The sequence below is a fragment of the Pan troglodytes genome, chromosome X (assembly GCF_028858775.2).
Source record: "Pan troglodytes isolate AG18354 chromosome X, NHGRI_mPanTro3-v2.0_pri, whole genome shotgun sequence".
In the NCBI taxonomy this organism is placed as follows: Eukaryota; Metazoa; Chordata; class Mammalia; order Primates; family Hominidae; genus Pan; species Pan troglodytes.
Window position 1 is genome coordinate 4,349,570 of NC_072421.2, and position 56,986 is coordinate 4,406,555.

The 56,986-nt window shown below is 47.5% G+C and overlaps 1 protein-coding gene and 1 non-coding gene across 2 annotated transcripts; both read right to left on the reverse strand.

Annotated features, from left to right (window-relative positions):
- Window positions 1-21,070: 21,070 nt before the first annotated feature.
- LOC740134 (atherin-like) lies at window positions 21,071-55,562 on the reverse strand. Its single transcript, XM_063804875.1, has 4 exons — window positions 55,525-55,562; window positions 46,485-47,125; window positions 32,110-32,996; window positions 21,071-21,324 (listed from the first exon to the last, which is right to left on the reverse strand). The coding sequence occupies exons 1-3, from the start codon at window positions 55,560-55,562 to the stop codon at window positions 32,731-32,733; spliced, it is 945 nt and encodes a 314-aa protein (XP_063660945.1). The 3' UTR covers window positions 21,071-21,324; window positions 32,110-32,730.
- TRNAI-GAU (transfer RNA isoleucine (anticodon GAU)) lies at window positions 41,999-42,072 on the reverse strand. Its single transcript has one exon. It is a non-coding gene; the product is annotated as a tRNA-Ile (tRNA).
- Window positions 55,563-56,986: the final 1,424 nt, after the last annotated feature.

Below are 56,986 nucleotides of genomic sequence, written 5' to 3' on the forward strand. Positions count from 1 at the left end.
GCATGCCTGTGGTCCCAGCTACTTGGGAGGCTGGGAGGTGGGAGGATTACTTGTGACTGGGTGTTTGAGGCTGCAGTGAGTTATGATCATGCCACTGCACTCCAGCCTGGGCAACAGACAGAGACCCTGCCCCCAATCCCGCCCCCGCCAAAAAAAAGTAAGTGAAAACTGGCTGGGCACGGTGGCTCATGCCTGTAATCCCAGCACTTTGGGAGGCCAAGGCGGGCGGATCACGAGGTCAGGAGATCGAGACCATCCTGGCTAACACGGTGAAACCCCGTCTCTACTAAAAATCCAAAAAAATTAGCCGGGCGTGGTGATGGGCGCCTGTAGTCCCAGCTACTCGGGAAGCTGAGGCAGGAGAATGGCCTGAACCCGGGAGGCGGAGCTTGCAGTGAGCTGAGATAGCGCCACTGCACTGCAGCCTGGGCAACAGAGCTAGACTTCGTCTTAAAAAAAAAAAAAAAAAAAAAGTAAGTGAAAACTTCAGGGATGTGCTGGGACAGGTTTGAAAACTCATGGTTTTCTCCCCTGGTCACCCAGCACTGGAAGCTCTATATGCTTGAGGTACTTTCAGGTGTTTCTGACCGCATGATAAGTAGAATTATCTTTTCACACCATTGATTGTTACTTCTAGCTGGGATATAATTGGTGTGCCACTTACCTGCACTTTTTTCATGATGAGGCCAATGTTATTATCTTATAAATAAGTATGGATCTTAATTGACAAACTTTCTGCTAATTCTATATTACCCTTCCCTTCTACGTCCATCAGGTTTCTATGTTGTCTTCTAGGAAACCCACGAAAGATTGTAAAGTCAATAAGATTTAAACATTTTTCAAATTCCCAATGGCCAGACAGAAATATTTGTTTGCAAAAATTTCCCCAAAGAGGTGCACAGATAAATCTTTTAAGATGAAGCCATGCGAAAATATAAAGGAAGGGCTGGGCACGGTGGCTCAGGCCTGTCATCCCAGCACTTTGAGAGGCCAAGGTGGGCGCATCACTTGAGGTCAGGAGCTTGAGACCAGCCTGGCCAACATGGTGAAACCCCATCTCTACTAAAAATACAAAAATTAGCCGGCTGTGGTGGCACATGCCTGTAATCCCATCTACTTGGGAGGCTGAAGCAGGAGAATTGCTTGAACCCAGGAGGCGGCGGTTGCAGTGAGCTGAGATTGCACCACTGCACTCCAGCCTGGGAAACAGAGTGAGACTCTGTCTCAAAAAAGAAAAAAAATATAAAGGAAGACTGGTATCTGTTTGTCTGTTGAGTGTTGGACAATGCGGGGATGGGGAGGACAGGATTGTCTCTCCTCTTAACTTTCTTTTTAAATTAAACTTTTTTTGGAGATGAGGTCTTGCTCTGTTGCCCAGGCTGGAGTGCAGTTGTGCAATCGTGGTTCACTGCAGCCTTGACTTCCTGGGCTGAAGCGATCCTCCCAGCTTAGCCTCCTGAGTTCCTGGGACCACAGCTGTGCTCCACCATACCCACTTAGTTTTTTATTTTTTGTAAGGTTGGGGTCGTGCTGTGTTGCCCCACTTGTCTTGAGCCCCTGGGCTCTAGTGATCCTTTTACCTTGGCCTCCCAAAATGCTGGGATTACATGCATGAGCCACTGTGCCTGGCCCTGGCTCTTAACTTTTGGGGTAACTGAAGTGATGCCCACCGTAGGTTTTGAGACTTAGGAGAAGACTAATTTTTTCTCTATGGAGAGGAAATTTATAGAACATAAAACTCAACATTTTGTTATTTTTATTATTTATTTATTTTTGAGACAGAGTCTCACTCTGTTGCCCAGACTGGAGTGCAGTGGTGCAATCTCAGCTCACTGCAACCTCTGCCTCCTGGGTTCAAGCAATTCTCCTGCCTCAGCTTCCCAAGTACCTGGAATTACAGGCGCCCACCACCATGTCCGGCTAGTTTTTGTATTTTCAGTAGAGACGGGGTTTCACCACGTTGGTCAAGCTGGTCTCGAACTCCTGACCTCAGGTGATCCACCCACCTTGGACTCCCAAAGTGCTGGGATGACAGGTGTGAGCCACCACACCTGGTGAAATTCACCATTTTAATGTGTACAGCTCAGTGAGATTTAGTATGTTCACAACCACGTCTCTATCTAGTTCCAGAACATTTTCATATTTCCAAAACGGGACCCTGTACCCACTAGCAGTCACTTCCCAGTCCGCCTCCCCAGCCTCTAATGGCCATGTATTTTCCGTCTCTGTGGATTTGCCTATTTTGGACACTTTATATAAATGGCATCATATAGCACGTGGTCTTTTGTGTCTGACTTGTTTCGCTGAGTGTGCTGTTATTCAGGTGCACCCACACTGTAACCTGTTTCCGAGCCGCATTCCTCTCTAGGGTTGCATCATGTTCCCTTGTGTGGATGGACCACGTTGTGTTTTTCTTCATCCACTGATGGTCATTTGGGTTGATTCCACTTGAGATGTTTTTTAACCTACGACTCAGGACACCTGGACTAGATTATTATTCATGATTTCTTCCAGATCTGCGATCTTAGATTTAAATAAATAGCAGTGTGCCATTTGGGTCACAGATGTTAGTTCTGTGTGAAACAGATCTATAGATAGGAAGAAGAAGTTTAACGAAGAGAAGATACAGACGGGCTGTGAAAAGTACCTGGGAAGAAATTGAAACTGCAACAGGGAAATGATGATAAAGTTTTTGGTGTGCAATGGATTATAAAAGGCGCTATACAACAGAGAGAATGTGTCCTTATTGTGTTCAGAGGATGAGAAGGTACGCAGGTGTGAGTCTGGCCTTGAATCTTCAACCCACTACTTCATCATTATTTTATTAAAACAAAACTTCGATGCATTTCAAATCATTGTCTTTTCCACATTAGGTAAAATTACATGCTATTTTTCATTTGAAGTATTTTTGGTTTTTGGTGGAGTAATGCTCTTATGGGTCTTTCTAATTTTATTTATTTATTTATTTATTTATTTATTTATTTATTTAAGACAGGGTCTCTCTGTGTCACCCAGGCTGGAGTGCAGTGGCATGGTCTCAAGTAGCTGGGATGAAAAGCACACACCACCATGTCCAGCTAATTTTTTATTTTTATTTTTACTTTTTGAGATAGAGTCTCACTCTGTTGCCCAGGCTGGAGTACAGTGCTGCAATCTTGGCTCACTGCAACCTCCACTTCTCGGGGTCAAGAGATTCTCCTCCTTCAGCCACCTGAGTAGCTGGGATTATAGGCATGTACCACCAAGTTAGGCTAATTTTTGTATTTTTCATAGAGACAGGGTTTTACCATGTTAGCCAGGTTGGTCTCGAACTCCTGGCTTCAAGTGATCTGCCCACCTCGGCCTCCCAAAGTGCTGGGATTACAGGCATGAGCCACTGTGCCTGGCCGATTTTTTAAAATTTTAAGTTAAATTAAAATTATTTAATTTTTAATTTTTTACATGTTTATTTTAGACTCAGGGCTACATGTGCAGGTTTCTGACCTGGGTATATTGCATGATGCTGAGGTTTGGGCTCCTAATGGACCTGTCACCCAGGTAGTGAGCCTAGTACCTGATAAGTACCTTTCCAGCCCTTGTCCCCCTTCCTTCCTCTCCCCTCTAGCAGTCCTCAGAGTCTGTTATTCCCATCTTTATGTCCATGGGTACTCAATGTTTAGCTCCCACTTGTAAATGAGAAGATGTGCTATTTGACTTTCTGTACCTGCCTTAATTTCCTTAGGATGATGGCCTCCAGCTCCATCCATGTTACTGCAAAGGACATGATTTTGTTCTTTTTATGGCTGTGTAGTATTCCTTGGTGTAGAGGTACCATATTTTCTTTATCCAGTCTGCCATGGATGGGCACCTGGATTGATTCCATGTCTTTGCTATTGTGAATAGTGCTGTGATGAACATATGTGTCCGTGTGTTTTTGGTAGAATGATTTATTTTCCTTTGGGTAGAAACTATTTTTTTAACAACTTTATTGAGATATAGCTTACATATGATATCATTTACTCACTTAATGCATGCAATTCAGTGTTTCGTAGTATATTCAGAGCTGTGCAACCATCACCACTATCAGTTTTAGAGCATTTGATTTCTTTTTTTTTTTTTTTTTTTTTTTGAGACAGAGTCTCGCTCTGTTGCGAGGCTGGACTGCAGTGGCGTGATATCAGCTCACTGCAGTCTCTGCCTCCAGGGTTCCAGCAATTCTCCTGCCTCAGTCTCCTGGGTAGCTGAGATTAAGGCACGCGTCACCACACCCAGCTAATTTTTGTATTTTTAGTAGAGACAGTATTTCACCATGTTGCCCAGGCTGGTCTCGAACTCCTGACCTCAGGTGATCACCTGCCTAGGCCTCCCGAAGTGCTGGGATTACAGGCGTGAGCCACTGCTCCCGGCCGAGCATTTGATTTCTTTGGTAAGACACTTTGTACCCTTTAGCTATAACCACCTTAACAACCCCTGCCCCCATCCCTAAGCAACCACAAATCTACTTTCCATCTTTATAGACTTCCTTGTTTTGAATTATCCTTTACATGGGATCATACAGAACATAGCGTTTTATGACTGGCTTCCATCACTTAGCAAATTGCCTTCAAGGTTCACTCATGTGGTGGCCTGTGTCAGAGCTTCAGTCCTTTTTAGGGCTGAAGAATATTCCATGATATGGATGGACCACATTTAGTTTACACATTCATTTGCTGACAGGCCATTTGAGGTTGTTACCACCTTTAGGCTACTATGAATAATGCTGCTGTGAACCTGTGTTTAAGAGTTTACGTGAGCAGACATGAGCACATGTTTTCATTTCTCTTGGAGATATACTTCGGAGTGGAAACCCACCATGTTTTAGCTGTGAAATATTAGACTTGTCTTAACGTCTCCAAACTTTTGTTTCCACACTTATAAAATACAGTAGTACTTTCCTGGTAGGATTTGGGTGGCAATTATATGATTGTAGTTTGCAAAGAAGTTAAGAAGTGGATGGCACATCATGAGTGCTTCAACAATCACAGCTATGGCTATTATTTGTAAAAATAAATTTGCAGAAAGGGAAAGCCTGTATAGTGAAGGGGCTAGATAAATGTTTGAAAGCACAGAAGAGTTTACCATGGATTCACATTCCTTTGTTGAGGGTTGAATCATATGCCCAATGAAGATATGTTGAAACCTGAACCCCCAGCACCTGTGAATGGGGCCTTATTTGGAAATCCGGTCTTCACAGATGTGCTGAAGGATGTGTGTGAAGTAAGTGATGCAGATGTAGGTTAAGGATCTCAAGATGAGCTCATCCTGGATTAGGGTGGGCCCTGAGTCCCCTGACAAGTATCCTTTTAAGAGACAGAAGAGGAGACAGGCACAGAGAAGGAGGCCACATGAGAAGGCAGGGACTGGAGTGATGAGGCAGCAAGCCCAGGGACACCGGGAGCCCCCAGGAGCTGGAGAGGCAGGAAGGATCCTCCACTTGAGGATCCTAACCCCTTTAAATTCACAGAACCTGTGAATGGGATCTGATTTGGAAATAGAGTCTTTACAGATACTATTCGTTAAGGATTCCAAAAAGAGCTTATCCTGGGTTAGGGAGAGTCCTGCTTCCAATGACAGGTGTCCTTCTAACAGATGAAAGAGGAGACACAGACACAGAGGAGAAGGCCACGTACAGATGGAGGCAGAGACTGGAGCGATGCGGTCATAAGCCCAGGGATGCCTGGAGCCCCCAGGAGCTGGGAGAGGCAGGAAGGAACCTCCCCTGGAGCCTCCCCTAGAGCCTCCCCCAGAGCCTCCCCTAGAGCCTCCCCCAGAGCCTCCCCTAGAGCCTCCCCCAGACCCTCCCCTAGAGCTTCCCCCAGAGCCTCCCCTAGAGCCTCCCCTAGAGCCTCCCCCAGAGCCTCCCCTAGAGCCTCCCCCAGACCCTCCCCTAGAGCTTCCCCCAGAGCCTCCCCTAGAGCCTCCCCCAGAGCCTCCCCCAGAGACTCCCGTACAGCCTCCCCTAGAGCCTCCCCCAGAGCCTCCCCTAGAGCCTCCCCTAGAGCCTTTGGAGGGAGCACAGCCCCGACATTCCTTGATTTCAGACTCCTGGCCTCCAGGACCAGGAGACAATCAATTCCGGTTGTTTTAAGCTACTCAGGTTGTGGTACTGTATTACGGCAGCCTCAGGAAAGTCACTTGGGGTAAACACATTTGACACCCAAGAAGTGCTTCCTGCTGGGCGCAGTGGCTCACACCCATAATTCCAGCACTTTGGGAAGCTGAAGTGGGAGGATTTCTTTAGCCCAGGAGTTTGAGACCATCCTGGGCAACAGAGTGAGACCCTGTCTCTACAAAAAATAAAAAAAATTAGCTGGGGCTGGGCGCAGTGGCTTACGCCTGTAATCCCAGCACTTTGGGAGACCGAAGTGGGCAGATCACCTGAGGTCAGGAGTTCGAGACCAGCCTGGACAACATGGTGAAACCCCATCTCTACTAAAAATACTAAAAGTAGCCGGGTGTGGTGGTACACGCCTGTAATCCCAGCTACTCAGAAGGCTGAAGTGGGAGAATCGCTTCAACCCAGGAGGTGAAGGTTGCAGTGAGCCGAGATCGAGCCACTGCACTCCACATTCCAGCCTGGGCGACAGAAGGAGACTCTGTCTCAAGTAAATAAATAAATAAGAAAAATTATCTGGGGCTGGGTGCAGTGTCTCACACCTGTAATCCCAGCACTTTGGGAGGCCGAGGTGGATGGATCACTTGAGGCCAGCCTGGCCTGGAGTTCGAGACCAGCCTGGCCAATATGGCGAAACCCCGTCTCTACTAATAATACAAAAACTAGCTGGGTGTGGTAGTGCACACCTGTAATCCGAGCTACTTGGGAGACTGAGGCAGGAGAATCTCTTGAGCCCCGGAGGCGGAGGTTGCAATGAGCCAAGATTGCACCACTGCACTCCAGCCTGGGCGACAAGAGCAAAACTCCGTCTTAAAAAAAAAAAAAAAAAAAAAAAGATAAAAGGTCTGGCCCAGATATAATTCATGGAGTGTTTCCTTCCTTCCTCCTTTACAAAAAGAACATCAAAACAGTAGCAAGATGACACCAATGTTTCCTATCCTCTGGGGTACCCCATTGGAGCTCTGACTTAGTTCATTTGGACTGCTATGACAAAATACCATACAGTGAATGGCTTTTAACCCATTTCCCATTTAGAAAAAAAAATGGTGCAGCTCACTGCCTGCGTTCATTTAATTTTACATAAACATGCTCGCTCTTTGAGGCTGAAGCAAATCTGATTGATTTTCAGTGTGAAAATAAAATACAAAAACTGTTCTTGGAGTTATTTCTAAACAGAGCTTGTGTCTAATCCTAATGTAAAATCATATACATTTCTGTTGCATTGGGATTAGAGTCAAGAGTATTCTCGGGGCAAATGGGAAAGGGGTTAAACAAAAGACATTTACTGCTCACAGCTCTGGAGTCCAGGATCAAGGTGTGGCAGATTCATTGTCTGGTGAGGGCTTCCTGGTTCATAGACTTGGCACCTTCTCGCCGTGTCCTCACATGGTGGAAAGGGTGAGGGAGCTCTCTGAGGTCCCTTTTATAAGGGCACTAGTGCCATTCATGAGGCTCCTGACTTCATCACGTTCCAAAGGCCTCACCTCCTAACACCATCACCTTGGGGGTTCAATTTTGATTTAGGGGTAACATAAATCCTGTCCGTAGCAAGCTCTATCAATGCAAGTCATTGTTAGACTACAGATTTCATCAAAATCACTTTGCCCCAATGTTGTACAACTAAGGTAATTTTCTTCTTCTCAAAAAAGCATTTTTTTTTTGGTCTCCCTAAAATGGTAACTACTGGTGTGAAAATACTCTCATTCAACTCATGGATCATGAGTTTTTGGGAAGTGGGCAAGCTATAAAATACAAATCACTAAGTACCAGAAGCAAAGCCTGAACTTTATCATTTTTAGCTGCCTTTTCACATGGGAGACTGTTGTACATCATTTGCAGGCATGAGTTTTGCATGAAACTGTGAACCCAACTGCCTACTTAAAAGTAAGATTTGTTAAAGGATACAAAGTTACAGGTAGAGAGTGGGAATAAGTTCTAGTGTTCTATAGCACTGTAGGATGACTCTAGGCAACAATAATATACAGTTTCAAGTAGCCGAGAGGATATTAAATGTTGCCAACACAAAGAAATGGTACAGGTGTGAGATGATGAATATGCCAATTATCCTGCTGTGACCACTATACATTATATATATAGAAATATCACTGTGTATCCCAGGAATATGGACAGTTATTATATGTCAATGGAAACAACAAAATTCTTAAAAAAGGATTTGGCAGGATGGATTTTTATTTATTTATTTATTGAGATGGAGTCTCACTCTGTCACCAAGGCTGGAGTGCAGTGGCACCATCTCGGCTCACTGCAACCTCCACCTCCCAGGTTCAAGCAATTCTCCTGCCTCAGCCTCCCAAGTAGCTAGGATTACAGGCACGTTCCACCACACCTGGATGATTTTTGTATTTTTAGTAGAGATGGGGTTTCACCATGTTGGCCAGACTGGTCTCAAACCCCTGACCTCAGATGATCCACCCACCTCGGCCTCCCAAAGTGCCGGGATTACAGGTGTGAGCCACCATGCCCGGCCTCTTTTTATATTTTTAAAAATTGACAAAAATTGCATATATTTATGATGTGCAATATGATGTTTTGAAATACGTGCACATTGCAGAGTGGCTAAATTGAACTAATTAACGTATGTATCACCTTATATATTTATCTTTTATGTGTGTGATGAGAATATTCAAAATCTGCTCTCAGTGATTTTCAAGTATGCAATACATTGTTGTGACCTATAGTCCCCATGTTATACAATGGATCCCTTGAACTTATTCCTCCTAACTCAAATTTTATTTGTCTTTGAAATAAAAGTGTTGGTTGGGTGCGGTGGCTCATGCCTGTAATCCCAACACTTTGGGAGGCTGAGGCAGGCGGATCACCTGAGGTCAGGGGTTCGAGACCAGCCAACATGGTGAAACCCCATCTCTACTAAAAATACAAAAATTAGCCAGGCGCGATGGCATGTGCCTTAATCCCAGCTACTTGAGAGGCTTAGGCAGGAGAATCGCTTGGACCTGGGAGGTGGAGGTTACAGTGAGCCAAGATCACGCCACTGCACTCTAGCCTGGACGACAGAGTGAGACTCCATCTCAAAAAAAAAAAGAAAAAAAAAAGTGTCTCCCGTGTTAAACATGGATCAGCTTTCCTTGGCTTTTTTCCTAACATAATTCTAATTGTCTTTTTTCTGCAAAAAGCAGAGAAAGAAAATGAGGCTGAGTGCGGTAGCTCATGCCTGTAATCCCAAGACTTTGAGAAGCTGATGCAGGAGGAGCGCTTGAGCCCAGGAGTTTGATACCAGCCTAGGCAACACAGCGAGACTCCGTGTCTACAAAAAATAAAAAATTAGCTGAGTGTGTTTGCACACACCTATAGTCTCAGATACTTGGGAGGCTGAGGTGAGGCAATTGCTTGAGCCCAGGAGTTTGAGACCAGACTGGGTAACACATTGAAACCCCATGTCTACAGAAAATTTTAAAAAATAGCTGCATATGGTGGCACACGCCTGTAGTCTGAGCTACTCAGGAGGCTGAGGAGTTCAGGACCAGCCTGGGCAACATTGTGAGACCCCCATCTCTACAAAATATTAAAAATTAGCTGAGCGTGGTGGCACGCACCTGTAGCCCCAGCTATTAGAGAGGCTGAGGCAGGTGAACTGCTTGAGCTCAGGAATTTGAGGCTGCAGTGAGCTGCGATTGCACCACCGCACCCCAGCCTGGATGACAGAGCCAGACCCTGTCTCTGTCTCTGTCTCTCCCTTTTTTTTTTCTTACACCAACTTCGGTACATTCTCAAACCTTTTAATCGTTCACCCTTGAAGTACTGGTTTGTCATGTTCTGAAGCTCCCTGTAATGGGATGGGTTTCTGATCACCCTTGGGCTGTATTGGGCTGGCATCATTTAAATATCCGGGCATTTAGATTGGTTCCTGATAGGGAAACTTCATGTTTATTTCACATGTAGGCTAATTGTTTGGTCTGCCTGCGAGTCCTGAGGAATTATTAAGGAAAACCACACCTGTTTCTGCTTTCTCATCCTGAGGAATTATTAAGGAAAACCACACCTGTTTCTGCTTTCTCATCCTGAGGCATTATTAAGGAAAACCACACCTGTTTCTGCTTTCTCATCCTGAGGCATTATTAAGGAAAACCACACCTGTTTCTGCTTTCTCATCCTGAGGCATTATTAAGGAAAACCACACCTGTTTCTGCTTTCTCATCCTGAGGCATTATTAAGGAAAACCACACCTGTTTCTGCTTTCTCATCCTGAGGCATTATTAAGGAAAACCACACCTGCTTCTGGTTTCTCACTCGCAGTGAGAGTTCCTGGGAGAGATGCAATACCCGGAGGGTTCATTATCAGCCCCAGCCGCTGATGCGCTATCAGCCTGCGGAGGAGGGAGCCCTGGGGCTTCACTAACCACAGGCTCGAGCTTCCACGCACCAGCTCCAGTGAGATCGGGGTTTTCGTTTTCATCCAACACTTTCAACCCAGTTTCTGATGAAAGGGCTTCTTCCAGTCACCAGAGAAAGTAAGTTTGTATGTTTTTCCTCCAGAGCATTGCTGCGTGGTTCACAAATAAGGCTGCTTATGACAAAATATTAACTTTGGCAGTTTTGGAGAAAAAGGACAAATAATGCATTCCTGGGAGAGGTGTGCAGCACATGGGCTGCGATGGGTCACAGGGACAGGTGCCTGGAAACCAGGGGTCAAAGATGAGCCTCTGAAATGGCTTTCTAGTCTGCATGCCCTTCACTGCTCTTCCTTTATAAAGATAACAAGTCTCTATATGTCATTTTAGAAATTGTGGCAAACACTGTGTGTCGTTTGAGGAATTGTGGCAAACGCTGTGTGTCGTTTTAGAAATTGTGGCAAACACTGTGTGTCGTTTTAGAAATTGTGGTTCACGCCTGTAATCTCAACACTTTGGGAGGCTAAGGTGGGAAGATTGTTTGAGCCCAGGAGTTCAAGACCTGCCTGGCCCACATAGAAAGACACCATCTCAAAAAAAAATTGTGTGGCAAAGTATACATAAGACAAAACTGACCATTTTAGCTATTTTCAAGTGTACAGTTGAGTGGCATTAAGTGCACTCATATTGTGCATCTGTCACCACCATCCACCTCTGGAAATTCTTCATCTTCCCACCTGAAACTCTGTCCCCGTTAAACATTAACTCCCCATTCTCTACTCCCCCAGCCCCTAGTAACCACCATTCTACTTTCTGACTCCATGAATTTGCCTACTCTAGAGGTACTGATATACGTGAAATCATACAATATATGTCCTTTAGAGTGTATTTCTTTTTTTAAAAAAATGTCAACTTTTATTATAGATTCAGGGGGCACATGTGTGGGTTTGTTACATGGATATAATGCGTGATGCTGAGGTCTGGTGTATGAACGATTCTGAAGCAGGTTGTTCATCTAGGGTGATACCTGAGGTTTGTTGTCTCCGGCTGAGGAAATCAAGGATGTGGACATACAAGAAGTGAGGTTAAGGGCGGAGGTTTAATAGGTGAAGGAACAAGCAGAGCTCTCTCCTGCAGAGAGGAGGTTCCGAGTGGGTTTTCTGGTCTGCAACAAAATGCAATGGGTTTTATAGATGAGCTTGATGAGGTGGTGTCTGATTTACATAGGGTGCAAGAGATTGGTTGGACCAGGTGTGTCATTTGCATAGGGCACAAAAAAACTGGTTAGGGCTAGGCATGCCATTTGCATAGGGCACCAAAACCTGGCCACCTTCACCCTAATCTTTTATTATGCAGATGGATTCTCTACCTGGTTGGCACTATGTTGCCTGTTCCTTTAAGGTACACACGGTGACAAAAGGGAAGATGGAGCCTCCATGTTGAATGTACCTGGCTCCCAGGTAGCCCTTTTCTATTGGCGCAGCTGCCGGTATTCACCTGTGCAAGCTTCCAGCTTGCTTATCTATGTCTGCAGCATGATTTTTCAGGCTGCTCTTTGTTAGAAATGATTTTGGAGCTGCTTTTTGTTAAAAGAGAAATTCCGCCGAGGACTCTTTTACCCTCACTATCTGCCTGAATAATTTCTTTCTAGCTCCTGTATGAATCCCATCATTCAGGTAGTGAGCATAGTACCCAAGAGGCACTTTCCCAGCCCTGTCTCCCTTCCCTCCTCTCCCCTCTAGTAGTCCCCAGTGTCTATTGTTCCCATCTTTATGTCCATGAGTACCCAATGTTTACTTCCCACTTTATAAGTGAGAATATGCCCCATATTTGGTTCCTGAATTAATTTGCTTAGAATAATGGCCTCCAGCTGCATCTTTGTTGCTACAAAGGACATGATTTTATTCTTTCTTATGGCTGTGTAGTAGTCCATGGTGTATATGTACCACATTTTCTTTATCCACTCCACATGGATGGGCACCGGGATTGATTCCGTGTCTTTGCTATTGTGAATAGAGCTGCAATGAACATGTGCATGCAGGTGTCTTTATGTTAGAAGAATGTATTTGTCCTTGGGTATATAAACAGTAATGGGATTGCTGGGTTGAATGCTAGTTCTGAGTTCCTTGAGAACTCTCCAAACTGCTTTTCACTGCAGCGGAGTTAATTTACATCTGTCAGGCCTCTGAGCCCAAGCTAAGCCATCATATCCCCTGTGACCTGCACTTACACATCCAGATGGCCTGAAGTAACTGAAGAATCACAAAAGAAGTGAAAATGTTCCTGCCTTAACTGATGACATTACCTTGTGAAATTCCTTCTCCTGGCTCATCCTGGCTCAAAAGATCCCCCACTGAGCACCTTGTGACCCCCACCCCTGCCAGCCAGAGAACAACCCCCCTTTGACTGTAATTTTCCACTACCTACCCAAATCCTATAAAACGGCCCCACCCCTGTCTCCCTTCGCTGACTCTTTTCAGACTCAGCCTTCCTGCACCCAGGTGATTAAAAAGCTTTACTGCTCACACAAAGCCTGTTTGGTGGTCTCTTCACACGGACGTGTGTGAAAACATTCCCATCAGGAGTGTATTTCTGTGTTTAGCATCCATGCTTTGAGTTTGCCAGAAGATGTTGGATTTGATTGTACCCTGGGAGTAGTGGCGCATGTATCTGATTCTTCCACTTTCAAGTTGTTCATTGGAGCTGGAGTTTTACACTAGGCAGTGATGACTGAGGACCCCCAGATGAATCTTGGAATTTGATCTCAGAATGTGGCAGAGGCTACATCCCCATGACCCAGCAGGAAGAACATGCCTCCTGCATCCCACGGCTGAGGAGAAAGTGGCTTTTACAGATAGTTACAGGCACCAATGGTTCTACTTCCCTGAAAAGCCGTGTATTTTTTCCATGTGGTTCTGAAGTATAGTTGCTGGAGGATTTGCGTAGACCGAAATGTAGGCTTGGTGCAAACATAATTGCAGTTTTTGCCATTAAAAGTAATGGCCAGACTGGGCGCAGTGGCTCATGCCTGTAATCTCAGAGATTTGGGAAGCCAAGGTGGGCGGATCACTTGGGGTCAGGAGTTCGAGACCAGCCTGGTCAACATGGTGAAACCTCATCTGTACTAAAAATACAAAAAATAGCTGGGCACGGTGGTGCGTGCCTGTGGTGCCAGCTACTTGGGGGGCCGAGGCATGAGAATCGCTTGAGCCCAGGAGGCAGAGGCTGCAGTGAGCCGAAATTATGGCACTGCACTCCAGCCTGGGCAACAGAGCGGGACTCCATTTTACACACACACACACACACACACACACACACACACACACACACACACACAACCGCAATCACTTTTGCACCAACCTAGTATAATTGGGGAATTCCTGGTTACTTTTTTATTCCACGAAAAAGCCTGTTCCCACTGGGGCAATGTGCCAGAGGAAGGGCAGGTTAGAACTGTAAAGCTTCAAGAAGACCCCCTATATCCTGTGAGTGTCCTTGGTATTCATTCTGCAGGCCATTATCAGTCTTGAGGGGGCTGCTACAACATTCTATGGAATGAGAGAGCATTGCTGTGTCAGGAAGTACATACTATTTTTTTCTGCCTCTTTCTCTACCTTAAAAGGATATGCTCAGAATGAGTTGAAATATGGCCATTTCTTTCCCCTGAAATCGAGAGCCAGTTGTTGACTTGGAATCATTCAATGTCTCCATTTGTTTTGGGTTAGATTGTTTGAATGGAGGATTCTACTACCAAACACTCATAAGATGGCTTTGAGCAGAAACAAGGCTGATCAGCCGGTATGTACACAATTCTTGGCTTTACAATATTTCTTGGGACATTCTTGGGCTTAAAATATGGCCACACCTCTGCAGTGGTAGGTCAAACAGCCTCTGTCCCAGACCTAAGCTCTCTGGATGCCACACCCCAGACTGGGACTCCCAATCTCATGGTTCACGCTGGCAATGCCTGACCCAGGACATTATCTTGCCATCGAGACCAGGGTCCTTCTCCTTGGACAGTTCCTGTAACTGTTATTGAGTATTTTGAACAGCATTGAATATTTTGTTGAATATTGAATATTTATTGAATATATTGAATATCTTGAATAACAGTCCAAGCAGAAATAAGTATCGGGACACGTTGTTCTCGTTGACAGTCTCAGGTTTCAGTTCTGGCCATATGAGTCTTGGGTGGTTCATTATTGTGAAGACTCCACAAAGCAAGATGGGTGTATGGTGAAGAATAATCAAAGGTAAATAAAGGCACCATCTCGAAGTGGACTTGCCATGTTGCATGGAAGCATGAATGTGTTGAGTCTTTTGTTGTTGAAAATGGTTCTAGGCTGGGCACAGTGGCTCACGCCTATAATCCCAGCACTTTGGGAGGCCGAGGTGGGTGGATCACCTAAGGTCAGGAGTTCGAGACCAGCCTGGCCAACATGGCAAAACTGCATCTCTACTAAAAATACAAAAATTAGCTGGGCATTGTGGTGGGCGCCTGTAATCCCAGCTACTGGGGACGCTGAGGCAGGGAGAATGGCTTGAACCCGGGAGGCGGAGGTTGGGCAACAGAGCCCCGGGAGGGGAGGAGGGGAGGAGGGGAGGCGAGAGGGGGAGGGGAGAGGGGAAAGGGGAGGAGAGTTCTAGCATCCCCAAGTCTGCCCTTGAGAATGTGGTTTGAGAAGGGAGGTGGATTCTTTCAGTGGTGTTCACAGAGCAATTGAAACTTTAGGTTTCTCAGAGTGAGCTAGTTTACTAAAGCCTACATATCTGAAAACATAAACACTTCTTCATCAAGGGTGCCCTTTAAGCCAGAAACAAACTCAACCACCAACCACCAAACCCACAAATGAGACAAAACCAAACCAAACCAAAAATCCAACAAATAAACAAACAAAAAACTTTCCGTGAGACAAACCACAGAACTTTATTTTGGGAAAAGAAAACATTTTTTTGTTGGTCAAACTATCAGCTCCTATGAAATACTCTTAAGAGATGTTTATCCTGAGCTAGTTTTTTTGTGGGGAGGTGCTGTTTACATGCTATGTTAAAAATAACACGCAAAAATTCACGAGACATTGATGATGATGATGGTTATACAAATAACGAGAATGATATTGGCATACATCATGTGAGTGGAAAAAAAAAGTTGATGGTGGTGATGACGATACGATCGAAACTGCTTTTGCTCCGTGGAAAGCCCTTTGAGATGGGGACCTGGCTGTGCAGTTTGCGGTGTATTTGCCTAAAACGCCATCTGGCTGCTACGTAGAGGAAGAACACTGTTTGCTTTTCTGGCCTTTGTTTTCATAATTCTTCAATTTCTCTTTATGCTCCTAAAAATTCTACATAATCCCATTTCGAACATTGCATTCATTCTCTCTTTTTTTTTTCTCTTAGAAAACAGTAAGGGTTTTCATTAAGAAGTAAGTCATAAGACTGCAAGAGAACAAATAAAACTCTTAAGAGGTCTCCCTCCCTCCCTCTCTCTCTGCAGGCTGGGGGTGGAGGATTCAAATGAAATTTTGCTTGAGAAAGTAGCCTGCTCGCTTCAGAAAATTGAATACTTTATTCAAAAAAGGTTAATTTTGCAGAATCAATTTGCCACACCTTTGCATCATTCACACTACCTTCCCTGCCCCATTATTTAGAGAACTCTAAGAAACATAATCTATACATGGATATAAAGTTGGGAACAGTAGATACTGGGAAATACTAGAGGGTGGGGAGATGGAGGGGCCAGGGCTGAAACACTACCTGTGGGGTGCTATGCTCAGTACCTGGGTGATGGAATCACCTGCATTCCAAACCTCAGTGTCACATGATATACCCATGAAACAAACCTGTACCTGTACCACTCAAATCTAAAATAAAAGGTAAAATTATACATAAAAAAGGAATATGATCCACAGAATGTATCAGACAAAAGGTGTCTGTTATGGTGGCTAATACACTTGGGGTTCAGAAAGTCAGTGGTGGCCACACACGGTGGCTCATGCCTGTAATACTAGTGCTTTGGGAGGCTGAGGCGGGAGGATCATGTGAAGCCAGGAGATCGAGACCTCTCTGCTACAAAAAGTAAACAAACAAAAATTGGCTGGGTGTGGTTATGCACACTTGTGGTCCCAGCTACTTGGGAGACTGAGGTAGGAGGATCACCTGAGCCCAGGAGGTCAAGGCTACAGTGAGCTATGATTGCACCACCACACTCCAGCCCAGGCAACAGAGCAAGACCGTGTCTCTTAAAAATTTTTTTTTAAAGGAAAAAAGAAAGTTGGTGGGGACGTGAATTCTAGAACTTTCTCTCCTCAAATATTTAGAACAGGTTGACATGGTACACAACCTTCTTAAAAGAGCTTAGCAAGAGGACGGAGGCTCAGCATTTGAAGGAAGCTGAGTGAGACAGATTAACTAATAAACAAGTCAAGTCACCAGTTAAGAATTGGTCCAGGCATAGTTGCTCATGCCTATAGTACCAGCACTTTGGGAGGCCAAGGCAGGAGGATCACGGGAGCTCAGGAATTTAAGACCAGCCTGAGCACCATAGGAAGTCTTCATTTCTACAAATAATTAGCCCGGAATGGTGGCACAAACCTGTGGCCCCACCTACTCGGGAGGCTGAGGCGGGAGGATCACTTGAGCCTGGGAAGTGCAGTGGCGTGATCATAGCTCACTGCAGCCTCCACTTCCCAGGCTGAAGCGATCCTCTCTGTGTCCTCACATGGTCATCCCTCTGTGTGTGGCTGTGTCCTTTTATTTTCTTGAAGACAGGGTCTCGCTCTGGCCCAGCAGAGTGCAGTGCTGCGATCATAGCTCACTGCAGCCTGGACCTCCTGGGCTCAAGTGAGCCTCCTACCTCAGCCTCCTGAGTGGCTGGGACCACAGGCGTTACACCACTACACCTAGCTAATATATATATGTTTTCTAGATACAGAGTCTCCTTACGTTGCCCAGGCTGGTCTCAAATTCCTGGCCTCAAGCAATCCTCCCGTCTCAGTCTCCCAAGTAGTCGGGTCTACCAGCACGCACCACCATGCCCAGGTAATTTTAAAACTTTTTGTGGCTGGGTGCGGTGGCTCATGCCTGTAATCCCAGCACTTTGGGAGGCCGAGGCAGGCGGATCACTGAGGTCAGGAGTTAAAGACCAGCCTGGCCAACATGGTGAAACCCCGTCTCTGCTATATATACAAAAATTAACCAGGCGTGGTGGAGGGCGTCTGTAGTCCCAGGTACTCGGGAGGCTGAGGCAGGAGAATGGCTTGAACCCGGGAGGCGGAGGTTGCAGTGAGCCGAGATTGTGCCACTGCACTCCAGCCTGGGTGATAGAGGGAGACTCCGTCTCAAAAAAAAAAAAAAAAAACAATCAAAAACTTTGTAGAGACAGTCTTGCTATGTTGCCCAGGCTGGTCTCGAACTCTTGGCCTCAATGTATCCTCTCGCCTGGGCCTCCCAAAGTGCTGGGATTACAGCACTTGGCTCCAGCTTGACCTTTGTTGGTAGAACTACTCAGAAAATATGACCGATTTAGAAATTGGGTGGTGCGAAGTGAACCCCACCCAAACCTATCCCCGCACCAGTTCTCATCTACCTTTTTCGCGTGTTGGGGAACTAGCAAGGCAGGGGCTGCGGCTCGCGGGAGCTTGCCCTCCCTCACACAGCTCAGCCTGTCAGAGCGCAAGGCACAGGGCTCTCACGCTACGGCCGCCACCCGCCCCGAGGCCCCGGTCCCCTCCCCTCACCGCCGCACCAGGGCAGCGCGGCCAAGAGCCGGGCCTTTCGGGGGCTGGGGCGGACGTGGCCAGAGATGCCCGAGGAGAAGCAAGAGACCATGGGTATGCGGCGGTCACGGGCCTCTCCGGCCCGGGTGACGGACGTTATGGCTGGCAGCGTCTCGATACCAAATGTTTCCAGACCATATGCTTGCCGCTTCCCGCACTTGGAAAGACCAATCGTTAGGCCCGAGGATGCAAGACCCACCCACTTTGCGATGGAGGCAGCCAATCCAGTTGCTCGTTACTTCCAGTGTCGCAGGCGCCCTTACGCAAGATCCTGTCCAATCGCTACCGGGAACGTCCTCCTAGTCCCGCCTCAGGGCCATCGCAGAGGCTGTCAATGCCGTCTGACCCCTTTACCCCATTGGCGTACTTCCTTCCGACACCATGACATGCACAGCACCAGGCCGGGGCGGGTCAATGGCGGTGGCGGAAACGGCGGGCCACTGGGCGGGAACGGGTTACGCGGCTGACGTCCGCCGCAGCTGCCGCTGGGTCCTGGAGACAGAAGCCTCCCTGAGAAGCGCACAATAGGCAGGGCGCGGTGGCTCACGCCTGTAATCCCAGCACTTTGGGAGGCTCAGGCGGGCGGATCACAAGGTCAGGAGATCGAGACCATCCTGGCTAACACGGTGAAACCCAGTCTCTACTAAAACTACAAAAAATTAGCCGGGCATGGTGGCGGGCGCCTATGGTCCCAGCTACTCGGGAGGTTGAGGCAGGAGAATGGCATGAACCCGGGAGGCAGAGCTTGCAGTGAGCCGAGATCGCGCCACTGCACTCCAGCCTGGGCGACAGAGCAAGACTCCGTCTCCAAAAAAAAAAAAGAGAGAAGCGCACAATGGACCAAGGGCTCTTGCCGGAGAGGCGCCGACGCCGAACCCGCAGCCAGACGCCCCTCAGTAGCGCCCGCATCGGGTGCCGCGGCTCTCGCCTAAGCCATGGGCGCGCCCGAGGGGCGGGCTCGCCTCCCGTCAGCCCTCACAGCTCGGCTGGGCTCGGAGTCCGCTCCGCCGTCGCCTTCCCGCTGGGGCCGGGAAACGCAGCCGCGGAGCCGCACAGCCCTTGCAGCCGGATGAGAGGCCCCGCTGGACTCAGGACGGTGGTCGGGGGCATTCGTGCAGCCTTGCGGCCCGCAGGCCCTCCCCGTCGGCAAAGCTGCGCCGCAGGCCTCGGGACCAATAGGGGGCTCCGGGGTGGGCCTGGAGGCCTGAGGCCACCGGGGGTCCCCGGGCAGGTGATGGGGGCTTGCGGAGCGGGGGTGCCGACCTCTGACCCACGAAAGGGGCGCCTTCGCGGTGCTGGTCGTAGTTATTCTCAGCGTCCCTATTATCCGATTTGAAATGAGAGCAGGTGGCTCTCGGGCTCCGAGCCGGAGGGGGCAGGCGAACTGGGAGCAATGTGTACATTCCACGCCTAGGACCCTGCCGCTGGGCAAATGGAGGCCCGTGTCCCTGCGGTCGCTGCCTGGGAGGGCGCACGAGGTCCCCCAGGCGAGGTGACCCACAGGAGGTTTTGTGACATTGGGCGGCCCAGGCCTGGGGGTGGTGTGTGCTAGTGGTGGAGGGCGGCCTCCTAGAGGAGCCGTCAGCCTTCCAGGGAAGGCACCTGGCCGGTCGGGGAGACTCCCCGGGGCTGCGGGGGAAGCTCCACCTCCTCGAGCGCCCCCCGCGGAGACCAGGACGCAGGGGTAGCCCTGCGCGGAGTTCTTGGTGGCTCCAGGTGACGCTGTCATAGGACAAAGGGCCCCGGGTGCCGACCTCCTGTGGAGGGCCCTGCCCCGCTGCGGCTGAGGAGGTCGGCACCCGGGGCCCTTTGTCCTATGACAGCGTCACCTGGAGCCACCAAGAACTGGAAGAGGCAGGAAGGAACACCCCCTAGAGCCTCCAGGGGGAGTCCAGCCCTGCCCACAACTTGATCTCAGATTCCTGGTTTCCAATACTGGAAAAGAATAAACTTCTGTTACTTTCAGCCACCCAAATTGTGGTTATTTGCTTCAGCATCCATAGGAATTTAAAAACTAAGAGGTATGAATTTTATGTTGCTGCCAAAAGGCTTTTTCTAGGACAAGTAGATATTTAACCTAGATAGTTGTAGCCTTTTCTCGTCTTCATTGGGATCGGAACTCAGTTGATGGCCTCTGTCCTATCTCAATGTTGATTTTACTTTCTCTTTAATCCTGTTCTAAAGCAGTGACCCTTTTAATATTGCTTAAGTAAATATCAATGTTTTTCTGGTCAGTGTGAGACCAGAAACCTTTTTACTTTGGGTCTGAGAAGGAGCAGTATTTTCCCTCCTTCTCCTCTTTTTAGAGATGGGGTCTCTCCGCTGCCCAGGCTACAGTGCAGTGGCATAATCCTAGCTCACTGCATCCTCAAACTCCTGGGCTCAAGTGATCTTCCGGCCTCAGCTTGCTGAAAAGCTGAAACCACAGGTGTGTGCCACTATGCCCTACATATATATATTCTAACTTATTTGTAGAAATGAGGTTTCACTATGTTGCCCAGGCTCGTCTCAGACCTCTGATCTCAAGTGTTCCTCCTCTTTGGCCTCCCAAAGCACTGGGATTACAGGTGTGAGCCACCATGCTTTGGCATGGTGGGGTATGCAGTAGGAGAGCAGGGGTGGTGGCAGTGTCTCCATATGTACTCTTACAAAAACTGGTGTGGGCAGATACTGGATGCCTACTTATTTAGGGGCATCTAAATTCCTGTGCTAAATTAGAAAACAGAGGCAGCTCTTGAAAGGAGTGATGGCATGAAGGAGAGATGCTTGGACCAACCAGCACACAGCCCTTATAAATAATTGATACCCTTGGTTTTAATGCCACGTCCTCTTCAACAGTTGTTGGTTGAAATGACACGTGATTCCAGGTGAGCTTTTCCAGATAAATTGCCCTGGAACTTCAGACTTTGTCGGGTGAATCGATGTGGAATTTCAGAATGGGCTGGAATGCCTAAGATGGGCATGTCCAATATTCAGCTCAGTGTGGGGAAACTGGTGGTGGCCAGGGCTGGTTGCAAGCTGAGTTGTAGGGGTGACAGTTCACCTGAGAAACAAAAAAACATGCAAGTCCTGGTTCATGAGGAGTGATTTCACAAATAGTGACCATGGAAGTCAATGTTGAAAAACAAATAGATTCAGGGCATAAGGGTGCAGGTTTGTTACGTGGATATATTGCCTAGTGGTGGGGATTGGCCTTCTGTCCCCTAAACAGTGAACATAATACCAGATAGATAGGTAATTTTTCCACCCTCATCCCCTCCCACCTTCCCCCTTTTTAAGGTGTCCTGTGTCTGTTAATGTCATTCTATAGGTCCATGTGTACCCATTTTTTTAACTCCCACTTATAAGCGAGGACATGTGGTATTTGATTTTCTGTTTGAGTTATTTCACTTAGGATATTGACCCGCAGCTCCATTTATGTTGCTGCAAAAGATATAGTTTCATTCTTTTTTATAGATGCATAGTATTCCTTGGTGTGTGTATACCACATTTTCTTCATCCAATGAACATTCAGGTTCATTCCATGATTTTGCTATTGTGAATTGTGCTGTAATAAAAATATAAGTGTAGGTGTCTATTCTGATAATTTCTTTCCTTTGGGTAGATAACCATTACTGGAGTTGCTGGGTCAAAGGGTAGATCTATTTTTAGTTCTCTGAGAAATCTACATACTGTTTTCTATAGAGATTGTACAATTTTACATTCTCACCAACAGTGTATAAGCAAGCGTTCCCTTCTTTACATTCTCACCAAGAGGTCAACGTTTTTCTACAAGACAAAAATGTACATTGGTAGATGATAGATAGATCAATGACAGGTAGATGGAATACATAGATGATAGATAATAATAGGTAGGTAGATGATAAATGGGATAGATGGAATAAATGGATAGATAGAATATAGTAATAAAATGCATCTACCTGAAAATAGAGAAGAAAAAGATTGTGGGACTTTCCACTCTATAACCCTGGGGCAAAGAAAATAGCATTAATGAAAAAGCAAAGAATGGGAAAGTAAAATTTTTTAGTCAGAACCACCCTTCCAGCAGAAAAGAATAGTGCAAGCAAAATATTAAGCATTTCATATGCATTTGTGTAGGCTATGGGAACTATTACAAAAAGGTGGATGTCGCATGTTTCAATGCTTTTTTTCTTTTTTCTTTTTTTTTTTTTTTTTGAGACAGAGTCTCACTCTGTCGCCCAGGCTGGAGTGCAGTGAAGTGATCTTGGCTCACTGCAACCTCCGCTTTCTGGGTTCAATCTCCCAAATAGCTGGGATTATAGTCTCCTGCCGCCATGCCCGGCTAATTTTTTTTTTCTTTTTAATAGAGATGGGGTTTCACCATGTTGTCCAGGCTGGTCTTGAACTCCTAACCTCAAGTCATCACCTGCCTCAACCTCCCAAAGTGCAGAGATTACAGGCGTGAGCCACCGTGCCCGGACTCAATACATTTTTAATATACACAGAGCTTTGCCACATTTTGGAGGGTTGCCTAGTATTGGAATTTCTGGATTTTTATTTCTTATATTTGTGTTTCTCCCTTTTAGTTTGATGTAATGCAACTCAGTAGATTTTCTTATTGAAATAAAATCTCAGGCTCTCTCCATTGCATAGGCTGAAGCAGGTATGACGTAGGACACTGGCTGGATTCAGACCCTTGAGGGAGGCCGGGCGCGGTGGCTCATGCCTGTAATCCCAGCACTTTAGGAGGCTGAGGCAGGCAGATCACTTGAGGTCAGGAGTTTGAGACCAGCCTGGCCAACATGGTGAAACCCCGTCTCTACCAAAAAAACGAAAAACAAAAATTAACCGACTGTGGTGGTGCGTGCCTGTAGTCCCAGCTACTTGGAAGGCTGAGGTAGGAGAATTGCTTGAATCCAATAGGTGGTGGTTGCAGTGAGCCAAAATTGTACCACCGCACTCCAGCCTGGGCGACAGAGTGAGACTGTCTCAAAAAACAAAAAACAAAAGCAGACCCTTGAAGGGTGAGCATTTTGCCGTGTTTCATTTGGCAGCTGGCTGTTCTGCTTCCTCCTAACATCTCAAAGGACACTGGATGGCCTGAGCTCCCGGGTACCCTGGGCTGCCCAGTTAGCATTCCCTGGGTGGTGAGAAAAATGCAAATTGTCTCTGCCCTGGAGCTTAAAGACTTCTCTCTGTAGGACCTCAGGAGGTCTTTTATCAAACTCTGTATTTGCAAGGCGGGAGGATTGCTTGAGCCCAGAAGTTCGAGACTAACCTGGGCAACCTAGTGAGACTCTGTTTCTACAAAAATCAGCCTGGCAGGGTGGCACACACCTGTAGTCCCAGCTACTAGGGAGGCTGAGGAGGTAGGATCACTTGAGTCCAGGAGTTTGAGGTTGCTGTGAGCTGTGATTGTACCAGATTGCTACATGGGGATGAGAGGAAATAAGAGGGTGAACAGATCTCCTGCTACCGCACATGCCACTTTTGAATTCCCAGCTGGTGTTTGAAGGCTGTGCAAGGTGTTGGATTGCAGGATGATGGAGACCCAGATCATTGTGAATCCATGACTGTGTGGCCGTTTGCATCGACTCAGCCTTACTGCAGATACTAACCTTCCTTACCCTCTCCAGCTATGCATTGGTTTTCTGCATACCACTTGGAATTTATGTTGGCTCTGAGTCATCCAACTCTCACATGAGAAAGAACCAAATAATGATGTGTTATTTTAAAAGAATGTGTCTGCATATGGCTTCTTATCTGCCAAGTGTTGCACCTTAGGCATTTATATTGAGAGTTTCAAGATCGTGCCACTGCACTCCAGCCTGGGTGACAGAGTGATACCTTGTCCCAAAAAAACAAAAACAAAAACAAACAAAAAAAAACAAGATAGGAGCAGACATTTCCAAACAGCTAAAATGTCCTCAAAGGGAGTTATTGATGTATTAGTCTGTTCTCAATGCTGCTAATAAACACATACCTAATACTGGGTAATTTATAAAGGAAAGAGGTTTAATGGATCCACAGTTCCACATGGCTGGGGAGGCCTCACAATCATGGCAGAAGGCAAAGGAGGAGCAAAGTCACGTCTTACATGGTGGTAGGCAGGAGAATATGTGCAGGGGGAGCTGCCCTTTATAGAACCATCTTCTGAGACTCATTCACTTATCACAAGAACAGCATGGGAAAAACCCACCCCCATAATTCAGTTAGCTCCCACCAGTTCCCTTCCACCACATGTGAGGATTATTACAATTCAAGGTGAGATCTGGGTGGAGACACAGAGCCAAACCATATCAATTGATAATTAGCAGATTAAAGGGAAAAAGGCAAATCTGTTGACTAAGACAGCCTTCACGTTTCCCTCAGCTTGACTGAGTGTTACACAGTTTTCCTCCTAACCTCCTTGTCTATTTTTTAGTTTTAATTTTTTTGATACATAATTGATGCACATATGTTGGGGGTACATGTGATTACTAAATACACTCACAATTTGTAAAGATCACATCATTGTGATCAAGATATTCATCACCCTACATATTTGCCTTTTCGTTAAGCTAGAAACATTTAAATTCTTATCTTTAGCTATTTTGAAATGTACAATAGATTACTGTAAACTACAGTCACCCTGCTGATTTATTGAACAGTAGGTCTTATTTCTTTTATCAAACTCTGTATTTGCAAGGCAGGAGGATTGCTTGAGCCCAGGAGTTTGAGACCAGCCTGGGCAATCTAGTGAGACCCTGTCTCTACAAAAAATACAAAAATCGGCCTGGCATGGTGACACGCACCTGTAGTCCCAGCTACTGGGGAGGCTGAGGTGGTAGGATCACTTGAGCTCAGGAGTTCCAGGTTACTATGAGCTACGATTGTATCATTGTACTCCAGTCTGGGCAACAGAGCAGAATTCTGTCTCCAAAAAAAACAAAAACCCCTACTTACTTGTACCCATTAATCAAACTATTTTTATCTCCCTTCCCAGCCTCTGGTAGCTACCAATCTACTCTCTATCTCCATGAGATCCAGGTTTTAAGCTCCCACATGTGAGTGAGAACACGCAGTATTTTTCTTCTGTGCCTGGCTTATTTCACTTAACATAATGACCTCCAGTTCCATCCATCAGGCCTCCTTTTTTCACGGAGGATTTATTTTAGGAAACTTGCAATTGTGAGTTCTTTCTCTACCTCTTTGAGAGGCAAATCTCCCAAATTTTCTTCTAGCCTCCTCCCAGTTTTGCAACCCAGGAATGCCTTTCTCAAGACTTCAGAGCCATCCCTTTAAAATGCAATTATTGAAGGAGATGATACATCTGTGTCTCAGTTTTTGTAGAAGGGCAGATTCCCAGTTTTGAAAAATTCCAATGAGCCAACGCAGATAGCTTTACGGCATTTCCTAACCTCTTCCTGATGTCTCCAGTTCCTTCTCAGCATCTCACCCCGGCACTTAAAAACTCTCCAGCCTTTTGTTTCAATGAAGTTAAGCTCCTCTCTTCCGTATTGCAGTAGTCCTGACTGAGTCCTTCCTTGAAGGTTTAACTTGTCTGGTGCAATTTTTTCTTTGACAATGTCCAGATCAAATGATCCCATAAAAACATCGAGTGTGATTTTAGCCTGAGAAGGGGGAGGGTGAGAAGATAGATTGGGAGGCAGCTGTGTAGGCAGGGGACTTGGCCACTCCCTAAACCTCTCCCAGTCTCACCTGTAAATGGAGTGCATAGGCAGCAGTGCTTCTCCCCCAAGGCTGGGGCGATGGAATCAGTTAGACTATTGAGGGCATCTGGAAGGGCATCTGTGTCAGGGTTAGTCCTCAGGGTATGGTGGCCAATGGGTTTCTTTTGGTTGACTGTTGACAATGCGTTTGTTGAATGGCAGCCTGCACTAGGTGACGCTGAAGCCACAGAAGACACTGCAGTGGGAAAACCAGCATGAGCCGCTGCCCCCAAGGAACCTCAAAGCCCAGGCAGAGGACCAGCCATCCCAGCCCGCAGGTAAAGTGTGTCACCTGTCAGGTGGGCTTGGGGTGAGTGGGTGGGGGAAGTGTGTGTGCAAAGGGGGTGTGAGTGTGTATGCGTGTGAGCACGAGTGATGGCTAGTGTGACTGCATGTCAGGGAGTGTGAACAAGCGTGCGAGGGTGTGTGTGCAAGTGCGTATGCATATGAGAATATGTGTCTGTGGATGAGTGCATTTGAAAGCCTGTGTGTGTGTGTGTGCTCATGAGGGTAAGTTAGTGACTGAATGTGCAGGATGTGTGAGTGTGCATGGAACACTGTCAGTGTGTCTGTGTGGCAAGTGTGTAGGCGTGTGAGGACAGGCAGAAGTGTGTCAGTGTTGTGATGGGAGTGTGAATGAGTGTGCAAAAAGGTGAGTGAATGTGCATGGAAGTGTGTGTCAACTATGAAGGCATGTAGTGTGTCAGTGTGTGCAGTGCAAGCATGTGTGGGAATGAGTGCTTGTGGGTGTGTCCATATCCAACGGGTATGTGTGAAAGCATGTAAAAGTGTGTGTAGTGTGATGGTGTGTGGATGTATCAGTGTGTATAAATGAGAGCATGTAAATGTGTATGTATGAGTGTTGAGTGAGTGTGCATATGTGAGGCTGTGCGTGTGAGTGTAACCATGAGGGTGTGAACGTGCTTAAGTGTATGTGCATGTGACAGTGCAAGTGTAGGGGTGTGATGCATGTGTGGGTTTGCCAGTGTATGAGTGTACATGGTGTGGATCTGAATGTGCACAGTGTAAAGGGCATGAGTGCAAGTGTGTGTGAGTGTATGTGAATGAGTGGTAGTGTGCATGCATGTGTGAGTGCACGCTCAGAAGCATGGATGGGTGCAAGCCTCCCCTACTAACTCCTCCTCCTTCCTGAGATCAAAAAAGTATGTGTTTTCTGTGTTTCAAAAATGTTTTAAAATTATGTACTGTATTTAATAGTTCTTATGACTACAGTGTTTTTCTCTCTGCTTAAAGCGCAGCAGGGGCTGGGCGCAGTGGCTCACACCTGTAATCCCAGCACTTTGGGAGGCCAAGGCAAGTGGATCAGTTGAGATCAGGAGTTCAAGACCAGCCTGGACAACATGGTGAAACCCCATCTCTACTAAAAATACAAAAATTAGCCGGGCATGGTAGCGGGTGCCTGTAATCCCAGCTACTGGGGAGGCTGAGGTGGGAGAATCGCTTGAACTCGGGAGGCCGAGGTTGCAGTGAACCGAGATTGCACCACTGCACTCCAGCCTGGGCGACAGAGCGAGACTCTATGCAAAAAACCCCAAAAAATCCAATGTAGCTAAAAGCAGTTTGATGATAACAGTGACACTGAAATGAGAATTGTGTCAGAAAAACCACAAACAATAATGAAATGGCTCCTATATAACCCATCCCCAAAAACCCACGTAAAGAAGAAAACAGGGCTGGGTGTAGTGGTTCATGCCTATAATTCCAGCACTTTGGGAGGCCCAGAAGGGAGGATTGCTTGAGCCTGGGAAATCGAGGCCACAGTGAGCTGTATTTGCACCACTGTACTTCAGCCTGAGAGTCAGAGTGAAACCTTGTCTCAAAAACAGAAAGACGAAAAGGGTACCTGAGGTATTAACTCTGATCATCAGTGAGTGGAAAGATTCTGGTATTCTGGTGCTTTCCATTTTCTTTTAGCTTATCTTCATTTTTGAGTTTTCTGGAAGAGCATTTATTGCTTTTTTTCTTTTTGAGACGGAGTCTCCCTCTGTCGCCCAGGCTGGAGTGCAGTGGTATGATCTTGGCTCACTGCAACCTCCACTTCCTGGGTTCAAGCGATTTTCCTGCCTCAGCCTCCTGAGTAGCTGGGACTACAGGTACATGCCACCACGCCCGGCTAATTTTTTGTATTTTTTTTAGTAGAGACGAGACAGGGTTTCACCTTGTTAGCCAGGAGGATGGTCTTGATCTCCTGACCTTGTGATCCACCTGCCTTGGCCTCCCAAAGTGCTGCGATTACAGGCGTGAGCCACCGCGCCCGGTCGCATTTATTGCTTTAAGAAAAAAAAATTTCACTTGATGGGAAGAAGCTAAAATGAGGCTGACTAGGAAAATATCATTACTAAAAACATTCTCCTTCATTCATGGACTTTTTTTTTTGAGACAGTCTCGTTCTGTGGCATATGCTGGAGTGCAGTGGTACAATCTCAGCTCACTGCAACCTTCGCCTCCCAGGTTCAAATGAATTCTTGTGTCTCAGCCTCCTGAATAACTGGAATTAGAGGCATGTACCACCATGTCCAGCTAATTTTTGTATTAGGGTTTTGTCATGTTGGCCAGGCTGGTCTTGAACCCCTGACCTCAAGTGATACATCTGCCTCAGCCTCTCAGAGTGCTGGGATTACAAGTGTAAGCCACTGCACCTGGCCCTTGTTTTGGCTAACTCTGAGTGAAACTCTTTCTGCCATGGGAGATTGTACCTTACCATTGTTTATTTCCAGGGTCTCCTGAGAACACAGACCAGAATTACTGAGGTAATCTTGGCACATTTTCTTAACCATTTTATGCGACTTTCAAATTCCTTATATGTAGCTGGGAAAAAAGGCTTTGCTAGATGATCTTTTTCAACCTTTGTGAAGATAAAGATTAAGAAAAAAGTTTAAACCTGAGGCAAGGAAAATACAGAAGAAAACCTAAACAAAGTTTCGGTTCTCAGCCCCTGAGCAGCCACTCAGTGGTGGGTGTTTCCTTCACTCCCCAGTGAGCACCTACTGTGTGTTCCGTATGGCGCAGGGCAGGGAGGAGCAGGCCAAGAAACAAACAAGCCTTGGGGTCGGGGCCACAGAGGGCATGGTGAGCTCTCAGGACAGGGCGGGAAGGGAAGGCAGAAAGGTCCTGGGCACAGGCTGGGCTGTCAGCTCCAGAGGGGCGCACTGACCCTGCATCCATGGTAAGTGTGGGGCACAGGCAGTCTGGGCTGCAGCCTCAGAGCGGAGCAGAGCCCGGGGTGTAAGAGGCCGGCTGGGGCAAGTGGGCACCAGGAGAGCCCAGGCTGGCCATTATTTGTGGCTGCATTTCCATTTCCAAAAATGTATGGTTTTTTCAGTTAATGGAGAAAAAGCACTGACAAAATTCAACATGCTTTCATGATTAAAAACATTCAGCAAACTAAGAATAGAGAAAACTACCTCAACATAATAAAAGTCATATATGAAAAAGCCACATCACACTCAATGGTGAAAACTGAAAGCTTTTCCTCTAAAATTAGGAACAAGACAAGGATGTCTGCATTCATTACTTGCATGCAACACAGTGCTAGAAGTTCTAACCGGCACACTTAGGCAAGAAAAAGAAATAAAAGGCATCAAAATTGAAAAGAAAGAAGTAAAATTATCTCTATTTGCAGATAGGATCTTATAAGTAGAAACGCCTAAAGAGCGTGTGTGCACACACACACGTTAGAACTAATAAATGAGGCCAGGCATGGTGGCTTGTGCCTATGATCCCAGCACTTTGGGAGTCAGAGGTGTGGAGATCACTTGAGGTCAGGAGTTCGAGACCAGCCTCACCAACATGGCAAAACCTGGCAAAACCCCATCTCTACAAAAAAATACAAAAATTAGCCAGGCATGTTGGTGGGCACCTGTGGTCCCAGCTACTTGGGAGGCTGAGGCACAAGAATCACTTGAACCCTGGAGGCAGAGGTTGCAGTGAGCCAAGATTGTGCCACTGCACTCCAGCCTGGGCGACAGAGCAAGAGAGCGAGACTCTGTCTCTTTTTTCTTTTTTAAAAAAGAATTAAAAAAAAAAAACTAATAAATGAAATCAGCAATGTAGTAGCATACAAGGTAAATACACAGGCCAGGTGCGGTGGCTCACACCTGTAATCCCAGCACTTTGGGAGGCCAAGGTGAATGGATCACTTGAGGTCAAGAGTTCAAGACCAGCCTGGCCAACGTGGTGAAACCCCGTTTCTGCTAAAAATATAAAAAATTACTGGTGGTACGTGACTGTAGTCCCAGCTACTTGGGAGGTTGAGGCAGGAGAATCACTTGAACCTGGGAGGTGGAGGTTGTAGTGAACTCAGACTGCGCCACTGTACTCCAGCCTGGGCGACAGAGTGAGACTGAAAAAAAAAAAGTCAATACAGAAAAATCAGCTGCATTTCTAAATACTAACAAACAATGAACAGTCTGAAAAGGAACTAATGAAAATGAAAATTCCACTTAAAATCTAGCAATCCTACTTCTGGATATATACCCCAAAAAATTGAAAGGAGGGTCTCAAGGAGGTAATTGAACACCCGTGTTCACAGCAGCATTATTCATAATAGCTAAAAGGTGGAAGCAACCCAAGTGTCCATTGAAAGATGAATGAATGAGCAAAATGTGGTATGCACAGTGAAACTTTACTCCGCCTTAAAGGACATTCAGACACTTTCTACAACATGAACCTTGAGAATACTGTGCTAGGTGAAATAAGCCAGTCACAGAAAGACAAATATTCTGTGATTCCACTTCTGTGAAGAAAGCAGTGTAGTCAAAATCATAGAGACAGAAAGTAGAATAGTGGCTGCCAGGGTTGGGGAAAAAGGGAATGGAGAGTTGGTGTTTATGGGGGCAGTTTTAGTCCCCCCCCGACCCGCTTACCCCAACTTGAAGCTCAGAGTTTTAGTTGTACAAGATGAAAAGAGTTCTGGAGATGTGTGGGGGTGATGGCTGTACAACGTGAATGTATTTAGTGCCCCTGAACCACACACCTACATATGGCTAAGATGGTAAATGTTATGCTATGTATATTTTACTACAATAAAATATGTTGGAAAAAAAATTTTGATGTGATAATGCAAACTTACAGCGACTCACACCTGCTTTATCGGGAGTTTCAGAAGGGGCAGGAGGGAGAGGACACGCTAAGCAGCCAGAGGCTATTGACACACCAGAAGCATCCCCAGGGACTGCCTTTCTCAACATCACCCTCTGTAATGGCAGCGTCAGCCAAGAGTGCACTGCCATTGGTTTTACTGACCAAACCTAAAGAAACGGCTGCGTTCCCATCAGATTTGCTCACTAAATCATGCCGACACACAGACATGCATCTTCCAGCCTGTTCAGCAGCAGTGCAGACAACATGAGGGGTCTCAGATCCTCCACAAGAATGATTCTGGTTCTGCCTGAGCCTTCGCCTGAGTCCCCATCAGACATTGTAAAGGTCAACTTAAGGATGATGGGCAGGCAGAGGCAGGAATAAGGACTGATATGGTTTGAATCTGTCCCCACCCAATCTCTCATTGGTTTAGCACCATCCCCTTGGTGCTGTTCTCATGATAGCTGGTTGTTTAAAAGTGTGTGGCACCTGCCGGGCACGGTGGCTCACGCCTGTAATCCCAGCACTTTGGAAGGCTGAGGTGGGTGGATCATGAGGTCAGGAGATCGAGACCATCCTGGCTAACACGATGAAACCCCGTATCTACTAAAAATAGAAAAAATTGCCAGGCGTGGTGGCAGGCGCCTGTAGTCCCAGCTACTCGGGAGGCTGAGGCAGGAGAATGGCGTGAAACCAGGAGGCGGAGCTTGCAGTGAGCCGAGATCACGCCACTGTACTCCAGCCTAGGCTACAGAGCGAGACTCCGTCTCAAAAAAAAAAAAAAAAAAAAAGGAAAAAAAAAAGTGTGCAGCACCTACCCCGGCCCCTTGTCCCTGCTGTGGCCATGTGACATGCCTGCTCCCACTCTGCCTTCACCGTGACTGATTCTGAAGCATCCCCAGAAGCTGAGCAGATGCCAGCACCATGCTTCCTGTACAGCCTGTGGAACTGTGAGCCAATTAAACCTCTTTTCTTTATAAAATACCTGGTCTCAAGTATTTCTTTAAACAGTGTGAGAATGGCCGAAAACGACACCCAGATGCAAACATTACCTGCAGGCCACCGCGTGCTGACTCTCTCACCAAGCAGGAGCGGGCCCCTCCCTCACGCGGAGCCGCTGGCATGGACAGCCCCGGGAAGGTTAGGCTGAGCGTCCTTTCCTCTGTGCACCCCCGGAGGTTGTTCCCATTGGCTTTCTCAGATAGCACCATCTCAGGGTCCAGCTGGCCATGGCCTGGATTAAGTTTAAAATGCTGGGCCAGTCCCCACTTCCCTATATATGACTTTTTACAAGTCTGACACTTGAAGCTTTTGGGCCTCAGGGAGCAGCTTGATAAGTCAAAGAGCGCCTGCCTCTCCCTCTGATCTTCTTCCACACTGAGTTCTGAATAATCATCAGAATCTGGCAGATGACCGTCGGCCAAATCATCCCTTTTTATGAACTCAGCTTTAGCTTTATACTTGGCAGGTCGAGATACCTGTCTCAACATGTCTTCACTTTTAACGATGGTTTTAGTTTCTCAGTATGTTTTGTATGCAAGTTGGAAATAAATAAACGTCCTGAACTGGATGAAACATGTTACAGTCGGCGAACTGGAGGCCGACAAAGGGGTCAACGTGGTGCCCTGTCCATTTGGAGCCTTAGGGGCTGGGACTCTCTTTGCAGGGACCACCTAGAGGGCTGGCAGTGGTCTCTGTACAAACCCCTGAGCAGGAGATTGATGTAGGAAACATGACCGTGGCTCGGTTCTCACGAGGGGCTGTACCCTGAGCAGCTGGGGGCTGGTGACGTGGAGTCCCACCAGGCGGGAATTCCCCCGGGGCGGCTGGCTCTGTCTTGCAGATTGGGGCTGGACTGTGGCCAGTAGGGACGTTGGCCGTTCCTGACCTTTTGTTTCTCCAGACGTTACCTTGACACAAATGGCTTCTAGTTGCTTTCCTACAGAAAGACAAGAAAGGGAAAAGAAGCATTGTGCTTATCAACATGTCTGCAATTTTGCTCTCATAGTAAATCCACTACTGACATTTTTTCTAAATTACGTCTTACATATACAATTTATGTAATGTGTTTGTATTAACTGTTTTTCAGACCTTTCTGACCAGAAACCACAGTGATACAGGCCGGGCGCAGTGGCTCACACCTGTAATCCCAGCACTTCGGGAGGCCAAGGTGGGCAGATCACTTGAGGTCAGGAGTTCAAGACCAGCCAGGCCAACATGGTGAAACCCCTTCTCTACTAAGGATACAAAAATTAGCAGGGTGTGGTGGTGCACACCTGTAATCCCAGCTACTTTGGAGGCTGAGGCATGAGAATCGCTTGAACCTGGGAGGACGAGGTTGCAGTGAGCCAAGATCGCGCCACTGCACTCCAGCCTGGGTGACAGAGCGAGACTCCATCTCAAAAAACAAACAAAATGGCCGGGCACGGTGGCTCACACCTGTAATCCCAGCACTGTGGGAGGCCGAATCACTTGAGGCCAGGAGTTCCAGACCAGCTTGGTCAACATGGTGAAACCCCATCTATACTAAAAATACAAAAGTTAGCCGGGTGTGGTGGCACATTCCTGTACTCCCAGCTACTTGGGAGGCTGAGGCAGGAGAATTGTTTGAGCCTGGGAGGCGGAGAGGCTGCAGTGAGCTGAGATCCTGCCACTGCACTCCAGCCTGGGTGACAGAGCTAGACTCAGTCTCAAAAACAAACAAAAAACAAAAACAGACCACAGTGACACATTTTACATTATGACCTAGTATGCATGTATATAAATATTTGCATACATAAATGAAAAGCTGATGGAACTACTTAGCATTCCTATGTAAATGCCTGCTGATTGTATCTATTCTTCATTTCTACATCACCTTTTTTTTTTTTTTTTTTTTTGGAGACGGTCTCACTCTGTCGCCCAGGCTGGAGTGCAGTGGCGCGATCTTAGCTCACGGCAACCTCCGCCTCCCAGGTTTGAGTGATTCTCCTGCTTCTGCCTCCTGTATAGCTGGGATTACAGGCACATGCCACCATGCCTGGCTAATTTTTGTATTTTCTGTAGAGACGGGGTTTCACCATGTTGGACAGGCTGGTGTCAAACTCCTGAACTCAAGTGACCCGCCCGCCTCAACCTCCCAAAGTGCTGGGATTACAGGTGTGAGCTACCGCACTGACCCTAATCTACATCACTTTAAAAAAAATACTAGTCATAATCCACTAAGTTGATTTCATGATGAATTAAGAGATAATAAGAACCTTCTTAACAGTTTCACCCATGTGTTTTTGCTTGGAGTTTTTAGTACTCTAAAATCAGATGTAATTCATAATGTGGGACCATGTTTTTAAAAAAGTTTCTAATGAAATTCTAGAAGCCACAAAAAAGCCATAAAGGACAATGTTACCCAGGATCCTCCTGCCCAACCTGCACGCCCGTTTCTTCACCCTGTCCTGAATGTGCTGTTCAGCATTCTTATGCTTTTTAAATATTTACATGGCATATGCAGATATTTCTAAAAATATACAGTTCAGTTCTGAAATGCTTTAAAACTGTATAGAAATGATATCATCTCCTGCAACTTGATAGGGCTTTTTTCAGGTTTCTTTACTCCATTTTGCTTTGTGAATTTTACCCTCATTGACATGTGTAGCTCTCAGGGGTTGATTTTCTCTGCAGTATGAGTTTGCCAATCTCCTATTGATGGATGGGTACTTTCCAACCTTCTGCTCTAAGGTCTGCTCTGAATCTCCACGGATGTATGTGTGTACATGTGTGAGTTTCTCCAGGGGCATGTATCTAGGAGTAGGGCTGAATATCTTTTTCTTTTTTTTTTTTTTGAGAGAAGGTCTTGCTCTGTTGTCCAGGCTGGAGTGCAATGGCATGATCTCAGCTCACTGCAACCTGCGCTTCCCAGGTACAAGTGATTCTCCTGCCTCAGCCTCCCGGGTAGCTGCGATTACAGACACGTGCCACTACGCCTGGTTAATTTTTGTATTTTTAGTAGAGACAGGGTTTCACCATGTTGTCCAGGCTGGTCTCAAACTCCTGACCTCAAGTGATCTGCCCCACTCAGCCTCCCGAAGTGCTGGAATTACAGGCGTGAGCCACCGTGCCCGGCCGGGCTGAATATCCTCAACAACTTTTTACAAATATATCTAACAAAATTTCAAATACATGTGCTTTTTGACCCAGTAATTCTACTTCCTGGATTCCAAAATTAAAAAAACTTAGATGGCCATAAAGATGTTATGTTCTATGAGGTTCAAGGCAGCACTGTCTGTAATAGCAAAACACCTACCAAAGGGGAGAGCTACCTTCGACAACATCCCACAGATATTTATTGAGTACTGACCATGTGCATGAGACACTGCTACAGGTGTCAGAGAAACAGTTCTCATACAGCTTAGGGGAGAAGGTCAGGAAGCAAAAGAAACAAGGCTCCTGCCCTCACAGAGCAGAAATAATGAGCATTTTCCTCCAGGGAGAAAAAGAGGCAAACCTCGTCATCCAGAGCACGATTTCACAACCAACATTTCAGAACATAATCCTTTGACATGGGTGGCTGGAGGATGCCCAGCAGCATCTCTGCCTCTACCCACTAGATGCTAGTAGTGATCCCAAGTCCTGACAAGATATTGCCAAGTGCCCCTTGTGGGGCAAAACTGCCCTCGGTTGAGAACCACTTATTTGGGACCACCAACTGGCCCTCTTTGGACTCAACCTTCTGGTGTGACCCTCAAACAGTAGAAAGTCAATAAAAATGTCAAACAGGACAGAATAAAGACCCTCACTGAGATCAGGCTGGAGTGTGTCTCTCGTCTGGCTCTTGTTATACACTAGTACAAATAACAGAGGTCAAGTGTACCGAGGTGGCACCACAACCCTGGGAGTCCCCATTCCTGGGCTACTTGCAAATCAAATGACAACTAGATTGACTGTGCATATCCTTCAAGAACAATGTCTGTTTCATTTTACTACCAATCACATAGAATATCTCTCTAAGGGCCAAACACAAATCACACCTGTAGTAGCAGTGCTTTGGGATGCTGAGGCGGGAGGACTGCTTGAGGCCAGGAGTTCAGGGCCAGCCTGGGCAACAGAGCAAGACCCTGTCCCTACAAAACATTAAAAAAAAAACAAAAACCCAAAACAAAGAGTCTCACTGTTGCCTAGGCTGGACTGCAGTGGTGCATTCTTGGCTCCCTGAAACCTCTGCCTCCCGAGTTCAAGCGATTTTCCTGACTTGGCCTCGCTAGTAGCTAGGATTGCAGGCATGCGCCACCGTGACTGGCTAATTTTTGTATTTTTAGTAGAGACGGGGTTACATCACATTGGCCAGACTGGCCTCAAACTCCTGATCTCAGGTGATCCACCCGCCGCCGCCTCCCAAAGTGCTGGGATTCCAGGGGTGAGCCACCGAGCCCCGCCTACAAAACATTTTAAAATTAGGCTTGATGGTACATGCCTGTAGCCCCAGATACTCGGGAGGCTGAGGGGGAAGGATCGTTTGAGTCTGGGAGTTTGAGGCTGTAGTGAGCCGTGATCAGTCCAGCCTGGGTGAGAATGCAACACCTTGTCTCAACAAAACCCCAAAACAACAACAAAATACATATACACACAGACACACAACCTAAACCCTATTGTTTTAGGATAACCACAGCAGCAAAGCCGGCCTAATAATGTATTCATCCTCTGTCCTGACTGGCTTACCCCGTGGGTATTACGCTTCATGCTTTCTTGTGTGTTTTTATTTCATTCGGCGAACATTTACTAAATATTTCTGGATGGAATACATACACACTAGCCAACTCCTAGCCTCACCGTTGAGATGGTGGGCAGTTTCCCTGCCATGCCTTAGTCCCCGCAGACCTGCTGAATCGATCTCCTGGGTCGGAGACCCGATCTGCCCTTTCAAAAGCTCCGCTGACGATTTCGAAGGCAGACAAGTTTCCCTAAGGAATGCAGACAGGTGAGGCAGACGGGAAAAATGTCATCATGGTACAACAGGTGCAATAAAGAGGCAGAACAGCCCAGAAGCAGTGATCTCTGAGGGGCATTTTGAAGGCTGGGAATTTTTGCCAGGTAGGGCATTCTGAGTACAAAGAAAAATGTGTACATGCATGGATGCATGAAAAGGGGTTGGCATGTTGGATGGAACTGGACATTTCTGGGGGGTGGGAAGAGGGAAGATGGGGAGAGACAGGGGCCTCCATCTGACCCAAGTGTGTCCACTGGTCTGTGCTTCTGATCCACACCATCCCCCACAGCGAACCACTGGGCAGTCTGCTGTGGTTGTTGAAATGCACCCCACCACCTGCTCCAGAACCTGCCTCTCCTCTTCTGCATTTTCAACTCAGACTCACCCTTTCAAATCTAGTTCAGATACCACTTCTTCAACAAAGCTGCCTGTGATTTCCTCGGCCAGAAACAATCTCCCTTTCTCTAACTACATTTAGTTCTTCATCACTAGCTTTCAGGCCTTGATCAGAAGGTATCTGGGTCATGTTTTATCTCCTGTTAGTTCATCAGCTACTGAGGGGCAAAGTACACATCCGGTTTGACTTCGTGGCTTCCACGACACAGCTGGGGCTGAAAAACTATTAGCAGAATGTGCTACAAAGGTACATTATTGGAGGTAGAATTTATACATCTCCATCAGATTAGCTACAGAATAAGTCCCATCATGCTGCCTGATCTTGACTAAGTTTGCTTTTACTTTATGAAAAGTATTGTCATTTTTTGACTCCATTCCAAACCCAAAAAGCTGTGGCCACATTCAGCAGGGTGTGCTGGGGAGAACAAGGGCTCTGGAGAGCAGCCACACCTGAGGGATCTTGGACAAAGCCACTCAACCTCCCTGCAAAATGCTGGTACAAAAACACTACTGCGAGCTAAGCAACCCAGAACACTGCCCGGCACAGAGCAGAGGCTCTGCAGATGGCTGTCCCAGGATGGCATCTTGCAGCCTTCGGACCCAGACCACAGTCCAAAAACGTCGAGTTACCCAAGGTCACACCTCTAGATAGTGTGGCATTTGGGCAGAATCATACTTGCCTTCCTAAACCTTAGTAAGACAACTCTCCACTCTTGATGATCAACTGGATACAACAACCCCAGGCAGCTAAAATAACGAGTGAAGTCGATAAAACTCAGGAGTGAAGATCGCTGATTCTATTCTCTAACGCATCTCTTCTAGTGGAAAAAGCCCTCTTCTTTTGGCAATTTTGGGATACGACTAATTTTATTTACAGCGCCAGCAATGAAATGAGATGGAATTTTACAGACGCCGTGTAGGACCCCTGGAAGGACAATGAGAGTACCCACCCCAAAAGCATAGTATCTGTACGCAAAAACAGAGACAGAGACAGAGAGAGAGAGAAAGAAAATGCTGAGAAGCAGCAATGAAGAGAAGGAAATGCTGGGCCGTGGCACTTGCTGTGCCTGAGACCTGAAAAGCTCGGTTGGTTCCTTTTAATTCATTCAGGTCTCAGGGGCAGCGTCTGGCCTACGGGACCACCCACTCTAAAGCGGCCCCCCTGTCCCTCCCAGAACCTGCCTGATGTTCGTTCATCGAGTGTGGTGAAGGCCGCACCTCCTGCACTTAGGTGGGAGTGCGGGCAACCCCGTCTCTGAGTGCCCCGCAGAGGCTGAACGAGTGGTCAAAGGCGTGTAAGAAGAGCTAGGCAGCACAGGGGAGCCCCGGGCAGGGCTGTGGAGGCAGAGAGGGCACGACGGCGTCCCAGGCAGAGGGCCCAGCGTGAGCATCGGCTCCTCAAGTGAGGCTCCTGGGGTGAAAACGCCAGGGTGGTGGCAGGTGGGGGCCGAACGCCGTCCCTAAGGGGCTCAGCTTCGGGACACCCTGAGTCTTGACTGGGGCCGGACACTGGCCACCCCGGCCAAGCAGCTAACCCCGCCGCGGGGCCTCGGCCCCCTCCGGGCCTCAGTTTCCCCACGTCCCTCCCGGAGCCTCACCTGGGGCGGCAGCAGGCGTGGCGGGCACGGGGGCTCGGCGTCAGGGTCCCGCTGGAGGGCGGCCTGATGGGCCGCGGCGGCAGCAGCTGCGCCTTCGTCACCCGCTTCAGGACCTGCCGCAGCTGCTCGGGGCCCAGCGGGGCCACACGTGCAACGCTGCCCTGGCCCGGAGAAGCCTGGCCGCCGCATCCGCCACGGCGGCTGAAGCGGGGACTCCAACCTGGGTCGCTGGGCGACGACGTGCCTCACCTGGGAAAGCGGCGGGCTACGAGTGCCCCGCAGGCCAAGACACCTCGGAAGGCGACGCTGCCCGGCCGGGACAGCCGCCGCGGCCCCTAGGGCCGATCAGCACAGCGGACCCACCTTATTTTCTCATTGCCTGTCACGGATGTGTTTAACGCTCAGATGTCACCTCCTCCGGGAGCTGTCCCCGATCCCCCAGGCGGAGGTCTTTGAGGTTCCAAAGCCCCTGACCCAAAAGGTATCACATTCTTTGAGGTTCCAAAGCCCCTGGCCCACAAGTTATCACGTTATCCACGTGTTCTGACGTCATCGTGCACCCCAATCAGCGGAGGATCCTGCCTGGATACGCGGAGTCCTAGGTCCACCAGCAAACGTTTAGGTTTATAAATCTGAGAGGGGACCCAAAGTTTGAATTTTTAACAGGAGCGCTTCCCAACCCCCAAACTGTTCCCATGTCACCCTACCGTCTCTCCCCTCACCCACCCAGGCTGCGTGTACCTTGAAGGGAGAGACGATATGTTACTCATTCGGTGCCCATTACAGGCCCTGCCCAGAACGCACGCTCAAGGCGTGAAAGATGGATGGATGCATAGAAACCAATAAATGAACGGGTGAACAAATCCACGAACCCACCCTCTCCACATGTCCGTCCCATCCATCCAGCCCCAGTGCCCCGTCTTCCTCAGCCCGATCGCCTCTCTTACAGGGTCGAGGCTCTGTGCACCCTCCCCACCGAGTCTTGTAGCTGCAGGTGTGTACACACGTCCCGGTCCCGGTCCCAGTCCCAGTCCCTCTCCCCAGGGAGCGTAGGAGGTCCACTGGCCAACAAACACTTATTAAGCGCCTGGTGGCTGAGTCGCCATTCCCTCCCTGTGGGGTACCATGGGTCTAGCTGGCGAGAAGGAGGAAACCGGCATTTGCAGTACAGTATGATCAGCACCAGGAAGCCAGGAAAGGTAAGGCTGGGGGGGGGGTGGGGTGGGGGGGAGGGCCAGGCTGGTGTCAGAGAAGGTTCTGGAACATCACCATCATCCTCATCAATACGTCGCATTCACGATGCTCGCTATTTTTTAATGGTGAATTTCATATGATGGGTATCTTACCACATTTTCTTTTTTTTTTTTAGACAGGGTCTCACTCTGTTGCCCAGGCTGGAGTGCAGTGGCGCCATCTCAGCTCGCTACAACCTCGACTTCCCGGGCTCAGGTGATCCTTCCACCTCAGCCTCTGGAGTAGCTCGGACTACAGGCATGCGCTACCAGGCCCAGCTAATTTTCGTTTTTTTTTGTTTTTTGTTTTTTTTTAATAGAGAGAGGATCTCACCATGTTGCCCGGGCTGGTCTCCAACTCCTGGGCTCAGATGATCCACTTGCCTAGGCCTCCCAAAGTGCTGGAATTACAGGCGTGAACCACTGCGCCTGGCCCGAGTCAATCTTTCCTAGTTCCTTCCCAAGAAGGGATTTATGACAACTGAGTTCTTTTGAGATCTTTTGGGAAGCTCTGCTTTTCGGCAGACAAGAAATTTCAGGAATTCAAATGCCTTCTGCTCAAAATAATTTTCACGCCACCGTGGCACATTCTAAACCCCTTCAAGTTCAGGAAACTTGAGGGCAGCAACCTCCACCGACTCCTCCGTGCTCTGTCCCTGCATCTAACCCGGCACGACTACTGCAAGATGTGACATCCAACTTGTTGCCTACAGGTTTCTATTTCAGGTGTCAGCCGACCCAGGCTCTCCTAACGTTGCTTATAGTAGCAGCAGCGCCATCAGCTGGCGTTTATTGAGAACTTTTACTACACCCTGGGCACTTACCAAGGTTTTAAGCCAGTAGTCTGTAGATTTTGAGCAGCTACTGATTTAGGTCAGAGTTAGTAGATGTTTCCACTGGAGAGTTTTCAAAAGCAGGTGGAGCCCCTGCTGGATCGTGACAGAAAATGGCACTGACCCTACACAACTGGCTTCGTTCAACGGAGCACACCTGACCACCCCGGAAACTTGAACCACCAGCGAGAAACTCATCCACTTGCTCTGGCTGCAAAATGCAGAACCAAGAGGAAGAAATGTGAAGCCTAAGATGTCTCTGAAAAGAAACGGGGGGTGGGGGGTGGGGGGGGGGAAGAGCAAGAGAAGGTTTCCAGAGGCTTCCACAACCAGAACGCCTCTCTAAAAACATGGCAGGCATCTACTGGCTGGTCACTTTCTCCACGTGGCTTGGGATTTGTGTCTCACTTACCGTTTTGCTCCCCGCCTAGAACGGTGCTGGGCATGCAGTAGCCCTACACACCATCTGTGGAATGCATTCATTGCAGACCTGGATTTTCAACCCTAAGACTTCCCCGCAAGGCGGCCAGCGGAACACGAGGCGGTGACATCTGGGAGCACCCGTCTTCAGTGGGCGATTCCTCCAGGGGAGCCACAGCCTCAGGAAGCGTGGGGGCGGCAGGGGTGGGGGCTGAGGGCCGGAGATGTGGATCGCTTTGGATGTCCTGAGTGCCCTGCAGGTGGCGGAGGGTGCAGGGACTCGGGTGCGGAGCCACCGCCCCAGCGCATGCCTGGTACCTCCCGCTCTCCCCAGCAGGCTGCCCTCGACAACCTCTGGGCGGGGAGACCAAGAGATCCTGCAATTCGCTCCTATCCGCACGCCGCTCACAGTACCCGAAAGGCGCATTTTTCACAAACCGTTGTAGAAAGAGTTCATGGCGGGGTGGCGGCGGAAAAAAAAAAAAAAAAAGCAGCTCACACCGTGGCCAGTGCGGGAGTCGAGCCCGCGACCTTGGTGTTATCAGCACCACGCTCTAACCGACTGAGCTAACCGGCCGCCTGACCACACAGCGCCCCTGGAGCATATAAAAGGGCTCCCTCCACGTTCGCGCCCGTCCACGAGCGATTCCTCGCCAAGCCCGCGCGCCTCTGGCTGCCTTCCGCTTTGCCCCAGCCGCGGGGACTCCGGGGAGGAGCCACCGCCCCAGCGCTGGCCGGGTTTCTCCCGCTCCTCCCTGCCAGGCTGTCCTCGACCACCTCTGGGCCGAGTCCAAGAGATCCCGCAAGTCGCTCCTGCCCGCATGGGGCTTACAGAACCTGAAAGGCGCATTTTGAAAAAGAGTTGCAGAAACAGTTCATGGGGAAAAAACAAAGAAACAAACCAACAAAAAACTGGGACTAGGGCCGGTGCGGGGATCAAGCCCGCGACCGTGGCGGTATCAGCACCACGCGCTCACCAACTGAGATAACCGACCGCCCCACCATCTGGTGCTGCCCGAGCGTCTGAAAGGGCTCCATGTTCGCGCCGGCCCGCGACTGATTCCTTGCAGAGCCCGCGCCACTGGCTGCCTCCCCGCTTGGCCCCAGCTGCGACTTCTGACCGCCTCACTGTCATCCCCATTGGGTGGATGCAGAAACTGAGACCTAGGAGACTTCAAGGAGAAGGGAGGCGGCTGGCTTCCTACAGGGAACCGCAGGCTTCCACAGGGAAAATGCAAATTGCACATGGGAGGCTTGGCTCTGCAGTGAGGTTTTCAAACATTCCCATTCAATGCTGGTTTTAACTCTGAGAATCCTGCGGCCTGGCAACTTCGTGTATCAAGAGCCTTTCAGCATGGTTAAATCTAGCTCAGAAAACCCAGAAAACCAAAGGCCAAAAGAACCACCGAATTCCCTATTGCCCAAAAAATAATGGCTGCAGGGGTCTCCACTTCCTTCTTGTCCATTTTTTTTTCCCCTTTCACTGTACACGTGTATTTCTATATGTATACACGGAATCCTTTCGCCAGGAGTGGTGGCTCGTGCCTTTAATCCCAGCACTCCGGGATGAATAAATAAATGAATGGAATGGAAAGCCTTGCTTGAAAAAGTGTATTTTGTCTTCCTTTTTGCATTTAATAGTCTGTCAAGTATATCCTGAAATAATTGCACATGTGATTTTCAATGATTCATTCAAAAAAAAGAAAAGAAAAAAAATGAGACGGGGAAAGACAGAAATAGAGAAACAGAAAATGATATTGTTTGGCCATGTCCCGACTGAAATCTCAACTTGAATTTTATCTCCCAGAATTCCCTCGTGCTGTGAGAGGGACCCAGGGGAAGTACCTGAATCATGGTGGCCGGTCTTTCCTGTGCTATTCTGGTGATAGTGAATAAGTCTCATGACATCTAATGGGTTTATCAGGGTTTCTGCTTTTGCTTCCTCCTCATTCTCTTGCTGTCACCATGTAAGAAGTGCCTTTCGCTCTCCGCCTTAATTACGAGACTTCCTCAGCCTGTGGAACTATCAGTCAAATTAAAGCTCCTTTTCTTCCCAGTCTTGGGTATGTCTGTATCAGCGGCGTAAAAACAGACTAATACAGTAAATTGGTACCGGGAGTGGGGCATTGCTGAAAAGATACCCAACAATGTCACAGCGACTTTGGAATTGGGTAATAGGCAGAGGTTGGAACGGTTTGGAGGGCTTAGAATAAGGCAGGAAAATGTGGGAATGTTTGCAACTTCCTAGAGACTTGTTGAATGGCTTTGGCCAAAATGCTGATAGCGATATGACAATAAGGTCCAGGCTGAGGTGGTCTCAGATAGAGATGAGCAACTTCTTGGGAACTGGAGCAAAGGTGACTCTTATTATGTTTTAGCAAAGAGACTGGCGGCATTTTGCCTCTGCCCGAGAGATTTGTGGAACTTTGAACTTGAGAGAGATGACTTAGAATATCTAGCGGAAGAAATTTCTAAGCAGCAAATCATTCAAAATGTGACTTGGGTGCTGTTGAAAGCATTCTGTTTTAAAAGGGATACAGAGCATAAAAGTTTGAAAATCTGCAGCCTGATGATCCAGTAGAAAAGAAAAATCCATTTTTGGGGGGAGAAATTCAAGCCAGCTGCAGAAATTTGCATAAGTAGGAAGGAGTCTAATGTCTCCAGGCCATGTCACAGACCTTCACAGCAGCCCCTCCCATCACAGGCCCAGGAGAAAAAAGTGGTTTTGTGGGCTGGGCCCAGAGTCTCTGTGCTGTGTGCAGCCTAGGGACTTGGTACCCTGGGTTCCAGCTGCTCCATCTGTGACTGAAAGGAGCCAAAGTAGAGCTCAGGCTGTGGCTTCAGAGGGTGGAAGCCCCAAGCCTGGGCAGCTTCCATGTGGTGTTGAGCCTGCAGATGCACAGAAGTCAAGAATTGAGGTTTGAGCACCTCCGCCTAGATTTCAGAAGATGTATGGAAATGCCTGGATGTTCAGGCAAAAGTCTGTGGCAGGGGTGAGGCCCTCATGGAGAACCTCTGCTAGGGCAGTGCAGAAGGGAAATGTGGGGTTGGAGCCCCCACACAGAGTCCCTACTGGGGCACTGCCTAGTAGAGCTGTGAGAAGAGAGCCACTGTCGTCCAAACGCCAGAAAGGTAGATCCACCAACAGCATGCACCATAGGCCTGGAAACACAACAGACACTCAACGTCAGCCTGTGAAAGCAGCAGGGAGGGATGTTGTACCCTGTAAAGCCACAGGCGCAGAGCTGCCCAAGACCATAGGAATCCACTTCTTGCACCTGATGTGAGACCTGTAGTCAAAGGAGATCATTTTGGAGCTTTAAGATCTGACTGCCCCACTGGATTTTGGACTTGCACGGGCCCTATAACCCCTTTGTTTTGGCCTATTTCTCCCATTTGGAATGGCTGTATTTACCCAATACCTGTATCCCCATTGTATCTAAGAAGTAACTAGCTTGCTTTTGATTTTACAGGCTCATAGGTGGAAGGGACTTGCCTTGTCTGACTGTGGACGTTTGGGTTAATGCTGAAATGAGTTAAGACTTTGGGGGGACTGTTGGGAAGGCACAGTTAGTTTTGAAATGTGAGGACATGAGATTTGGAGGGGCCGGGGTGGAATTATACGGTTTGACTGTGTCCCCACTGAAATGTCAACTTGAACTGTATCTCCCAGAATACCCACGTGTTGCAGGAGGGACTCAGGGCGAGGTAACTGCAATCATAGGGGCGGGTCTTTCCCGTGCTATTCTCATGATAGTGAATAAATCTCACGAGATCTGATGGGTTTTCAGGGGTTTCTGCTGTTGCTTCCTCCTCATTCTCTCTTGCTGCCGCCATGTAAGAAGTACCTTTTGCCCTCTGCCATGATTATGGGACTTACCCAGCCATGTGGAACTGTAAGTCAAATTAAACCTCCTGGCCGGGCGTGGTGGCTTACACCTGTAATCTCAACACTTTGGGAGGCTGAGGTGGGTGGATCACCTGAGGTCAGGAGTTCCAGACCAGCCTGGCCAACATGGTGAAGCCCCGTCTCTACTAACAGTACAAAAATTAGCCAGGAGTTGGGGCATGCACCTGTAATCCCAGCTACTCAGGAGGCTGAGGCAGGAGAATTGCTTCAACCCGGGAGGCAGAGGTTGCAGTGAGCCTAGATCGCGCCACTGCACTTCAGCCTGGGCGACAGGAGCAAGACTCCGTCTCAGAAAAAAAAGAAATTCAACCTCCTTTTCTTCCAAGTCTAGGATATGTCTTTATCAGCAGCGTAAAAACGACTAATACAGAGAGTAATGCATAAAGACACAGAAAGAGGGAGAGAGACAAAAAGAGAGAGAAAATGTGATAGGAGAAAGGGAGGGACAGGAGAAAAAGAGAGGGCCCTCTTCCCACTATCCTTCCAAAATCAGGGTTTCCTCATGACCCCTTCCTCAAGGCCTAGGTGCCAAAAAGGTCACTGAAGGAAGCAAAGTCCCCTCTTCCTCAGCAGGCCTGAAGGCTCCTCGGCTATGGCTGCTGGTCTTCCTAAGCCAGAAGCTATAACCCTGAGCCATTGGGCTTCCCAGCCTAGCTTCCTCCTGTCCAAAATGAGAGGACAAACAGTCCCCGTGTCCCTGGGGCCGCTGCCTGGGAGAGCGCACGAGTTACCCCAGGCGAGGTGACCCACAGGAAGTTTGGTGACGTCGGATGGCCCAGGCCCCAGAGTGCTATGTGTGCTGGGGGTGGAGGGTGGTCCCCGACAGGAGCCGTCGGCGTTCCAGGGAAGGCACCCGGTCGGTCGGGGGACTCGCCGGGGCTGGGGGGTGCGCTCTACTTCTCCGAGCGCCCCCCAGGGAGACCCAGGGCGCAGGGGCAGCCCCGCGCTGGGATCCCGAGCCGCAGCGGCGGGGCAGGGCCCTCCCCAGGAGGCCGGCACCCGGGGCCCTTTGTCCTACGACAGCGTCCCGGCCGCGCCGCGCGCCCCTGTGGGCCGAGTCCCCGCGCGCACTCACTCACCCACGGTGACCAGCGTGTCGAAGTCCTGAAGGCGGTTGGCAGGCAGCTCCGACGACCGCGCCTCGGAGCTGGGGCAGAGCTCGGGCGCCCAGTCCGGGGTCTCCTCTGCCACGGCCGCCTGGGCCAGCCCGGGCGCCTCCATGGGGACGCACTCAGGTCCGAGGCGCCGGGCCGGGCCGGAGTGCTCGGGGAGCCGGGCTTCCGGGGACGCAGCCTCGGAGGGCGGCGCGGCGGCATCAACGGAGGCTCCCCATGCGCGCCATGCGGCTTGTGGAGGCCATCCTGCCCACCCGGCCCGGAGCCCGCAAGACGCCAATGCGCCTTCCGGTGCGCGCGCGGCCCGGCGCGGCTGACGGAGCGGCGGGGACAATGGCTGGGCGTCGCTCACGGCACAAGCAGCAACGGCCCCAGGTAGCAGCAGCCGCCGGCCTCGGGGGTCGGGCACGGAGCGCTGGGAGGCGGCGGGGAAGGCGGGGGCCGCGGCCCGGGCTTGTAGAGCCAGGCGGGGGCCCTGCGCATTCCCAGTCTCGCGCCCGCTGCCTCCTGCAGCTCGGTAGCAGCGTGCGCGTTGAAGAGGCGGGCGGAAGCCGCCTGGGCGAGGCCTAGGGGCTGGGGGCGTCGCCTTCGCACGCGCTCCGCCCCTGCCGCGACCCAGCCCAGGAGCCAGAGACCTGGGCGTGCCCCGCCACCGTGGGCAGGCGCGGGCCTGGGGAGGTGCTCACGCCCCCTCCGCGCCCGAGGCGCCCCTCGGGTGGCACCCAGGACGACCTCTCACCGCGACCTACTGCCCCGACCCTCTTAGGCGCAGAGGCGCACAGGTCCAGACCCGGCTACTCAGGAGGGAGGAAACATTTTACAACCTATTCTCTCTTGTCTTTGAAGCCTGCTAGCTAAAAGCTTCATCTGCATAGTAAAACTTTGGTCTCCACCACCTCTTATCACAACCCAGACATTCCTTTCTGTGATCCCAGGTCTTCAGATAAACTCAACCAGCTGTCAACCAGAAAATGTTTAAATTCACCCACAGCCTGGAACCCCCTTTCCTCCACCCCCCCGCCCCCGCCCACCACTTCTACTTGTCTCTTTTCTGGACCAAACCAATGTATTTCTCAAATGTATTTGATTGCTGTCTCATGCCTTCCTAAAATGTATAAAACCAAACTGCACCCCAACCACCTTGGGCACATGTTCTCAGGACCTCCTGAGGGCTGTGTAATGGGCCATGGTCAGTCGTATTTGGCTCAGAATAAATTTCTTCAAATATTTTACAGAGTTTGACTCTTTTTGTTGACACCTTTTCTTGGACAGCTACTACAAGATGTTCTTCAGAAAAAGGATGGCGCAAACTGAGAACAAGTAAGACGTGGATTCAGAAAGTTAGGAGATCCGGTGGAGGAGAGAAGTGCAGTTGGTGGTCAGGGTGACAGCCATTCACCAGGTTCCATAGGCAAACAGTTCATGTTGGAGATGGGGTTCAAGAGATGCTAGACGGAGCCATCCAGGAAGAAAGAGCAGGAATGAATGGACAAAAAGTATGGGAGTTAGAAAAACTGATGAATTTAGGGGCACATGGTAGGCCTTTTGGAGCACTGGGATAAAATAGTTTCAGGCACTAAGTAAATTTTATATAAAAAGAAGGCAGCCCAGTGCAGTGGCTCATGCCTGTAATCTCAGCAACTCCAGAGGCTGAGTTGGGAGGATCACTTGAGCTCAGGAGTTTGAGGCTGCAGTGAGCTATAATTGCACCACTGCACTCCAGCCTCCTAGCTTGGGTGACAGACCCTGTCTCCAAAAAATAAAAAGGCAATTACTAACTCCAGGAAAAAGGAAAGAAAGAAAACATAATCATTGTAGTCACTGGTTCATCTTTGAATATCATTGCAATGGTCACTATAATGGAAACACTGATGATTTCTTAAACCAAATATTGTGACCTAAATGTTTACAAGAATGTGGTAGGAGGGAAAGGACATTTGTGATTGGATGGAAAGGCAGGCAGGAGAGTGTCACATTCTGAGGGGTTCTTCTTTCCTGCTGCCCCCCAAAAACCCAATGCACTGAGAACAGCAGATGTTGCAGCAAAGAGGGAGGTTAATAATTGCAGGGACAGCTAATTGAGGAGAATAGGAGAGGTTTCTCAAATCTGTCTCCCTAAAAAGTTGGAAACTATGGTTTTTCATGGTACTTTTGTGGGCAGAAGGCTGGGGAACTGCAACAATTGATTGACTGTGGATGAAATCTCAGGGGTGTCTAAAACTGTCTTTCTGCAGGTGAGTTAGTTCCCAGGAGAGGGTATCTCAGGACCAGGTGGCATCTCTTGGTCTGCCAAAATGCTAAATCTGAAAAATATTTCAAAGACCATTGTTTAGGTTTTACAATAGTAATGTTATCTACAAGAGTAGTTTGGGAAGTTATACATCTTGTGATCCCTGGTTACATGACTCTGGTGCAGTGAACAACTTACATGAAAACACACTAAGTGATGGCAGGTCATTGATTAACTATGCCTATACTTTAGCAAAGTTCAAGCCCCTACAGTAATTCTAACCTTGTTTTCTGAATGTGGCTTTAATCTGCAGTCAAGGAGTGAGGTCAGTTTCCTTGCCTCAGAGTTTAACTCTCTCTCTCTCACTCTCTGTGTGTGTGTATAAATATATATACACAATTATTTATTATTTATTTATTTATTTATTATTTTTTGAGACACAATCTTGCTCTGTTGTCCAGGTTGGAGTGCAGTGGTGTGATCTTGGCTCACTGCAGCCTCAACTTCCTGGGCTCAAGCGATCCTCTCACCTCAGCCTCCTGAGTAGCTGGGACTACAGGTGCACACCACCATGCCTGGCTAATTTTTGTAAATTTTTTTTTGAGAAGGGGTTTCACTATGTTCCTGAGGCTGTTCTCCAACTCCTGGGCTCGAGCAATCCTCCTGCCTCGGTCTCCCAAGGTGCTGGGTGGCACCACACCTGGCTTCAAATTTTAACTATAAACTAACTTCCTCACGCAGTTATCTTGGCTGCCACACTAGAATAAGCAAAAACAAAACAAAACAAAACAATTTAGCCTGTGAGGTCTGATGGAAGATGGAGTCAGTCACGTTAGATTTCTCATATTTGTTTTTCTTTTCCTTTTTTTTTTTTTTTTTTTGATGGAGTTTTGCTCTTGTTGCCCAGGCTGGAGTGCAATGGTGCGATCTCAGCTCACTGCAACCTCTGACTCCTGGGTTCAAGTGAGTCTCCTGCCTCAGCCTCCCGAGTAGCTGGGATTACAGGCACCCGCCACCATGCCCGGCTAATTTTTTTTTTTTTTTAATAGAGACGGAGTTGCACCATGTTGGCTGGCTGGTTTTGAACTCCTGACCTCAAGCGATCTGCCTACCTCAGCCTCACAAAGTGCTAGGATTACAGGCATGAGCCACCGTGCCCAGCCAAGATTTCTCACATTTCTTATAATTCTGCAATCTCAGTTTCAAGACCAAATCCTCAATAACCATAAGGCGTAAAATTGACAAATCTTGAAACTGTAGTGTAAGAATATTACATAGCACCATGATTGTAAATATGAAAACAAACATTTAAAGGATTGAAATTGAATAGAGGCTGGGAATGGGACATTTTGATACAAGGAGGTTTTTTTTTTAAGTACTAACTTTTTCATATTTCCTTTACAATAATCTGCTTAAACTTTAAGAACATTTGGAAAAGAAGGTGTCACAGATGTTCCCTTCCAGGCAGACACGTCTTCACTTCTTTGGTTTTACTCCTCTTCTCTGGAGAGATCATGGCAGAGCTTGGCACCGTATATATACTCATGGGGCACTGATGGCAGTGGACATTTGAGTGAGGCAGTCTTTGTTTTTTACTTTTGGAGGGTGATTGTGAAGATGAAATGAAATAACCCACATGGCAATGCCCACAATTCACAAGGCACATAAACAGGGTGTCAGGAAATATTAGCTCTGCAGAGATTCTATATTCATCTTTTCCCTGAGAATGATAATGAGGGATGTTTAGTACTGAAATCAGAAAGAATCAAAACACAGGTATATCTACATATTCTTAGATACAGCAGAAATGTGTTAGTTTTTCTCTGTCCTGGAACAGAAGCAGATGCAGAGATGCAAGTGTTAAAAACTGCATGGTAGAATAAATACTCCATACACTTGGAGTGGCCACATTTAGCAAATAAAAATTGTAATAAATTTAAATTTCAGATAACACATTTTAAAATGTTTTAAATTTTAATTATATTTATTCTACTTTTTTATTTTTATTTTTTGAGACAGGGTCTCACTCTGTGGCCCAGGCTGGAGTACAGTGGTGTGATTACGGCTCACTGCAGCCTCTACCTCTTCAGGCTCAGGCAATCCCCACACCTCAGCCTCCTGAGTAGTTGGACTACAGGTGTGCACCATTTCGCTCAGCTAATTTTTGTATTTTTGTAGAGACAGGGTTTCACCATGTTACCTAGGCTGGTCTTGTACTCCTGGGATCAACAATCCCCCCACCTCAGCCTCCCAAAGTCCTAGGATTCCAGGTGTGACCCACTGCACTTGGCCAAGTAACAGATTTTTGAGTATCAGTATGCCCCATGTCATACTGGGGGCATATGGATACTAACAAATTATTCAGTATTTATCTGAAATTCACATTTAATTGGTGTTGTGTCTTTTATCTGGAAACCTTATAGGTGGCTGAATTTGCAGCTGTCATGTCACTGTTTGTGGCTTAATGAAGGAATTCATTTGCCATTTACAAAAATTCAGTACCCAGAAGGAGAAAGGGGATGCTGTTTGAAAGAACATGATGTCACTGCCAATGCTGAATTAACTTGGTGGTCTGGAATACACAATCTGTGAGCATCAGTCTCTGTTTTTGTTTTTGTTTTTGTATTTGTATTTGTTTTTGTTTTTGAGATGGAGTCTTGCTCAGTCATCCAGGCTGGAGTGCAGTGGCACGATATCTGTTCCCTGCAACCTCTGCCTCCTCGGTTCAAGCGATTCTCCTGTATCAGTCTCCCAAGTAGCTTGGACTACAGGTGCGCACCACCATGCCCAGATAAATTTTGTATGTTTAGTAGAGATGGGGTTTCACCATGTTGGCCAGGCTGAGCCTTCAGAGGGAGTGTGGCTCGGACCGCACCTTGATTTCAGACTTCTGGTCTCTAGAAACGTGAGAATGCACATTTATTGAGACTCATTCAGTGTCTCAATTTATGGTACTTTGTTAAAACAGACCTAGGAAAATAATACTCCCAATCAGAAGGACAGAACAAACAAGTGGAATTGTCAACACAACCCAAAATTGGAGGTATGTACCTTTTTTAGCAGTAATTGTATATTAACTTGCTCTTCCAAAGTGGTGGTTTGGAGAATGGATAAACCCAAGTGTCAAGGATGAAAATAATGATCAATTGAACTCCATATGGAATATAAACCAATTTCAGCCTGTCAATATAACATGGGTAATTATTTACTCTTCATGTTGATTTAATATTTGCTTTTATAGAATGAAAAAATATAGGTACACTCACAACTAGGGGCCCTAATCAATGATCATTTATCATGAGCATTTGATTTTCAACACATTATGAATTACATGGTGGTATAGTCAATGCAGCTCACAATAGTGGCTTTGAATCTGCATTGCCCCTGGCTATATGACCTTCAACATATATTTTGAGGTTGGGGGAACAGGAGGAATATTTTTTACGAATTTTGTGTTTGATCCAATATGGTTGTTTTTGAAAGGGCTGTGTGACCCTCTGTGGAAATAAAATTGATTTATAGCTGAACTGGACAAGCTCTATGTATCTCTTGCAACTACTAGAGGTCTGGTCTTTGACCCATGGTCAGTGGGTTTTATGAGATGTTGCTTAAAGTCTCATACTGGGCTTGGTAATTGTAGAATAGAGTGGTTCTTTGCTTTGCATGGTGGGATAAGATTTCTTTTTTAAAATTTTTAATTTTAATTTTTAATCTTTGTAGATACATAGTAGGTGTATGTATTTGTGGGGTACATGAGTTGTTTTTGTTTTTTATGAAACAGAGTCTGGCTTTGTCACCGAGGCTGGAGTGCAGTAATGTGGTCTTGGCTCACTACAACCACTGACTCCTGGGTTCAAGCAATTCTCCTGCCTCAGCCTCCTGAGTAGCTGGGACTACAGGTGTGCACCACCATGTAAAGCTAATTCTTGTATTTTTAGTAGAAATGGGGTTTCACCATGTTGGCCAGGCTGGTCTCGAACTCCTGGCCTCAAGTGATCCGCTGGCCTTGGCCTCCCAAAGTGCTAGAATTACATGCATGAGCCACCGTGCCCAGCTTTGCATGAGATGTTTTGATACAGGCATGCAATGTGAAAGAAGCACATCATGGGGAATGGGATATCCATCCCCGAAGCATTTATCCTTTCAGCTACAAACAATCCAATGACATTCTTTAAGTTCTTTTAAAATGTACAATTAAGAAATCCCTTGGTCGGGCTCAGTGGCTCACGTCTGTAGTCCCAGCACTTTGGGAGGCCAAGGCTAGCAGATCACCTGAGGTCAGGAGTTCAAGACCATCCTGGCCAACATGGTGAAACCTCGTCTCTACTAAAAATACAAAAAAATTAGTCAGGTGTTGTTGCACGCACTTGTTCTCCCAGCTACTCAGGAGGCTGAGGCAGCAGAATTGCTTGAACCCAGGAGGCAGAGGTTGCAGTGAGCTGAGATCATGCCACGCCACTACAGCCTGGGAAACTTCATCTCAAAAAAAAAAAAAAAAAAAAAGAAAGAAAGAAATCCCTTGAGGGTCAATTTCTTTACTGATGGCTTGCAACTGGCCTAACCACTTGTGAAGTCAGTATGGCTTCACTATATTTAGGTGGTTCAATTCATGCATCAATACGAACCCTGGGATCTTGCACAAGGGTCTCTCTGTATCCCAGTGCTGGCCTGCGCACACACTTTTTCTCTCTCTTGCTGTGCTGTGTCCTTCAGTGTTAAATAAAAGCTGTACCACTTCACACCCACTAGGATGGCTACGATTCACAAAATCCAGAAAATAGCAGGTGTCAGCCAGGATGTAGAGAAATGGGAATCTTTGTGCATTGTTGGTGAAAATGCTCAATGGTGCAGCCCCTGTGCAAAACAGTGTGGTGGTTTCTCCAATAATTAAACACAGAGTTAGCATAGGATCCAGCAATTCCACTTCTGGGTATATACTCAAAAGAATTGAAAGCAGGGTCTCAAAGAGATACTTGTAAACCTATGTCCGTAACATTGTTTTTCACTGTAGCCAAGAGGTGGAAGCAACCCAAGTGTCTATCAGCAGAGGAATGGATAAACGAAGTGTGGTCCATCCATACAATGAGACATTGTTCAGCCCTAACAAAGAAGGAAATTCTGACACGTGCTACAACGTAGATCAACCTTGAGGACATTATGCTAAGTAAAATAAGCCAGGCTCAAAAAGACTAATACTCTATGAGTCCATTCATATGAAGTCTCTAGAGTCATCCAATGCATAGAGACAATGGTGGGCACTGGGCACTGGGGGAAGGGAATATGAGGAGTTAGTGTTTAATGGGGACAGAATCTCACTGAGGATATTAAAAAAGTTCTGGAGATAGGTGGTGGTGATGGTTGCATAACAGTGTGAATCCACTTAATGCCACTGAACCGTGCACTTAAAAATGGTTAAAATGGTGAGTTTTATATCATGTATATTTGACCAAAATAACAGATAGGTAGATACATAGATGATAGATACATCATACATGATAGATAGTTCATAGCTGGGTGATGATGATACATAAATACATAGATAAATGATAGGTGAGACAGATAGATGATAGGTGATAGATGATAGATAGATGACAGATGGCTAGATGATAGGTAGATACATAGATGGTAGGTAGATGATAGATAGAAAAATAGACAGATGATAGGTAGATGATAAGTAGATGATAAGTAGATAGATAGATAATAGGTAGATTATACACAGATGATAGATAGATGGGTAGATAGATGCTACATAGGTAGATAGATAGCCTCCAGGACAATGGGAGAATAAATGTCTGTTGTTTAAGCCCTGCAGTCTATGGTGTTCTGTTATAGCAGCTTGAAATGGACTAAGACACCTCATAAGAAGAGATGAGGACACAGACACACACAGAGAGATGACTGTGTGAGGACAAAGGGAGAACACAGAGTCTACAAGCCAAGGAGAGAGGCCTCAGGAGGAACCAGCCCTGCCCACACCTTGATCTCAGACTTCCCACCTCCAGGATTGTAAGGAAATAAATTTCTGTTGTTTAAGCCCCTCAGTCTACAGTCCTTTGTTATGGCAGCTCTAGCAAAGGCATATACCTTCTCCATCCCCTCTCCTCTGATAAATACCAATATCTCAAGAGAACTTGGAGGCAGCTGTTGAAGAGAGCTGAGACACAATGTTGAAAGTTATTGGGTCCCTGATTCAGGACTTGAAAGAGCATCACCAGCCAACCAGAAACACACACTTTGGGCTTAACACCAGGTATTTGTTAGAATAAAAATATACGGGCTGGGTGCGGTGGCTCACGCCTGTAATCCCAGCACTTTGGGAGGCTGAGGCGAGCGGATCATGAGGTCAGGTGATTGAGACCATCCTGGCTAACATGGTGAAACCTCGTCTCTACTAAAAATACAAAAAAATTAGCTGGGCATGGTGGCGGGCGCCTGTAGTCCCAGCTACTCGGGAGGCTGAGGCAGGAGAATGGCGTGAACCTGGGAGGCGGAGCTTGCAGTGAGCTGAGATCACCCCACTGCACTCCAGCCTGGGCGACAGAGTGAGACTCTGTCTCAAAAAAAAAAACCAAAAAAAAAAAAAAAAAACCACTGAGATTTGGTGTTCATTCATCAGCTTAAGCAGCTTATCATGGCCCTAACTAACAAAGCATGTTTTACATAACAGGTACTTTGCCCACAGTCAAGTGTATCAAGATCAAATGATGATGTGCTACACCTTTGCTGTAGATTTCTTATCAATACACTCTTTCCTTGTGTCCTCTGAGAGTCTACTTCACTGCAGGGCTGCTGCTACCAGCTGCTGTGGTCATAGCCTTGGTGTTCTTGTCTAATTAATGAGGGTTCCCATTAAACTAGACTCCAGCTGTTTTGACTTCCAGAATTGCTTTAGGAGAGTCTCTGTGGTCATTAATAAGGTGAGACCTTTTGGTTCCCAATACAAAGAGAGAAGATAATTTATTTTCTACAGCATTTTTTCCCATAAAGCTCTATATTCCATTACATTTTAAAGGGCATTTCAACAAATGATGTATGAAATGGAGAACAAAATCTGTATGGTTCTGCAGTAAAGGGCATGCAAAACTAGAGAACAGCTCTGAAATGATGTGGAAAAACAGCAATCTACTTTTCTTTAAAAAAATTAAAGGCTTATGCTTCACATAAATTCATGTCGATTTTCCAGGCATTATTTGGTTATAATGTCTGAGGCATTGCATGGATTTACTGGTACCTAAAGTGTGGATTTATTCTTAAGAAGCATGCAGCTCTACAATCTTGTACAGTGAAAAGTTGGGCACTCACAAAGTTATGCAAGACAGGTTATGATGTGGGCTTAAGAAAGGTGTTGAGAGCTAGGAGTAGAGATATAGAAGAAAAAAAAGTGTAATATTTTCAAGAAAGAGTAATTAGTTTGTAAGTGGAGGCTACTTTCATTGTTTTTTTTTTTTTAATTTTGATGTTTTAGTGTTATGTTTTTTGAGACAGAGTCCAGCTCTGTTGCCCAGGATGGAGTGCAGTGGTGTGAGCATAGCTCACTGCTGTCTTGAACTTCTAGGCTCAAGTGATCCTCCCACCTCAGTTTCCTGAATAGCTAGGACCACAGGCATGCACCATCATGCCTGGCTAATTTTTAAATATTTTGTAGAAACTGGGTCTCCCTTTGTTATCCAGGCTGGTCTCCAACTCCTGGGCTCAAGTGATCCTCCTCCCTTGGCTTCCCAAAGTGTTGAGATTACAGGCATGAGCCACTGCGCCAGGCCAACATTGTTTTTAATATATGACTTGTAAGGCAAGTTGGGGGGCATTAATTCCTTATTAAGATGTACTGAGTTGAATAAAAGCCCCTCCAACCATCAACCCCCCAAAATATATGTCCAAGTACTAAGCTCCAGAATTTGTGAATGCAAACTAATTTGGATAAAGAGTATTTGCATCTAATTAAGGAAAGATTCTTGAGATTAGATCACTATAAATTACCCAGGTGGCCTTTAAATCCAATGACCAGTGTCCTTCTAAGAGACAGAAGAGGAGACACAGACACAGAGGAAAAGGTCACGTGGAGATGGAGGCAGAGAATGTAGTGATGTGGCCACAAGCCCAGGGACACCTGGAGCCACCAGGAGCTGGAAGAGGCAGGAAGGATCCTCTCCTAGAACCTCCAGGGGGAGCGCACCCCTGCCCACACCTTGATCTCAGATTCCTGGTCTCCAATACTGGAAAAGAATAAACATCTGTT

Coding starts and splice junctions, on each gene's coding strand:
- LOC740134 (XM_063804875.1), bottom strand. CDS start 55,562: ATGACCACAGCAGCTGGTAGCAGCAGCCCTGCAGTGAA. Junction 47,126..55,524: donor AGCAGCAGCCCTGCAGTGAA/GTAGACTCTCAG, acceptor GGGTCGCGGCAG/GGGCGGAGCGCGTGCGAAGG. Junction 32,997..46,484: donor CGACACGCTGGTCACCGTGG/GTGAGTGAGTGC, acceptor GTCTTTCTGTAG/GAAAGCAACTAGAAGCCATT.